Below are 70,411 nucleotides of genomic sequence, written 5' to 3' on the forward strand. Positions count from 1 at the left end.
ATAAATGAGGAAATATTCCCTCAACTCAAAGTTTATTTTTTAAGTAAAGGTACGCTATGAGTTACTTTGAGGTATTTAATTAAACAAAAAACCAAGAAGGCCGATTTACCCTCGAAAATAGAATAAGAATCGAATGTTAGGTCACACTTTAAAAATAGGTGAAACAGTTAAAACTACAAACGTATACATTAGAATGGACATACATACATACATTAGTATATATATTTATTTATAAAATGAGCATTAATTGTGTGCGTAGAGGCGTAGCGGACGGCATTGGCGACGACAAACATCGCCTGGAGCTGATTACTTTCCAACTTAATAAGTCATCCCCAACTTTTCCCATTAATCGGCACAATGAAATTTTAAGACTTAATTGAATTGATTGGAACTTGGCGGATGAATAAATCAAAAGATTCTGCGGCGGTTGCTTTTAAATTGATTGAAAAATATTATATTACATACATTCGTAGACTACTTTAATTATAATTCCAATCATAAAAGAAACCTATAGACTATTAGATAAAACCCTCTGGCGATCAATTAGCAACTTTAGACAGATATGATAAGGAGAGACACTATTGCTATAGAACTAGGTAAATATTTTCAATGATGCGCATGTTTAAATGAGACAGAAGTTAATATTTCAGTGGTTCAGTGACATTTCCTATTCTTTGCGACATTTTTAATTCAAAGCCTTGTGAATAATGTTTGTTAATTAAGTGATTGTGGTTGCAGTGAATACTTGCGGTTGTCGCTTTGTTCCTGGTCTGCTATTAGCCTGCGCCCGCTTAGCTTTTTGTTTGTTAAAATACTGTTTTCTCTATATTTACTGGCTTTGTTCTTTTCTTGATTAAACTCTTTGTATATTAGTTTTATATACAACTTTTTTGCAAAGGTATTTTCTTGGTTCATTATTATAACAATCTTTGTATTGTCTGTCATTTACACAGATAAAACTTTGCTGTGTCGGTAACATTTTTCACTTCTTGGCGTTAATTTAAATGGTGATAATTACCGTTTTTGACTGTATATAAAGAAAAAAGTCTAAAATTATATCGCAAATATATTTTTTACTCGGCATATGTATGACTGTACATAGAAAATTTAGTTTTATAAATATGTACAAGTTGACGACGAGCCAACTCCATACATAATGTAATGACGACCTGTAATGCTTTTTGCATACAAACTAACTCTATGAAAGATGTGATCTAACAAAATGAGACATTTAAAAATTTAATTTAAAAATATTAACCATTTTTAAAAACATAGGGAAATTAAAAACCTTTGTCAAATTTTTATATCTCCAGTAAAGGGCCTACGATTGTCTTCGAGTCATTGAATAAGATATTCAGAGGATGATAAGATATAAAAAAGGGAAATTATCATTTATTTATACGATGATAAGGAAATAAGGGAGCTTGTGTTCACAATGTGCGTGTACCGTAGATACATAAGAGGCGGGATATTATATACATTACATTATGTATAATGCGGTGCGGGACTCCGCACTTTTAATTTCACGACACGCGATCAACTTGTATAATAAACATAAATTACCAGCTGGGATAAAAAGAAAAACGTATTTCACACAATTTTATTAATGTTGGTACATTTGATTCTGACACATCTTTCTTTCAATCTTTAATATTCATGTCGGTAGATATTACACATTTTTATGTCAGCAGACATGACACATTAGACCGACAAAGATATCTGACCCGGTGTGCATAAATCAAACAAAATTATTATAGCTGACTAGAGTCCTTCTATCAATGTCGAAAAAGTCAATGTAATTTTCATACTGTAACTGTTATATCTTTGTTCTTTTATGTCATTTTATGCCCGTTTAGGATTTACGTATTTTCTGACAATTACAGATGACAGCGAGATATTCTTGTTTGACTACATTTCTTTTGCTTCGTCAATATTAATTCATGCTATCAATAAATCCTCCATATTAATTAAAAATAAAGTAGAGGTCAAGATATGGCAAAAATATAATACATCACGCCCCCGGGTGGGCTCGAACCACCAACCTTTCGGTTAACAGCCGAACGCGCTAACCATTGCGCCACGGAGGCATACAATATTGTTTGTATAAACTGTTTACTACCAATCTCTTATAATTTTTCTTTTATGAATTAGTTTATGATGTAGCTTAGCTATACATAGACTTTATATTTAATTAATCTTTAAGTAACAAAATAATTTATATTAAAAATATATCCAAATTAAGTTTTGTCGTGGATCATAAGTTATGCGAATTGAAAAGTTCACATTAATTGGATCTTCAGCAGGTAACATGGCGGAGGGGGTAGGGGGAAGGCGGGGGTTGAGGGGGGAGGCCTATGAAAATGTAATAAGATATTTATCTACTTTGTCGGCTTCTTCTCAATGTCAAAGATAATTTTCAAAGAAATTTGATATTAAGAATACAGCGAATCATGAAAATCTTGAAACCGGAAGTTATCTAAATTACTTCTCTTATACTTTATAATTCACAAAGTCAATTTAATACTATGATGGAAGTTAAAAGTGTTGGATACGTGTTATTAGCACTGAACAGAGATTTATGTAAGTGATAGCATTTATGGGACCTAGTACCTACCTATAGCACCTAGTTCTATTTTAGTGAGTTATATTTCAACGAATTGTAGTAAATAATTCAAATATTTACATAAATGAAATGAACAAGTGAGAATTGTTCTCTTTCAGGTTAACACACACATAAGATTTGCATAACCTCATCTCGTCACCGGAAGTCGTGTCATGGCGGCATATTGAGCCTCTATAAATATACATGAACATGTGTCGACCTCACATAATGTTACATACTTATATACTCACGTACATAACGTATGTATATGTGTACAATTCTTACATAAGTAATGAACAACATTTGTGTCTGTATAAAAAGGTCATATATTTTCACTAATCGATTACATGAATTATATAATAAAAATAATTAAGATATTATAATATTATGTATTAGTTAAAGAAATAAAAATTCTGCAGAACTTTATAATATCATCAATTGTTGCAGAAAATATCTGTTCAATAAACCAGACAAGAGATCCGAAGTAAAATTGACAGGATATAATTTTAGCATTGAAATACGATATTTTTTTAGGAATTCCAGACTTCGTGGAAACATCTGTGAGGACCGTTTGTCTGCCGATATTGAGGTCTATAAATCATGCTCCCCACACTCGCCCTCCCCTTTCCCGGTCGCCGTGTCCGCTACCAAAACCTACTCATACTATCGCCCAATTATTCAACATCTCTATCCCAGATACAACCTACAATAAGAATCACATGACTAGTTTTCCTTCTTTACATTTATAATCTTTATGACAGAATATATAACCTAGTAGACCTTTTTATTGTATTGCCACTTTATTGGTTTGTAACATTTTTATATCTTAAAATACTATATCCAGAGATTAGATACCGAAATGAAAATAAACAATGGATAATTTTAAAAGAGAATTGTGAAAATATAAGCAAAAACATTTTTCTAGGCATTGACAAGCAAGTAGCTGAACATCGTGTACAAGTCACTGGTCCGGAAACGGGGATCACAAAAAAGATAAATAATACGATGTTCACCTTCTAAAATATTATTAAAAATAATACACGAGCAAGTAAACAAAACAGTGAAATAATATCAGCTCGCGTCAACAACACACACTTGTTTAAACACATTGTTTAATTTTATTTGAAAAACTATCAACTTACATTTTAACATGAATGTTATGGAATGTACATCATTCTATTTTAATTTAACATCACAATAAGTTAGTTAGGTTATAAAAATTGTGACCTGACGTCTATTGGAATTCAAATGACTATGAAAACTCGTTTTTAGTAAAAAAATATAACATTATACTGACGATGCGGGCTGAATATTTCAAGTAAATTGTATTGTTTCGAAATAACAGTCGCTACCACTCAGTTGGTACACGAGACTTCCGGTCCAAGTCAATCTTTGCAACTTCAATATTCATTAGCTCTCGCCAAACATTCCCAAATTTCCTCATCTCCAACAAACACAAGATGACATTTACTCGTAAATTCAACTTTAGAAAGTACTGTAATAAGTTAGTAAAAACTACGATTTTTGTTTGCTAAGTTTTTAAATATAAAGTATCTAGGAGTTGAGGAATACCTGCATGAATAAATAAACAGACGAAGGTTTACTGACTGGCAATGTTCACATACAGATTGTTTTCTTGATACAATATTTACTTCGTGCATTGAAAACGCGAGATTATTTATATACTCGTAAATCACTTGGTATTTCCTGTTTTTCAACAGTCTAAGTTAATTTATTGATTCTCCAGTTCAGAGCACTTTCTGTAAATATATCAAATTTACGTTTGGACTTTGGCCAACTGAGGTGCATTATTTTTCAAACTTTTACATTATATCCTGACTTCCGTAAAACAAAGTTATTGCTATAATTGTAAAAGAACTCACCAGGTTCATTCTGTTTTATTAATAACTAGCTTTTACCCGCGACTCCGTCTGCGCGGAATAAAAAATAGAAAACAGGGTAAAAATTATCCTATGTCCGTTTCCTGGTTCTAAGCTACCTGCCCACCAATTTTCAGTCAAATCGATTCAGCAGTTCTTGAGTTATAAATAGTGTAACTAACACGAGTTTCTTTTATATACATAGATAGAAGATTTAACTAGTGACCTATTTTTCTATAGAATTTTTAATTTAAACTATAAGAATTTAATTTTGTCCAGCGACAGATCACACTTTTTATAGTTTTATTATTTTAGTCTACTTTACGAACAATAGGAAAATATTTTAAATTTTCCAATTAAAATCCCCGAAACAAGTAATTATGAGTGGCCGTAATCAACCTGATGTGCATTAATTACACAGATATATTTGAGGGATTATCATTTTAATATAATTTATAGTTTCAGTTAATTCAGATATGACAATACTGTTTATTTATAACAATTATGTTTAATGTTTATTGGAAATAATTGTACTTTTGTAGCCTTGGATTTTCTCAGACCTAAATCTTTGCATAAAACATATCCTCATCTCTGTCATTGTCTTTGACAAAACAGAGATAATATGTTTTAAATAGAGATTTGGGTCTCAAAAACCCAATGTTAATCCATCAAATTTTAAGCTTTTTATTTATCTTTACGATCTATATATGTTTGCCACTTTTACAACAATATTAGGCATTAAATTGTCTCTGGTTCGCTTCGAGCGCTATAATTAGATTAAATTAAATAAAGTTAAAGTGGTTCAGTCTAAAATTTAATTTCATTAAATATTCCCTGTTAAAACCCGCCGGTGTAAAGTTTTATCCGACTGTTTCTGACAAACCACTTTGCTATAGCAATAAATTAATAATTCCACAACTAGAACCAGCCGCGACTTGGTCGCCACCCCTTGGCTCCGGACACGAATAATCTCCAACGACAAATGTTTTTGCCAAATTACAACTTCAACCCGTTTTATTCAATTTATCACAATCTTTAGCGTATTAACAAAATTGTTTCTTGTACAATGTGTATTTCACTTCGTCCTAATATTTGATTAAAAAATATTAAAAAAAAAATATGCGCACTAATCCAATGAGACTTGTTTTCAAGTTCCTGTAAAATATATGCAATAAAAAGCTCGTTATTTGTAGCCAACTTATAAATATTTCATGATGTTAATGCAGTACTAAACAATTTATAGTTTTAATTAACCCCAGCCTGCAGCTAACTTGAATTTATTTAACGAAACAAGCTCCTCGTATAAAACGAGGAAAAATTACTGACCGCAAAGTATCGTGCAGTGAGTCAATCAAAATTTACTTTATTAATATTTATTTTTATTTTATTCAAAAAGTTGTTGATTAGGATTACGTTAACAAACAACTATGTAAGTTGATATAAATTTTAAACATGTAGCTTGCCGCGGCGTCACGTGCCACATTAATGCGACCAGCTGACGACACCCACACATACAATAATTTGCTTTGTTCCAGAAACTAATTATAATAATTTTCATTTGTAAAAATCTTGTTTTAATTTAAGTGAAATTATACAAATATTGTAAAATTGTATTTATTAGAAAGAACCAAACAAGAAAGATGGTTGCAAAAAAGGGGAGGGTTTCTCCTTTGGTGTTCTCCGGATGTAAGGAGCGTAGTTCTGAGCACAAGTAATAAAAGAGTGGTATTAGGTGCCGCCGTACTCGTATATCCGCTGCAGGTGCATTTCACCGCGAAACTTGCCAACTTACAAACTCTAGCTAACAATTTCCACACTTCATATAATTTTATTCGCTACGAAACACGAAGTTATAAGAATTTATGTAATTATCGGTGTGTGTGTGTGTTGTTTCTTTTTTATTTTTAATTATTTTGTCCGACTATCAAGAAAGATTAAGTTTTAGCAACTGTGTAAATTGTTAAATTTATACGTCCATTCTAAGACACCTATTATGAATTAAAGGTATTTGATTGATTAAGAGATGAGGAGACATTATTTGGTTAGTATTTTTCTCCAAATTGTTATAGTTTTATTGTTCTTTTTCTTTAATAAATCACTAGTATTTAATTAATAGATTTTATTTAAAAAGAGGCCATAAATGTAAGTAAGTTCTAAGTCTTCTGTGATCATGTTCGTTGTACGTAAGCAAAGGATGTGAGGGCACTCGATATCTTCATAGTTTTAATTAAGTAGAATATTAATGAGGGCACTCAGGTTAGCTCTCAGGTCGGTGCGAGCTCGCCGGCCTCTGCTGGCTGCGCTCACCAGCCTGTCTACTCCATGCTCGATAACTTCTGAACAATACTTGATGTGTCGCTAAGAATTTTTCACAACGTATCATTATATTTGATATTTTATTTATTTTAATAATATGACATTTAATGCTAAATTGTAGATAAATAATTGATAATACCTGATATTATAGAAAAATAACTATTAATATTATATGAAATATTCACGTAGAGTCAATATTGAAATTTATACAATATAGTAAAAACTAAAATCGGAGAGATATAAAAGTTACATATTCCACTTTGGTTTTTATCAATTTGTATGAAAGTTTTTATCGGGGGCCATATTGTTTTGGTGCCAACAAAAGTAAGGACGTCAGCTGAACGCAGCTGCATTCCGTGAATAAATAATTTTGAAGGAAAAATTGTAACTTTCATATTGAAAACTTTCTAATTTATTTATAAATTTTCATTAGCATTTAAATTTTCTTCAGTGCCAACATGTCGTTTGTGACATTTTTTATCAGCGTACCTTTTTAACTTTTTACTATCGAGAAAAACTCAAAGTAATTTCTTATTAATATTATCAATTACACATACGTTATTGTATAATTCTCATTTGGTATATATAACACGTGGGTGTGACGTCATCACATTTCCCGCCAACAATTATCAGTCAGCCTCAGTAAATATGAGTATCACTATTTATTTAGGCTCTACAAATATAACCAGATATGAATCGGCAATATTAAAATAATATTACATTAAATAGTAAAAACATAGGGGATATTAATTTCCTAGCATCAAATAAGTATCTCTTTGTATTTCTTCTGAAATCGCCCTTAAATATATACTTATTAAATAGTTTTATTTGAGACGATGTAATTGTCTCAGTTATACGGCATGTAAATGAACATTTACTTCGCAATCTACGTTATGAAAACGTGTAACACAACGTAACAGCTATGCCTTTGTGGCCGCTTGGCTCACGTTACACGTTAAATGGTGTAGACAGAGATTTCTACTGTAGCTTATTCATTTTATCAATGAATTTTACTGTAGTACCTACTTTAGCAGCAGTATTTGTCCGTACACTTATCAGTATTCATTTTTGTTGTTAGAATTGTCCATTTCCTTACTTGAATAGGGATCAATTGTAAAGTCGTAAAAGCAAATAGTAGCTAGGAGCTATCAAGTCCCGTTACCCTTCGTAGACGTCGGCAGACTGTACATTACGCGCTAAGTGGAGCTACTTCCACGCCGTCTTACACTTAACAGGAAATGAATGTGACAATAGTTACAACGCACAAATCGGTAAAGCGTGAATTTTCTTTCCAATGTAGCAGAAACTTTGACACTCGAGTATTCATGTTACATTGATCCTTTATTTATTTAAAAAAATAGATAAAGCTAGGTTAGTGTATTTATAAGTATTTTATTGTAATGATTTTTTTATTTTAAGGCGTGTCTAAGAGCATAAGTTTATAAGCATAAATTTAGTTGGAGAAGTGACGCAGCAAATGCAACGCAAAGTACCTACTAGCAAATATGCTCGCTCAGCATATGGCAGCTGACAGTTAGCTTGAAACAAGCTGTAAGTTACGTGAGAAACGAGCTTAAGGTTGTCCTGGAAACATGTTTGCTTTTATATAAGTTAATAACTTATAAAAATAACTTATTACATCAAATATGTTGCAAGATTAATTTTATTTCTGCATGTAACTTATATTACTTAAAGAAAAATTTCCACACTACATTTAAAAATTAAAGGAATAACCGTGGGTCCCTGTCATTATCTCTGACAACATAGAGATAGCAATATGTTTTAAACGGAGATTTAGGACTCAAAAACCTACGGTTAAATGTCTTGTATAGTGTAAACAACAGTTGGTTACAATTTATTGCATTCAATTATTGCTTTGGTACGTACGAGAACGTGGTATTGTCTAAATAGACCTTTACTCATGGAAATGGACAGAAAATTGAAACGATATTTTCTTTGTATTCTTTATTTGATAAAAAACCCCTTATATTCTTACTATTGAAAAGTAAATTAAGAAAAAAAGTTTTGTTAAATGTAATAATATTACGAGGTGAAAGGGGATTCGGACAAATAGAACCTTTTTCCCTTTTGTACAAATAATTCAGAAGGCAATTTGATGAACATCGGCAGTGGCATTGTGTCTTCTTTTCCCAAATCCAATATATTTTTAATTTTAGGTATTTTTAATTCTACCAATATTTAGTAACCTTTTAATCTCTAATTACTATCATTATCAAGTATATCATTTTCTAAATACAAATTGTATAAACGTTGATAATAAATACACAAGTACACTAAAATCATGTGTGTAAGTAATGACGTAGTGTAACGTGTATTGTGGTGTAATGTAAATGTACACAAATGTACTGCGGAGACGTTGATGCGGCAAATGGAACCACAAAGGCTTTTGGTGTTACCTTTGCAAGCCGAAATGTCATGGCACGAAACTATTTTGTCAATTTTATTTTTAATACAAATTTCTTTTTGTATTTTTACTGTTTAAACGTAGCTATTTAAATAAATACGCAGCATTTCTTTGTCTTATTTCTGATTATTTTATTTTATGATGATTAAGTTATAATTAAAAATGTACATTTTAACAATCAACTCTTCCTATCCGTTACATATATTTCCTTATTGTTGTTCGGCATCATCTATTTTCAACTTTTTGTTTTTTTATGAGTAGTAAAATACTCTACTTTTAGGAATACAAAAATGAAATATACCGACTTTCCATTTTTAAGATTACCGTTTTGGGAAACATATTTCGTACTTAATATTTCAACATGTCTGCACGTTTCAATGCCCTAGAGTCCTAGAATATGAATCATTTCCTTTTAGACACATTTGGATATGTTCTTTACATTAAACTACTTTATATACGTACTTTTATTTCAAACGGAGTTTATACTTTACCTCGTCCGTGTTATTACTCGTATATATGAAAAACTCTACATTATGAAAATACCCGGTAATTTTATTTCAAATACACATATTGTATATGAAAGTAATATTAGGTGTAAGTTTTGTGAATTGCGCAAGTGCATTTTGCCGGACGCCAAATAATATCGTAAATTGAAGACGCCGGAATCCGGAAAACAGCCCGAACTTGTATGACTATCTACATTCGTATTGCACTTTTGAATTTATTTTTTTAAATATACAGAACCTGGTATTAAAATAAAGGCTATCCTAAAGGTAATTTAAATCTTGTCACTATCTACAAATAAACAAAAGTAAGGCGATCTTACGAAGTTGATTTAAAAGAAAAATTAAACACGAAAAATGTGAATAATATTCGTATAAACAAGTTATATAAAATGTAAAAGAGACATTTCGTAAAACTTCGCTCTCTCGCCACAATGAAATGGCAAAACGTGAACTCATTTAAACTAAAGTACGCCATCATTGCGTCGATTTTCCTTCACGACTTTTTACAATTGTTGGTAATAATTCAGTAATGTTAGTTGTATAGACGCCACGCAAAATTAGCCTTTGTTGTATGCTAAATTATAGTTTAGGGCACAATTTACCTATTAAGTAACTTTTTTGTCTTATTATAAAACAAAAAAGCTCAAAGTCATGTTTTTTTGCGTTTTTTTACGTTTTCATATTTTTGTATTCTTGATTCATCCAATGTTCTGTTTGCGAACCAAAATTTTACAATGATTTTTTTGTCCAAAGAAACGGGTTTTTAATTTTACTCTTTTGTGAATGTTTAAAATTTTTCGTGCAAAAAAATACTGTAAAAAATGTTTGTACATTTTTGAAATTTTTTCAACGTCAGTAATAAAAATATAAGAACTTTTGTTAATTAAAACTATTTCTATATTGTAGAAAAGACCTTTTAAAATTGCTAGGGATAATATTTATAACCTTTGAGGAAAGTTTGGTTCATTTCAGTGTGACATTTTGTACCCTGTCTCTCCTAACTTTCCTTTTAACATTTCACAGTCACATATTGTACAATTTTTAATGAATTCATTTCTCTTTATAAAATAAAAAGGAGCTACAGTAGTTATAATAAACAAAGGAAATTATGAACTTGTTAATATTATTATTTTGATAATAATTATAACACGAAAGCTACAAAATACATTGAGTTAGTAATCAAATGTCTCAAGTTGTGGTAGCGAGGGCGGGGTGTTTAAGTTTTCAATTTGAAACAGAGGATAACTTAGTTAAGTTTTATCTCGCGGAGACATCTCACTTGAACGCCTGCACAAATTGCTTTCCCTTTCTACAAATTAAAAAGATTTTGTTTAAGATTGCTTTATAATAAGATATATTCTTTGATAAAAAATTAAATCAAAGCCGTGACAAAACTTGAAACATTTAAATCAGTCAAATTTCTTAAATTTAAGATGTAAAATGTAACTTGATGAACAAGCACGAATTTCCCTAATGGAGTCAACTTAGCACAAACTTAGTTTACATACATACAACATTGGTAGTTTTCCTGCAAACGTCGTCGTCGCGGCGCGTCACTTTCTCGACTCTTGACTTAAGTTAGCGGAGTAATAAGTTATATACATGTAAGTTAACTTGTAAAAGATGATGAATATATTAAGACGACAAATATTGAAATGATGAAGTTATAATTACAACTTTGATGTTAGTTTCAGTGAAATTTTGTGAAAATTAAACGTATATATGATGTTATCAACATAAAGGATAAATTATTTTGGTTGAAAGTATTTTTTTTCATTTTTCAAGCGAAACTACAACAGCATAACAGCGACAGCAAAAAAAAAAAAATTGGAATTAATTTTAACGATATAAAAAGACTTTAAGTGTATGCTATGATAAACTTCAAATATTATTACAAGAAATTTAGCTGTACGTTTTACGAAAATATAATTAATCATTACTTAGTAAGTACTCGTAGCAATACTTTTCATAAAAGACGTGAATAAAAAGTCTTTTTAAAAATGAATCTTCTAGTGAAATGATCGCATTTATCATAGAGCATTTATCTTTGAAATTTCGCAACGACACAAACAGTTTCCCAGCCTTTAACTTCACTAGATACGGACAAAAGCGGCGCTCAACGTCGCCACGCTAATGCTAATGTCACACGAGGGTACCACTGTAACGCAGAGGAATAGACGGTGCAGTACTGCTATTGTTTGAATGCATATTTCACTTTTACTGCACTGTCAACTGCTCTGTTAGACCAACAGGTTCTGTGTGTCTTCGTGTGAAACAAGCGGAGCGCTCAAATGGTAACTTTAAAAGACACAAACATCTCGGAAGTAACAACGACAGCAAAACAAAATACACAACATTTTGTGAATGCTTTTGATTTGTTCTATGGCAATATCTTTCTTTCTTGTTCTGTAACAGTTAAAATCTTTATACAAGTAAATTTGACAAAGAAACGTACAATTAAATAAAGAAAAATCGATACCACACAACTAGATCTTATTACTTTGTTCTTAATATATGATTTGACATATATATGACTGGTTTTATATCTTATCACGTCCCTTGTGTATCGAGATAAGACAGGAAACCGCTCACGTCCGCTCCTTGAGAAATGAAAAGCATTTTGTACGCTGCCCGCCTACAACATTGATTTCTATTTCCTCTTTGTCTTACTAAAAAGACCATATATTTGTTTTTAGTATTTACTATACCAAACAGATATAATAAGACATTTTTGGTACTTCAGTATTCGAGACGAGAGACGCGAGATCATCAAAATAATTGAGGTAACGGGAGCAAGTTAATATTTTTGGGGCTATTACTGTAACGTAGCATCTCTACGGCTATTGAGTGGAGGATAGTATTTTGGGTCAGCGATGTGGGTCGCTGGGTCGTTGCATTCATACGATCAACTGCCGCGAGCGACACAACGCCATCTATCGCACAATGACTCGACCTACTATCTCACAAAATCTCTTTTTTGAAATGTTAACTGTAAAATATTATACTTAACTAATATTATTCTGTCTACAATTCTGTAGACAATTTAAGAAATTGTATAACAAACTGTGTTATCTAAAGGAATTATAAATAAAACATGAAATTACTGTCCGTTGACAAATGAATGTAAAACGCAGACATAAATGCACGAGAAAACAACGTAGCTTAGATTTATTGTTTGCAACGCTACGGAATTTCCAATCACAGTTTTCAACGGAAATACGACATTTTTATCATATTTATGAACTAGATTTAAACTTAGCTAAAACCTAAGTTTGTTATCTTTTATTGTTAACATATATCTTAAAGTTGTAGTTATTTTCAAATACGAAATATGCACGTCTGTATGTTGTTTAACTCTAAAGAAGTGTGAAGTATTGTGCGATCTCTTTACTGAGAACGTCATACAACTTCGTTTCAAACTCATTTAAATTAGTTTCTTTGTATGTGTCTCGCTCAGTGATTTAAGCGACATCTGTATTTAATTCTGTATTTTTTTGTTGTGGATCTTGTTTGGTAACAATATTGGATCAATATGAAGTAGAAAACTTGCTTATTATTTACAAACAAAAATTGCACACAGTTTATGACGAAGTTAAAACTCAGAAAATACTAAATATGTCTCAAGTTAAAGTTCGCATAATTTTCTCTCGTAACTACACATAATAATTTCAAAGAGCAAAAATAGTACAATTCAGAATAGATTGAAAAATGTATTAAGTATGAACATTTACTTAATCTTTTCAAATTATACTTAAACATTGATATACTTCGAAGTCAGTTAATATTTGAATAATCTATGGCAAGAGTATAACTATTTGATTCAGATTCTTCTTGCGAATAAATATCAGAAGCTGCGAGTGTTTGTGTGTGCAAAGATATGAAATTGACAAGAAGATGCCATAAAGATACCACATTTATCTAGTGCAGTTTTGCTCTTAAGTTTAATTTACCTATTCATCTTTAGAAAAATCTTATGCAGCTTTGCGATTATTTTATATAAATTAAATAATATTATTACATATTAAATAAAAATTAAAATATATAACAATTAAAATTGCAGAAGCAACAAGACTTTCGGTTTACTAAATACCAAACTATTTTATATATAGTTCGTTAATATCTAAACGCAAAGTTGTTAGATCAGCAAAAGATTTTCCTTGAAAGTTAAATTAGGAGAATCACATCGGAGTAAGTTCGCCTCGTATCGGCCTCGTGGCGCTCCCGTCTCGCCTCGTGTCGTGTCGTGGCCGAGTCGTAACGCTCTATAAACTTTGCCTTTACGATCTCTGTTATTTTATCACTTTGATCTTTAACCTTCATTAAAACTTGCTCTTTTGCACTTCATCTAAGAAATAGTCGAACAACGCCGTTATCACAATTATCTCTGCAATACTTAACAAAAACTATCTTCTTTAAACGTTTAAGCATTTGTCGGTTGTTTTGCTTCACTCCTAATATTTACTGCATCATTTTAAATAGCCTTTATCTTTCTTTCCTAAGTTATAAGATTCAAAAATATTGAAATTAGCGTTTTCAAACTTTGCTTTATTATTTGAAACTTATTTTTCTGCTATACCTAATTTAATTTTATTGTCTTATAAATTCAATTCAATATTTGAATGTTTATTTCCCATATTTTATATTGAAATATAAAAAGTGATAATACCTACTTTAATCATATCAGCGCGAACATATTTTTGCGTTTATCTGAGTAAATATGTTTTCTACGAAACACATTCGGAATTATTTATTTAGGATGAAAAGCGACGTGGAGATGTTCGATGTATGTTCGCACCAAAGAGATTATCGTTCATGTATGAAATTGTATGGGGAATGTGAATATCAAGAGGAATATATGACTTCTGTTTGCGGCCGTGATAAGATTACATATAGTTTTACACACTATCTAACAAAAAACATAAAAAAGAAATGTGAAACTTTTACCTTAAATAAAAGTAATTTTTTGTGGACAAAAGTCAATTAACAATAAACGAGTAGACAGAGTATTAAGTTGAACGATAATAAAAAAATATCCAACAAATTTTCCTCCTTAAGTAATGTCTCCAAGTTTTAAATAGAGCAGTGAAGTTTATCTGACGGAATAATTTAGCTATAAATTAGAATAACTACTGGGACTGAAACTTTTAGGGTTAAGTAATTAGTTGGAAACGTTTTAAAATTTAAGTTGTAAGAAACACATTTTATTACTATCTATCTAAGTAATTAAGTAGAATAAACCACCAAAAAATAAACTTTGGCATTTTAATGTTAGCAAACGTATGTTTGCTAAACTAATTGGAACTAAAGCGATGTTAGAGATTTGGTTAGTTTCGGTGAACCCTTTAACATGCTCGCCGTGCCAAATTCAATTTATTATGACGTAAACTTTGCGCCAAGCTTCGCATTACTTCCGCTTTCTCGACTGTGTGACACAAGGCTTAGAGCCGTGCATATCGCGTATACGATTTCTCGTATTGTGTTGTTATTTTGTCGATGTTTATTTTAGATTAAGTGCTATCAAAAGGCATAAATCACGATGTGCAAGCTATTATCCGTGCCGGCCATTAGGCGCAACCTCCCTTCCCCTTTCCCTGCCCCCTCCCTGTCACTACCTCGTTGTATTCGGTTCAATTGAGATGTGTGACACGCACTCGGCAGCGCTTCACAAAAACATTGCAAACATCAGGCAGTTGTCTATCAACAACAGAATATCGTGACTCGACTGAAAAATACAAAACAGACCGACTTTTTTTTGTATTTTTTATGTTGCGTCACGATGGTTTTTGTTTTTTTTTTTTCACGACATAAACGAGTTTTATATCATAGAAAATAGATAGAGAAATGGTCGATTCATTCGATGGTTTGGTTGATGTTCAACTTCAACAACTGTTCGGGACAACAAAAGAATATCAATTTGATGCATGCTTTTGTTTTTTATGCGCAGTTATCAATTTTTCGTGTTCAGTTTTAATTTTTTATTCACTTCGTATTCCATAACTTAATAAAACAAACGTGCTTCAATTAATAAAACCCCTTTGAACCCTCTTATCATTACGTAAATTGATTTATAAATGTGTGAATATATTTCCAAATGCCAAGAGCCGCTAATGTATTTCAGCCGGCGGGCGAGTTGATGTTGTAGAGGTACTTGAGCGTTAATTTTGTAAACAAGTACTTAATTGTAAACTTTGTAATTGTTAATGCACAAAACGAACATTGCAATAGAGTTATATTGGGAACCATTAAATTAAGAAATGATGTCAAAAAAATAATAATTCTATGAGTGAATTATTTATGTAGATAAAATATGAGCAACAATTGCATTATCTTAAGACCTTTGTACTCGTAGTACCTAACTAGTTAGACATATTTAAACAAACTTTTACGAGTATATCTAAAGTTATTTATTTACAACTCTTCAAATCAATTACCTCGGTCAAACTATAGTTAATATTAGGTCCTTACATATGAAATTGGCGTTTTGTATGGGAGGAACAAAAAGTCGAATATTTTTTAATATAATATATTTAATTAATCAAAGTATGAACCATTATTTTCTATGCACTTTTGCCATCTCATAGGTAGTTCATTGATCCCTTTACTAAAAAAACCAGTCGGACGGGAATCAATAAAATCTTTGAAGGCGATTTGGACTGCCCCATCGGAGTTGAATTTTTTCCCTTGCAAGAAGTTATCCAAATTTCGAAAAAAATGGTAATCTGTTGGAGCAAGGTCCGGGGAGTACGGAGGATGTCTTAGACTTTCCAATTGAAGCTCTTCTAATTTAGTAGCCGTCTGTTGCGCAGTGTGTGGTCTAGCGTTGTCGTGAAGCAGCAGTGGCGTGGAGCGATTAACCAGCCTAGGTTGTTTAGCCGCTAGCTTTTCCATCATGGTTTGCAATTGCTGACAATAGACATCAGCCGTAATAGTCTGGCCAGATTTGAGAAAACTGTAATGAACAATACCGGCACTAGTCCACCAAACGCTTACAAGTAACTTTTTTGGGGTTAATTTTCGCTTGGGGCAGGATTTGGCTGGCTGGCCAGGATCCAACCATTGCGCTGAGCGCTTCCGATTATCGTAAAGAACCCATTTTTCATCACAGGTAATGATTCGGTTTAAAATACCTTCATTATTGTGCCGGTTTAGTAATGTAACGCAACAGTCGACGCGCGTTTGCCGGTTTGCTTCAGTCAATTCGTGAGGTACCCACCTTTCAAGCTTTTTAATCTTCCCAATTTGCTTCAAGTGAATTAAAACAGTTTTATCACTAACATCGCAGCCTGCAGCTAACTCGGACGTGGTTTGCGATGGATCCGCTTCCACAATAGCCTTCAACTCTTCATTATCAACTTGAGTCTCAGGCCGTCCACGGGGCTTGTTCTGCAGATCGAAATTTCCAGAACGAAAACGTTGGAACCAAAAACGAACTGTGTTTTCTTTTGCAACACGACCGCCATACACATCATTCACCCTTCGAGTCGTTTCCGCAGCACTAGTGCCACGGCGGAACTCGTACTCGTAAATAATGCGATATTTTAAGTTTTCCATTTTGTAAAATGAGTGACGCAAACAGAAAAAAACAGAAGAAAAAAAACAAATGAATGACGGTCATCGAACCACAAATACATGAGTCTATAGCTGTACAAATTTGAATTTGGAATTCCTTACCAAAGAGGAGAAATTCGTGATTAAAGTGGCCAGTACGAAAAACGCCAATTTCATATGTAAGGACCTAATATATAATACATCAATGAAAATGGACTTTAAATAAATCAAGTATCGTATCCACTTCTAAATAATCGTAACTTACCAAATATTTCTACAATCTTGATACAAGTTATAAATACTTGGGTAAGTATTTAATATTAGATTTATTTAAGCAGAATATGGTTTACATGTAAATTTATAAAATCCCTCATATCTCTGAATATTTTACGAGTATCTGATAAAAGTATATTTAAGAGGACGCGCGCGCGCTCGTACCTGAATAAATATTTCTGATTGTATTTGATGAGGACTCACAAATATTAGAAAAGGCGCTTATATTGCATGTTATTGGTGCAAATTATCTCAGTGTAGAAATACCAAGTGTTATGTACGAGTAGTTAACACTCACCACAATGTTAATTTTTAAAGTCTAAAGATGATATTTAAAGAGGGAATTATATTGTTGAAATGACAAACGATAAATAAATACAATCGAGACATGACCCTAATTAACACATAACAACAACAAATTTAAATAAAATCGTCCTTTTTTACAAAACGTATTATTTCATGTTTAGTAGAAAATCAAATCGTAATTGTCATGCATGAGAGGAACGGAGTAACATTTTGCTCGTGCTACGCGAGACGTGTTGCTGCCAAAGAGAACGTGACGCGAAACATAAACAAAGTTATTTGAACTATTCAAATTCTATATTTTACCGAGCAAGTTCCTGTCAAGTTCCGTGATAACACCGAAGAAAGTGTCATTATACTTTGTAAGTATCTACGTGTTAGCTACATGCGATAGGCAAAATAAGAAAATAACATTATACATATTTACTTCAAATTAGGTTGATTGATACTTTTAGCTATACGTAATATGGAAGCAATGGTATTACGATCTGAATAGTCAGAGTTCAGTGACCCTTTTGTCGCTGTACGACTAAACAGTCTCTCGTTTCGATTCTGCCTTTTATTACATATGTCATATGGATTCCAGGTTGAAAAAATATATTTCAAACAAGTGCGTAACGCGAGACGTACAAAATCCCCGACTTTGTCGCTCGTGATAAGATTGCGAACAATTTTTAAACGCGGAGCGGAAATAATCATTCCGGGCGCTGTCAGATTCGACCTCGGACCTTTTGTTTAATAAATGTTTTTCAAACCGTGCACCGACTGGTACAAAATAAATGAACGTTACATTTTATTTGTACATTTTAAATTGTTTTAATCTGGTGAATATTTTATTCTACGTTTATATATTAAACAATAATCTCTTAATTTTGTGGACTTAAATGAACCTAAATATATTTATTTTTTATTTACACTCTTAAAGCTATTGTTCTAGAAAGTCAGCTGAAATATTTTTAAAAGTGGAGTGCGCGCTGTAATCATATAGTGGCTCAAGTTAGTTGTAAGAGGTAAAAGCATAACTGCTAGCTTTTAAACCTAGGCTATTAAAGCATTATTGAAATGAAATAGTGAAATAATTTCCAAAGTACAGTTACATCAAAGTTAATTTTATTACATTATATATATTTAGGCAACTAAATATAAATATATAAACGTACATCTTAGATATATTTTATTATTAACACGGACATTTGTTACAAACCTAGTATTTTAACATCAACATAGAGAGTTTTCCGAGTGTATGTGAATAAACCAATCATGCATACAAGTGGTATCATTTAAAATTCAAACAAGTATGAAACAAAAGCGAGGTCACGTAACTCAATGTGAGAACGTCTCTTAGAGATTTGTTTTGTACAAATTTTGATCAGTAATTTAGGTACATACGAGTATATGTTACAGGTATTGTATCGATATCGTATAACAATAATGGCGTTTGAAAATATGTTGATAATCTTAAGGTTGATCTCTTGTCGTAAATGCACGTTATTTTTCTACATGTTACCGTGCTCTCCTACTGTTGAGAGGTTCGTCCTTAAGATAGAAACAATATATTTTCATAAGGTTGGTAATGGAACACTTTACTGAAATTTACTACTTTTATCACGAGAAAGATAATGGATGTTATGTCATCCATTCAACAAGTTAGAATAGCAATGAAGAGATATCAAAACATATTCATTGTAGAATAAAAACAAAGAGGTTTATGAAATAATGAAAGAACTTTGTAAATTTTCCACACACCGGCAATGAAATGAGATATCTCCAACCTCATTCAAACTTCAGCGCCTCATCATTGCCTCAATTTTATTTTTACAACCTTCATACACCTTGTGAGCAACAAGTAACAAAAATAAAGTGAACAATTTACAACATCGCTTGTTGTTTCCACGTTGTTATTGTAACGTGACTGAGCTGTTTACATTTAAAACAAATGTAATTGTAAAAATTCAGCATTTACAAAACAACTTGTTTTAAATAATAGGACTGGTTTAAAATAATATTTTGAGACTGAGAACATCGCCGTTGAATGCAACTTATTTAATAATATAACATATTGACAAAGTGATATATTAATAAAGTTTTACAATTGCGTTACTTCACAATACTCGTATAGTAACTTAGACAATAATCATAAACTTATATTGCAAGTTACATTTTACATATAGACCAGAACATTGATATTAGTTTAGTTCAATATTAAATATGTTATACTATAATATTTACTAAGTTGAGAACTGTGAGTATGCATAGTATGCGTATGGTGAAATTTATATGACTCAGTGTTTATCTCTAGGAGACATCTTAATCGATCGCCTGAGGGTATTGTTATTATTAATATTATATTGTTCTCCATATGTATATAGAAAAAGTCTCATGATTTTTTATGCAATTATTGAAATGTTTTCTTCTAATACAATATTTTAATAATTTAACTCTGTTTTAACTTAAGAATTACTTAATATATCGCTTATTATTCTGATGATTTTTTTGTGAATTAGATAGTAACAGTATAAGAAGGAAAATATTGTAGCAAAATTACATTTGCGTAAATCAGAAGCAAACGCAGTCGTGTGAGAAGATTTAATATGTCTGCTTCATAAAATACGTACAAGACTATATATTGTGAGTTGTGACGTAACTTAGACAACATTAATCATACTTTTATCTTGAATATATTCGTAATAAGAAGTAATGATATCGAAGTTAATATTCTCAGAGGTTGTAGAGGTTGTCACGTGACTGAACTTACGCAAGAGAGAACAAAACCTTCTTACAAGTTGCCACTCTGAATGTATCCAATGTTTCTTGAATGTTTCTTTTCTTTTTTTATTCTTTGATATTATACAGTGTGTTAAAAGAAAAGTTTTTACACTTTTTTGTACTGCTGGGAAATTGTTTTTTATTATTTAACGCTATCGTCTTTCTTTTCGAAAAATACTTAGCAAGTTTTCTTCTTAAAGGCAAAGGACTTCGACTCAATATTTTCATCAATCATTTAGATAGTCCGTGTAATTGTTATTCCGATTTGAAAGATAAATTTCACGTTTTGTATTAGAAAAGTAAATGAAAAATATTTGTTTGGTTCTGTTTTGAGACAAAAATGAGTGTATAGCAGGCGAGAGGACGTTGAGGATATTCTATCAACAAAGTAGTACAAACAAACAATAACACTCGCTCAAACATCACGTATCAAACAATAATACTATTGCAAGCCGCGCCACTGTACATGGATTTGAACAAATCGCAGGATATCCATTGAACATAATGTATTTTCCGACAGTACCTTTTTTTTCATTTTCAAAGATATTATTAACTACAAAGCATAAATATTACTGTCCAGTTGTAGTGATATTAAATGCAATTGAAATTTTAACGTACGAAATAAACAGAAATGTACATTTGAGAGCGAGTTTCCAACTCGAGTTCTGTTTCCAACATTTCAGTGCGGTGTAACATTAATTAATAACTCCACAAGTGCTGCACCAACGCCGACGCTGCTGGCCAACATCAGTTCGCAAACAAATGTTGGTTCCAATGTTTGTGTGAAGGCGCGCGGTCACGCTGTACCCTACGCAGTGTTGCAACTACTGTATTTCGTTATTCGAATTATAATAAACATTTTTGTGATTTATAGGTCTTGTTAGCCGCATTATAAATTATTCTTTCTGCAAAAGTATGTTCAAAACAATGAGAGCAAACTCTCCGTTTAAAAAATCTTACTCTGTCGACTGTTTGAAGCCGTCTGTGTGCAGAAGTCCTTACGTAGGAAGATGATATACTTAATTGCTACTATTGAGATACTTTTTAGGTACCTTATCTCACTTTATTTTTTATCTTCCAGTGTCTCTTCAAAACTGAATATTTTTTGCTAACTTTACTTATATGTCCAGGTTTATTGACAGTTTATTTTACGTTATTATACTCTGCATAATAATATTATGTAGTTATAACACATATTAATTATTTTGTCGCGTAAGTAGCAGCTTAACAATTTATGGTGTTAATTCCGAGGCGAGCTACGAGCTACGAGAGCTACGAGGGCTACGAGCTGATGCTAATCTCTTTTATTAATTTAACGTAGCAACGAGCTCCGTGTTAACTAACCACTAAAATTATTTCACTAAATATTACTAAACAAAATAGCAATAGCGAACTAAAAAGCTACAAAACGTCCTTAAACCTCATTATATATTGATGCAAAACAATATCGAATCCTGAAACATATTTATTTAAAACAACATAATATACAAGTTGTATCGAAATAGTGATGCTTTTAGAAACCAATATAATGTAGTGAATAGATAAAATAATTGTAACAACAAGGAAGTTGAAAGCAACCCAGCAAATAAATGAATAATTTAGTGAAAAGCTTTCAGCTATCGGTTGCAGGAGACGCGGGGTGGCGTCGCGCTCAGTATCCCTACTCTGAGCAGAAATCAAAGCATTTCTTCTAATTTTCTCTTAGTCCATTTTATGTTTACCGGCACTCCGACTCATTTCCACAAGCTTCCTTTTTTTAAACAATAGTATTTTTATAAACAATAACGGCGATAATGACATGAACTAAGTAGATGACTAAATATTAAATAAACGTAAACAAAATTAATACTTCCCATGTCATTACGATTTTTTCTTAGTTCTACTCAACTCTTGTGTAAATTATAAAAAATTATAAAAATTAAATCGTCTCGTAAATCGTGTCTCGTAAATTATAAAAATTAGTCTTTTGTTTGCAATGAAGCAATAAATATATGGATAATATATCAAAATAGTTCATAATTTTCAGATAATAAGATAATTAATCCAGTCAACAAAGCCAACAAGGCAATTATTGTCAACAACTTCACTTCACAGTAAAACTGAAATTCAAAGCATTGCATTACACCGCGGGAGTTACTTCGTAGTACCTAAGAGCTCGTAGCCCGTAGTTAGTAGCTACGAACAGTAGCTGCTACGAACAAATTAAATTATTATACAACTTGTTCATTACAAATTCTGCTCAATTAAATCTTATTCATTTAATAAATTCATTTGTTTTAAATAGAAATAATCGTTTTTAAAATTTTCTGCATTAATTGTAGCGAAATAAAATAAATAAATAAACGAACAATTACGTGGTATGGAATGTAGGAGTAGAAATAAGTACCTACCTTTTTTAATAATTGAAGTAGAAAAAATGAAATAAAGAATAGCAAAGAAATTACATTAATAATTGTCAAGGCATAAGATAATGAGAAAGTAATTAAGAATCAATTTAAAACACTTTAATTTTCAGTCTTAAGTGAACAATCGTTTAAACTATTAAGGCAACGGAGACGCTTTTCTAATGGTTTTTACTCAAAACTAAATTGCGTCTTCGAAACAATAGTTCAGGCAGACTTTGATAATCCTTTTAGTTACAAAACATTAAATGCCTCACCTAATTAACAGCTCAGGGGAGGATTAAACTATAAGGATCATTGCCGCGAGTTTCCATTATCCAAAACACTTGTACTAAAACATATTGTCATCCCTTTTACTCTGTTTGAACAAACAGATAGCAATACTAGAATATTAAAGGAGTTATAAGTAATACTGAAATATTCAGATTTATTTAAACTGCTCTATATTTATCCAAAATATGAAATATCCCTTAGAGCGTGTCACGGCGGCTGGCTGAATGGTGTGCTACATAATTCATTCAGTTATCTTTCCGCTCCGATAGCTCTCCTCAACACTCGCAGGCTTTGTCACACACCGCGCGACGCCGCCCGCTGAAAACTGTTATTTGTAATTAATACGAAAGAAACGTCACGTGAGGTCAAACGAGGCTTTCATACAATTCAACGAAAAGGTCCTTGTAATACTAGCTTTTGCTCGCGACTCTATTTATTAAAAAAAAATAATTTAGAACAAAGTAAAGTCCAAGTACATTTGCAAAACAAGGTTTCCTGGCAAAAGCTTGTAACGCCGACAAATAAAATTTAATTAAACGTAACAATTAAACAAAACACATTTAATGCCTCAGCAATAAAACGGACAACACTTTGTACATTCGGATGTTCGTATTTCTTTCCTCATTTCTAATTTACGGCTTGCGATTACATTTATTATGGTATATAAAACACCAGTTGTAAAATACTGGGAGTAATTTCCAGCGATTCCGTTTTACAAATGTGAACAAGTATGTTTGGTGTTAAGTTCCCGGCAAAAGTGGAGAAATAATATATACGGCTAAAAGTTGAATAATAAGGACACGCGCTCGCAGCGCCGCCAACGGGCGAGTAAGGAAACTGCAGGAATGTACGAAATTCATATAAACAAATTCCTGAGATAATGGTTTAAAGGATATATTAAATTAATTAAAATGAACACAACAAAGAGAAAATAATTAATCAATGTCCGAGATGAAAAGCAAATAAAACGTTTTATCAGCAACATGCAATAGCTTTCGTGGTGACGTTTAATTTAAGGGTAATTTTATTCTATGTGGTAGCTGTAGTTAAGCAGTCCCCAATAAACATCAACAACATCAGAGGAGGTGTTGTGTTGCTGCCGTTAAAGTTAATATGAGCGTCGTTTTAAAGTAACACGACACAACACACTACTTACCTTTACGTTAGTTAGTAGTAAGAATCAGTGATTAGACGTGTTAATACGAAGTTAAACTGGTCAGCTTCCGCTTCGCAGTGAAGTAGGCTAATTGCCGGGGGCAGGGCGATGAGCGCATCCCTCCCCCCCTGTCCACCGCACAGTGGCTCTTTGTGTGTGAGGGTGCGGGGGATGCTCTGGCCTGTAATCACCAGCTCCCATCTGCCTTTTGTGCTGCCACAATTGGAGTGCGCATGTAATACGATTAAAACCTGTTTCGTTGATTTCGCCACAGTTAAATGAAAGCACGCGCCACGCGGTACCTAGTCTTGTTTCTGACAGGTATTAATATATATTTTAATATATATTATAATACCAAATATATATATATTTATCTATCATCACCAAATTGTAATCTTTTCCCTTTTATTTAATCCATTCTGTAGATAATGAAACAAAGCTAAATAACAAAGGAACTATCTAACTATATTATACATCGTTAGATAACTCTCTTAATATAAACGAAGTCGTTTGATTCCAGTTTAATTAGAAATCTACTGATGAATGTATGAATGAACTTTACATTTGTTAAATTAAAATTCGTCTGCTCTGTTAGTTACATGAACAATTTTGTTATTACATTTTTGTTAAAGCAAGTTTTGTTTCTCTTTGTGTTTTAAATTCGCCGGCTTATTTGAGTAATTCCACTAAGTCGGGATAAGATGAAACTAAATAAATCGTGGGCGATTCTTTCGTGTCGCCTCACCTTATTTGTCAGAATTTATCAAAAAGCGACGCAGCAAACAGTCAGGAAACTGAGTAAAATATTCGACGACCGGCACTGTACCTTGGGCATGGCTCGACTATCAATAGACGTCGAACAAACTTTATGAACGACTTTATCTTTAAAGTGAGTTATTAAGTACCTAGACTATAATTTATTCAGGATTTGTAATCAACTTTTTTTGCTCTAATTTATTATAGAAAAAATAATGTACATGAACAATAAGAAACACTTTAATAGGATAGCATAAAAATAGGATTAAATTATATGTTTGCGTAGCTTTATCTTATTTCCCTGGGGGAGGGACACGGTTTCAATTTGTGAAGTCTCCGCACCACGGGATATATATACAGTGAGCGTACACTGGAAATAAATAGTGGGCATTTAACTGACATTCGCAATGCTAACCTCGGGATCTCACTGACAATAGTAATTTAAAAACAGAAAGCTTTCTCATTTTTTTTCAGATTCTTAAACTATCATTGTAATAAGGTGAAAAGCCTAAATACAGTTACAAAAACAAGTACTGGAATATAAGACTGGAATGTATCTATTACGTATAGAGAGATATACTCCATATTATGTTCTGATGCAAGGGATGATGGTTTGTTGTTTTAACGTCCTCCGGGTTTGCTGCTAATTAAAGGAATGTATTTCGTCTGCTAACAAAGTGGTCACAGACATTTCACCTGCGCCTGTCTAATAATGATTCAATACTTTTATTCTACATGTTTTTATCTTACTAATTTTATAATTGTGAATGTTTAGATGGATAGATGTTTATTTGAAGGTATCTCCTTAACGGCTCAACGAATCTTAATGAAATTTGGCACAGATGTAGAACACAGTTTGGAAGAACACATAGACTATTTATTAACTTTATTTTTTAATTTTTGGCGGACGCAGTTGCGGCTGAAACTAGTTTTAACATAGTTAAAGAAAAATAAATCTTAAAGTGCTATGCTATATATTATCTTATCTATATATATAAAAGAAAGTCGTGTTAGTTACACTATTTATAACTCAAGATCGGTCGAACTGATTTAGCTGAAAATTGATGGGGAGGTAGCTTAGAACTAGGAGACGGACATAGGAACTTTTTTATTTTGTGTGCATTTTTTTATTCCATGCGGACGAGGTCGCGGGTAAAAGTTAGTTACATAAAAATTACACTTACTTGTATTTACAACTCCTTTTCTACTACTTCCTATATATATTCATTTTGTTGTTATTCTATTTTTTTTTTAAATGTACATAAACGCAAATAAAGTAATATCGTGTCTGTAGATCCAAAATTGTAAAAGTTGTTTATGTGATAAATTACAAGGATAAAGCGATGGAAAGTTTTAACAAGATGATATATGAGCGATGCGGCACAGAGACGGGGCCGTGACGACGACGAGACGCGACGACGACGAGACGCGTGCACGAACAATTTGGTTAATTTATTACTTTCCACGCGGAATGTACATCTATGTGTATTTCTTATTGTTTATATTTATTACTCTTAAGGATATATTGTATGAATTAATTTGATGAGATTTTTATTTTTTTGTGCGTCTCCTCCTTCTTCGATTGAGGGTAGGCAACGCATCTGCAATTGCGAATGTCTATGGGCAGCGGTCGCTTCGTTATTTCGGCGAATTCATTTGGCCACCTACTCATTTGCCACCAATGCTATTTATGTCATTTAAACTAATAATGAAAGATTTTTTACAATGTATGTTGTGTTTTATACACGTATATTGTATTGAAATATTTAAAACAAAAAAAAAATGAGAACAGAGAAGAAAATGTTTAATCTCGTGAGACATTTTCATACAAATAATTGCTTTAAACGTATACTTAAACCAGAAAATTGAATCCATTTGCAACGTGTTATGTGAAATATTTATCAAAGACGACCTTTGAGAAGTGAGAGGCTATTTGTAGAAGATTTCAGGACAGGGTAAATATTTCAGTTACACGCAGCTACGAGTATCATATAATGAGTCCTCAGAAGTCGCGGGCAAACGCTATTTATTATTCGACTTCGATATTTTTCACATTTTTTTAATTATGCGCAGATGCGCATTTATAGTAGTAGTATTATTGAGATAATTGAGATGTGTATTTTGTACATAAAACAATAACGTATTATATATAACAGTAGATAAACAATAACACAACGGTATACAAATCATTTATAGCTTAAACTTGATATTTCAGCAATAAATCTGCTTTGAAGGAAACAATTCACTTTATTTTATTTTTATCGTAAGCCCAGGTCTTAACCCGTCTAGACGATATTAGGTTATTTTGAGATTCGCAAGGAATTTGATATGTCTGACATGTTAATTCTGACTTGTCTTATTTGCAGACAAAACAAAATGCATATTTTAACTCATTGTATTAATTTAATAAGACAAGGAATTACAGAATTTTAACAATACTGAAAGCTGCTAAATGACAGCCTTAAAGATCAACATAAGACTATGTACTACTAGCTTTTACCCGCGACTCCGTCCGCGCGGAATAAAAAATAGAAAACGGGGTAAAAATTATCCTATGTCCGTTTCCTGGTTCTAAGCTACCTGCCCACCAATTTTCAGTCAAATCGATTCAGCCGTTCTTGAGTTATAAATAGTGTAACTAACACGACTTTCTTTTATATATATAGATGTACTAGCAACGTCGGAACAATGAAACTGTAGCAGCAAACGCTACGTACCAATGTTTATGCTTTAGCACCACCCGGGGACCACTACACGTTGAACCCTAGCTATTTAAACATATCACAACACACAATGTTACTTATAATTAATTATGTTACATGTCAATAATGTTACAAGAGCTCTGTTTACTTTAAATTTTACAGGAATTTTTATAATGTTGGATCAAAAGAAGTTGACACTATATACTAATATATACTTTTGAAACAAGAATTAAAAATAGTAATTTTAAATCAAATCAAACTGTTTGGTGTAGGTATACCATTAATACATTATCTACAAGGAAGGTCTGCATAGAAATACGAGAAGGTTCACTCGCATGGAGTCATCGTTTTTCTGAAGCTGCGTGGAAATGAAATGAGGCTACAGCCAGATGCTGCGTCGGGAATTAAATTAAACCCTCTCCCCCGCAACCCGCCTCGCGCCCCCGCCCCCACCCCGCCGCGTGTTGCGTGCAGAATTAGAAATGGCCTTTACATTTTTTTATTAAATACAAAAAATCGTCTACTTTATTACGAATAATAAAATGAACAAATTTTTCATCATTTTAGAAATTTGTTATTTTGCATTATTAAAAAAAATTCTAAGTGATTTTTAATGTTATTTGTTAAATAAATTCTGTTATTTTAGAATACGTAAGAATTTTTTGTTTTTTATAAAAAAAAAACGATAAAATCAGTAACAAATTTTAGTAAGTTATAAATACAATGCTTATTTACAAAATGAAACTAGTGACAAACAGAAACTTTACCTGCAATAATATTGATAGAATTAATGTAATGAACATTACTGTATTATTTAACAGCATATTAAAGGCTTTAGCAATTTGTGTTCCCGCATTTGATGAACACCACAGAATAAATAACTCGTGCGACATATGGAGTTAACAGTAACATAATATATATTATTAAATATAACCCTAATAAATTATAGCCTAAATGGAATATCCATTTGCATGCTATGGCTAATGGAAAAAGAGAACAAAGGAGTATGGAGCCTTGTACTGTTTTTTTTTTGTTGTAAGCTATAACTATCTAGGATTTAAATAAACAAAAGATTAATCTTACTAAATGTTAAAGAATAACTAATTCTTTAGTTTTTACAGACAAGTTTTACATGTTTTGTACAGTATTAGATATAATGTATTTGAAAGTCGATGTGATTTTTAAAAACCGAGTTTTTTTTTTTTGTAAAGTTACAATCACTTTGCAGATCAATCGCTAGCTTAAATTTAATGTCAGTTATAAATTGTACAGCCTCTATCTGTCTCTATTTGACAGTTTTATCATTTAAATTGAATTTGCATTTAATTTGTTATTAGTATTGTTCAGTAATTAATCCAATTAGTACAAACGTGAGTCAGCGTAACTTACCAAAGCATTGTAATTATTACCAAAGTTCCAAACGTCATCTCTAATTATAAGTTAAATGTTGCTTTAGCGTTAACTTTATTTCAATATGGTTACAATGAAGCTGGATAAAGTATTCATTCAGCGATAATCTAGTCCTTTGTTCTGTTTCTCATTTAAGTTCTAATGAAAGGCAGTTTATAAATGTACTATTTATCTTTTGTGCTTATCAGTGTTATTGTTTTACTTAATGTTGTTGTCATTGTTGTATTTACTTTTTTGTTCATTACAATAAAAGAGACTTCTAATTTACCTTCTGCCATTTCATTCATCTTTGACTCCAGCAGATAAAATGTAAGATGTTTTTCCTACATTTATATGTACATATTGTAAAGGATAAATTGTTCCTTGTAAAACAAAGCTCGTCATTTTCATCCAGTAAAAGGAAATGAATAAAGAAAGAGATTATAACAAAGAGTACAAAAGAGTAGAGTGGAAAGCGTTTCATCGCTCCGTCGCCGAAAATCAACAAACACCTTGAGAGAGGGAGCGGGATGGGGGTGAGGTGTTTGTAATGCGAACACAAAACCAGATATTAGTCTTCTTTACAAATAATAGGAATCTATTTACAAAACAACGGGGAGTTTTATTGTAATGCTAAACATTTGAACCTTATGAAAATTTGTTGGTGGAGAAAAACGGATCAATTTGTATGAGGAAATAATTTTAAGAAATACATAATTTATTCTCTTAGAATAACTGAGTTCAGGAGAATATTTTCAAATTTCTAGGTTTTACCATTTGAAAGGACGTGGGATTTTCCTTAAATGTTTTTGATAATTAAACTGCGATGTGAAGCGTTAATTTAACATGAAAGCAGGATAAAGGTCACGTCACGTATCTGAAGCAGGCTTAAGCCAAAGCGAGTTATTTTAAATTATAAAATTTTTAACATAGTTTTATATCAAAGCAATTATGAATTTCAATTTAGAAGTTTTATAACCTTTTAATTTATTAAACAAAGTTATTAAAGTTAAACATAAAAATCAAATAAGCTAATAGATACACTTTTTTTGTGGCTTCGATTTTCGTTTGTATCAGCGAAACTAACTGAGGAGCCTTATTCCCATCCGTTGAGAACATGAAAAGGGTGTGACACTTTTATAAACGCACTTTATCCTGCCCCCCGAAGAATGTTTCAAATTGACAGGTACATAACGAGGTGACTTCCTTACTTACTACATACATAATCAAACTATCAGCACCTAAGCAATATAACTTAGGTAAATATTATGTAACTATCTTTTTATTTAGGTTTCCTATATAATTATTACTGAAAACATCAACTTATAATAATTATTAATATCATATGTTAAATTGTCGGTGCTCAGGTCAAAGAGCGTCGGTGGCTCAGGGGTTAAGCACTTGACTTGCAATCTGCAGGTCCTGGGTTCGAATCCCGCCATGTACCAATGTGTTTTTTCGAGTTTCGATTTACATATGTACATTTATCCGACGTTCTTACGGTGAAGGAAAACATCGTGATGCAACCTGCACATATCGGAGAAGAAATTCAATGATATGTGTGAAGTCAACCAATCCGCACTTGGCCAGCGTGGTTGACTTTGGCCTAGTCACCCCTAACTTGGGGTAGGCTCCGAGCCCCTCGGTGGGGACGTATAGTGAGCTGATGATGATGATATGTTAAATTGTATAAATAGCAAATAGAATACGTATATTATATATTATGTGATTAATTCCACGAGAATGGCACAAACGATTAACCAACTATATGTATCGGAAATTATTGAAACTGTATCAATGATCATAAATTATGTAAAGCCGTGTAAACCCAACAACAATGAGGGCTTACACGCGTGATACAATTTGCGGCGGCGGCGGCGGGGCGTGTACATCGCGATAAATTTATTGCCACAATTAATGTAATGGATTCGTTGATACGATAATTTGCTCCAAAGATTTAACGATTTCTTGCAATATAGGAATATAATAATATCTAAGGAGTCCCTAGTAGGGATATAAGTAAGAGTAGGTCTTTTAAATCTTGTTTGTTTTTTATTAAACCGTATGGTAATTCCTTCCATTTTATGTACATATGTTTCAATAGTAAAAACTGACGGTTACACATGTTATTTCTTATTACATAAATCGAAATATTTAGGTATAGATAAGAACGCAAATAGCTTGATTTTAATCGCATAGTTACAAGTCAATACAAGCCTAGTTTTGGCAATTGGCAACAGGACGTGTCAATTTCGGGTCTAATTGCAAACCGTTTCTACCTTTTGTACTCGAACAGTTCATCTGTGTGTGTGTCTGTGTGTGTGTGTGTGTGTGTGATATTATTACAACCAGTCTTGTTGATTTTATCGCTTTTATGATTGTCTTCATGTATAATGTGTCTCACAAGTTAATCTTGTTTATCGCTCGTTTAATGGGCAAATTGCATATCTAGAGAATTCATTCAAAAAGTGACGTGTTATATTTCGGAAAATTGCAACATAACCGAGCAAACCTGGAGTAGACTAGTAGTCTCATTTATTCTACGTATGAAATATACAAGATTTTACGAACTGTAGGTATAATATTAATATTAAAAATACGTATGTAGAGAAGTTTTGTGTGAGGTCTCGCGAGTGCAGTTTGTTGTGCCGCGGGATATTTGAACACAAGTACGTGTTGACGCAACTTTGTATTGTGCGGAATATTACTTCTGAATGCTTCGCGGTTTCCGTGAATACTAAAGTAGATACTGAAGATTGCCGCATTTCATGTTATATGTACATAACCTAATCTTTTATATCTTTTAATTTAAGATGAAAAATACAAGAGTTTTACAAATACGAAATTACTTTTAATTCTTTTATAAAATTATTTCTACATAATTTATAAAAATAGATGGTATTGAAGACAATTTAATTCTATGGCATAGTGAAATATTAATCGTGTTACTTAACTCGTTAAGTGAATAGCAAGTAAGATAGTTTAATTCCGCTGCCGCGTCGTGTGGCGCTCTCCGTGTGTTGTGTGGTTTTACTACAATTAACGCATTTCTTATAACATTCATCATTCAAATAAGCTCTTATACAAATGTTAATTTAACAATACGTTAAATCTGGTAATTAATTATACTATTTTATTCATTATAATTACTATTATTTACCAACGTCAGATTACCAAATTAACCAAAACTTAACACTTAATATACGCTAATAATATGGAAGCATAAACAAAAACAAAGAGTATTTAAAAAGAAAATTTCCGCCCTGAAATTGAGGTTTATAACAAGTCACACGTTATACGAGTATTATGTTCTTGTTCTTATAAAGCGGTTAAACAAAGAGTAACTACATACTTATGTTGCAGTACAGTATTTCAATCACGGAAATAAAGCTTTAATTTAGACTTTAAAATGTTATTGCATGTTATAATTAAGTTTCTTAGTTCTGTTACGTATTATTTTAAAGTTAATCGCTCAAGTCACCATTAAAATCGTATAAAACGGAATGTAAGTACTATCGATAAGCAATAGATTCACTAAGTAAGTGCAATGTGCACAATTTCCTTTCAGAGCGGGACATTTCCGCACATTTCCTGCATCCTTGCATTTTGCATTCACAAAGACTTTAACAGTCCTCGTATTGTAGAGATGTACAATCAAATGTGTTCAGTTAAATACAAATAATTTCAGATAAAATTACATTTCAGATTTTGATAAAAATTAATATTGACTGAATGAATAGATAGAAAAATAGAAACGAAATCCACAGCTACGTATTCTAATGTCTAAATTATTGTAATATTACAGTAAAATGAAAGCTTCTTTATATTTAAATTATATTTTCAAGAGAATGCTTTTTGTATAAATCTCACATTAACTCTAGTGAAAGTACGTTGGCGATAACAAATTGACTTTTTTATAGGAAATTCTTGTTATCTAATTAACTCTGACAAAGTAATCGGAAACATGCAGTGGAAACACATTCCAAACATTATACAACACATTTATCATTTAGTGATATCTTCAAGTATTTCTTTAATGTAAAAGTTAGTCATTAGCTTAATCTTTGTGATGTAATGTCACGTTGGTTAACTTCCACGTAAATAACTCTAATTTGAATTATTTAACAATAGGTTTCGAATAACATTTCATATTATAATACCTAAGATCGAAGGTTCTCGCATCAATCAAGTGGCATCAAGAAGTTTGTAGTACATTCAGCACTCTCCCTCCATTCAGTAACGCTACCCGTATCATTTACATTGATCATATTTTGACAGACTTGAAGTAATTTCATATTCAGTCTGTCAGAATGAATGACATGGATCTAACGAGTCATTCATTCACAATTGGAATGTTTATATGTACCTTGTTATGTTTATTTTTTTCTTGAAACAGTAGATGAAGTATTTTTGTCCGGCTTAAAGACGGGTAATATTTTTATCGCAGATTTATATGTATACATATCTACTTTAACATAGGGTTTAAACAGCTTGACTTACATTCAAGAATGATGTATTAAACAATTTCATATCCTTCTCCGAAGTATTATTGAGGTACTAACGGGCTCATTGAATTAATACAGTTTTATATGAAATATAACATTACTTAATAATAGAAGAAAACAGACTATGTAAAAACATAATTTAATATTCCTATATTTTATTTCAAATGTGCGTTATTCTCTGTTTAATTTCGTCAAACGTTTGTTACATAACAGCACATACATATGTATTACATTCACCTTTAAAATAAATTGTTCAGTAATATTAATTTGATGTTACATTTTGCTCGTTAACATTAATTTTAACATAATTTAACATCAGCAATGCGTATTACAAATCCCTTGAATTTGGTACATTTTATTAGTTAAAAAGTCTAAATCCATAGCTCTGTAATTATCTAGGCATATGTAGACTATTTCTCGAAGAGTAAAATCTTTATAATTAGGCTCTTCCGCTTCCGTAACATCCGTAAGATATATAAATATCAGTATCAAATATCGTCTTATAAAAGACTTTATGTTTTTTTTTTAAGTATTTATAGCTGTTCGTTCAACTTATTTTCTAATATTTACCGCGAAATTTCTATCCTTTTAAATCTATTCTACACAAAAGATAATTTACTTTTTAATGCAAAATGTACAAACACGTACTGATGTTAATTAATAATGTCCTTAGACATTAAGCGATTAATTACGATGAAAGCAATTTAATGCGAAGTGTCGCAGTAAATAATATAAATTCTCGAAGCAGTAGAACAATGATGTTACCGTACAATTCCACTGCTGTTACACTTGTATTGATGCATATTGTTGTCTCTGTTTTGTCAAAGAGAGTGAAAGGGACGACAATATGTTTCACTACAAGTGTGACAGCAGTGGAACTCCACGGTTACGCCGGCTGCTTCACAAGCACGACTTATTATCGTTTAGATATTCTTCTCTCGCTTTGATTAACGACATTCGAGTTCACTTGAGCAATATTATTAACACGTTCACTGCGGATCAGGTCTATATCGACCTGCCGCGGAATTTCAGCTGGTGCGGACGAAGAAAACTATGTCCTTCTCACTGGTGCGGAACGATTATCTCATAAAAAATCACGGCAGGCCTTTATCGGCCTACCACGCACTGACGGTGAAAAATATCAACTCGGTGCGGCAGGGGTCTATCGCGGCCCGCCGTCCCAACAGGCGGTTGGCGACCCGATACCGCACGGAGCGCCCCGCTTCGCTAGTTAGTGTTGAGCCATCTCACTGAACTGTACGTCGCGTTTTTTCTTTTCGTAAAATTAACGACGCACGATGGCAGGAAACAAAAGAAAAATACAAATTTTGGAAAATAAACTAATTCGCGAGGCAGATAAAAGTGATAGTGACAGCAGTGAGGAAATATTTTCCTTCAAGAAAAAAAATAGATATGTATTTTCCTTCAAGAAAAAAATAGATATTTTCCTTCAAGAAAAAAAAAATAGGATGTGCACACAAAATCTTTGTGCGAAATGTTTTAAAGACGAGCATAAATAAATAATTAAATAAACTATTTCTCATTTCTTTTCTACAATTCTATTTTATTTTCGATATCTCCTTATTTTTGTCTTTCCATCACTACTAAAAATACTTTCTAGTGCGGTGCTGGTCGATATCGACCCGCCACTTTCCCTGGTTCAATTCTCTTTTCCTGTTTGGCAGATCCCGGGGCGAATCAACTCTAAAGAAGGTGGGTTCAAGGTTTTTCTAACAGTCCAAAAAGTACACACCTATATTATGTTTTCGCAAAGTTATAGCGATTTAATCTAACCTTATGCTGGTGGGTCGAGAAAGGCCTGCCACGCACTGGCGGAAAAATCATTGGGGGCACACTTTGGCCCGCCGCCGCACCAGACGAAGGTTTAAGATTTTACTTGCCGCAGCTAAGGTGTTAATGGGCTTTGAAGTTCATTAACTTTTGCTGTCAAACATGCTTTCAATATTAGAATTTATTTATTTCTTAATTGTTTCGTAAAAGAGAAATTATTGATATAATTGTTTGCATCTAAGTCAGAGTATTGTTGGCAATAATTTGATGCATACAGCGAGTAGATCATTCTCGAAAATAAATAAGAAATGTTCGCTGTGAAAAAGCAAAATATTTGATGCTTTTAAAGCTTTTTTTGCATCGGTTTTGTTACATTTTTGCAGCCATTAAATTAAAGAAATGGTTGTAAACATTTTTGTTGAGCCTAAAGCGATGACGTCAGACGTCTTATGTGAATGTGGAACAGATATTTACAAACAAGAACAAGATGAAAGTGCGAGCATGTCCGCTTGTGACTTCCATGCATTCCACACAGAGGTTGTGTTGTGTTGTGAGCTTGTCTCCACACTCCACATAATGGTATCAAAAACCTCCACTGAAACAAGGTTTTGGACAAAGAATCTAATTAAATGACTTTAAGCATATACGTGAAATGGACATTATAATTTTTTAATTACTATTTATTTAAACTACAGTGAATTAAGTTTTATTTAATGCTTTATTAATATTGCTTTAAAAGTAATTCATTCAGTGAAACTTTATAATTCTGTTAACATCTCACCGTTTGTAATATACAAGAATGTTTTATGTGTATAAACAAAAATTATTTTAGTTGAAATTAAATTTCATTTCAAATAAAATAGAGCAGTATCAAATATATCATCAATACGCTGTTATATTACAAAAAGCAGCTGTTACAATATTAACTCAGCGAATGACCAATTTAAAAGTTAAATTCTGCCGACATCGCCAATATTCTGACAGTTCTTAGCTTCTTTAAAAGAAATTACTCGTTAAAATATGATTGGATAACATCAGCCTCTGACACTTGTCAATTTAATTAATGACTCAGATTTTAAAAATTAAAATAATATAACTTAGATTAAAGTTAAAAAAATAAAATTATCGAACAAACAAGCAAATAAACTTTCATGTTTTTTCTGAGTGGCTACTTTTATTACCAGAATGACATGAGGGTAATGTTTTTTTAAGCAATTTTTTTCAGGAAACCTTTGCCTATATCAAAAATATTAAGACACATGTAACATATTGTAAAATATTAAGAAGATATTTAACTAGTTTATAGAAAAAAGATGTAGAAATAAATTGCAACTGTGGATGTTGTAAATAATGAGGGAAATGCAACTTTCAGCAAATTCAGTTTGTGGCACCCCCTGGGGGCGGAAATGCGGGATATTTTTCAACTATTGAGGTGAACTCACTCGTACCTTTGGGATCCGGGTCGACATTTTTAAATGAACTGACTACGTCGAAAGGTTCGCCGCAATACTACGGTATTTATTGGCCTTTTCTTTACAAATACCAGGTATTTTGCCTTTGATATTTATGAGAATCCTTTTACAAAAATGTTTTCTATTTCACAAACAAGCTTTTGAATCAGAACATCAAAGTAAAGCTGTTATATATAAAAAAATTACCACGTAAAAATTTCAGATGAAATCTGAGAAGATTTGTAACCCTTCACACCATTGCTCTTTGACACCGACACTCTTTCTGTCCGAGTCATGGCCAGAAATCAGTGTATGTGAAAAAATCGATGCGATTCTATTGTACTATATTACATCTACAACAATTTATAAGATAATTTGGTAAAAGAAAAACCGATAAACAATGTTTGTAAGTTACAGTCAGCCATTACTCGTTTAATGTTTTTGTGTCGGGAACAAAGAGGGAGTTAGAGGGAGTTAAATTACATTTCAATTCAATCACATTATTATTACAAAGGAATTGGTGTGACTAAAATATTTATACAATTACATTGATTTAGACTTAGCATAATATAGCAATGTTATATCAATCTAAGATAATAAATGAAAGCAGTTTTAATGCCATATATATGTCTACTTCCATACCGTAATATATATATTGCAAGATAACATTATGTGTTTTACAAGTTAATAGAGCCAAGCAAAGTGTCAATATTAATACTATAGTATAACATTTAGTACTAAGGATGCCAGAAATTATAGTCAAAATGTAAAAAAATCAGAAAGTGATTTAGAGCAAAATACCTTAATCGACAGCCCTGAGGGAAGCAGAAAACATTTTCGGCTCCCTCTCGTGGCCGCTTGCCCGCGCACTAAATTGTGTTAGCGACTAGTTTTATTTAGTTACGGTTTTCCTTATCCATTAACTTTGCTTAACGTAAGGTTTAGTTTACAAGTTGTGTAAAAAAAACACAGATTTCCTATTAATTTATAACATCAAATATTTCCAATGTTTCTTCAACTTTGTCAAGTGACAAAGTATCAGATAAAGTGACTACTTCTCAGGAAACTAAGCATTATCAGGACAAACAATACGGAATGACTTACAAGTGAAGTCAACAGCTTTGAGACGGGTAGTTATAGAGCAGCATAGAAAAGTTCTATAGAGAACAGGGATATAGTCACTTGTCGATGTGATGAGCTGGCCTGTTTTACAACTACTGCTATTATAAAAACAACAAGTTTGAAAGAATTCAATGCAGATAACATAAAAGATAGAGGCAAATACTCCACAGACATTTAAATTCGCAGTTGGCCTGTAATACGCCTCCTTGTGAATAGTATCGGTCGTTGTGAGCCGAGAATGTTCCGCACAATGAGCCACTCACACACAACGCACACTCCGCTAAATGAATAGCCCTCCCCCCTCCCCCTAGTATTCGCTCTCAGATCTCATTATACCCACCTCACACTCAGTAACGAGATTTCTTTCTTCTTCCAAGTAAACATGAACTATCACGAAATATCTCGCTGATACGTTTTACCCAACAGACCAATTGCCGTGCGCTAAGAGATGTTAAGTGAAGATTCGACACTACAATCCTTACTTAGTAATCAATTAACATCTATGAGTTCTTTACAAATCACGAAATATCTTTTACTGACTTAAAATCTTACTAGTGGGCGCCCATTTGTCGAGATTTCACCATAACTAGAGATTTTTTATTTTTGACTATAAATATATTTATGCACTTCTCCACAAAACCTTTTAAATTTCATGTTCATTCATTCCTTTGATAGGATCAAATAAACAGCAAATTGATTAAATATACTAGTTTTGGTGATACAAAGCAATAACATTACGAATCTGCCTTTCTGAGGCTTTCTGCCTGTCTAACTACAGGAATTAATTAAAAAATGGTTTCAATTTGGTATAATTAAAGCAATTTACCCTGACTGTGCACTTGATGAAGACTGGAGTAATATACAACAAAGAAAACCGCAAAAGCTCCGCTCGACGACTTCATGAACAGAATTCACACACTTTCACGTACATTTATATATTTTAACTAAGACTTACTAACTTCTGAGAAATAACAAAACCTTTCTCAGTAACACTTTGATTTTATTTTGTTTTTTTATTTTATAATAATACCATTTTTTCCTAAAATTCTCCAATAATTATGATTTTAATTTTAACATCACGAGATCTTTCTACAAATATCTATCTACCACAAAGTAAAGTATATAAAGTGACATGATATATTAATATTCCCGCTGTTAACTAATTCATTACCATCAGTGATTTATGTGTGAAACCCATTATAGTCAATCAAAGTAAACAAAACTAATGTTGACGTTAATCTGTTAAATCATTACAGATTAATTAGTAAGATGTGTGTTCACAGTCACATAGTGTTTGTGTTCCTCTCACATCACTCACGTTATGTAAACAAAGTAAATAATCTATTTAAACATAACATACATGTAAATAAAGTTTAAGCTTCAGTTTACAAGTACAGCATTTTATAATAAAATTAATTTTAACATTAACAAAAATATTTTTAAAATGTTAAAAGTAACAAATGTAAACAAAAAAAAGTGTTTACTTCGACATTAAGTTACTTAAACAGCCCGCTTTTTTTAACCTACAAACTACTTAACTTGCGTTGCTTTTTATCTCCTGTATAGAATTCTACGTGCTTGATGAAAATACGACACCTAGTGGACGATCTAAATTTGATATTGTTGAAAAGTACTACCTTCACTTCAAACCCTATTTTTATAAAATAAATATCGGAATGAAATAAGGTTAGGAATGGAAAATAAGGGATGTCGATGAGGTGGCCGTATGCTCGTTTACTACCTTATGATTTAAAGAAAATTGTTTCTAGAGAACATTGTGTGGTTACGGTACTCGTACGAAATAATAAAAGTTCAAAATAACATTGTGTATTCCCGTTACCTTAGCGCCTGATAGTTTTGATTGAGCAACGCGGCAGCGGCGGGCGACAGGGAGTCTTCACGCTCAAGACTTTGACAACTTGTAATTTTCCATCAAGGAACTTTCTATTTCTAACAAGAAATACGTGCATTGCGTCTTAGAAAAGTTTTCACAACAATGTATAAAGTGACCAAACTGAAAACTTCAAAATTATTTTGTAAGTTTGATTATAAATCAAGAAGTTTAACAAAAAAATACTCAATTAGAAAATCTAGAGTAGGCTTTGATAGCGATAAAGTATCGGAACAAATGCCGGGTTGGTGCCGGGGGAGGGCGAAGGTGTGAGGAAGGGTGGAGACTCGCATCTCGCACGTGGCCGAGCGCGGTTTTTAATTAAATAGAAAGCATATCCAGGTTGTTATCGTATTCCGGTTGCACTTGCAACTTGCAACACATTATTGCCTCCAACTGGAAAATACAATTCATTAAATGATCACGACATAGCAAAAATATTATATGTAGTCTATACTAATACTATAAAGAGGAAAGATTTGATTTTTTGTTTGTTTGCATTGTATAGAACCGATTTAAATAATTATTTCACTGTTGGGAACCTACACTAACCCCGAGCGACAATTTCGCAAGTAAAACAAAATCGCGAGCAACTACTAGTATCGAATAACGAGACTCAATAGTACTTAATGAAGTTGTAAAGTAAGATAGAGTTAAAGACAAGCAACAAAGCATTGTTAACCTCAGTAAATATTAAATCTGTAGTGCACCCGGCGGCGGCGCGACTTGTTCATTCATCAAGTACTTTTCACACATTGGATGTTGATTAAACCTTCTTGTTTATAATTGTATCGTACTGTTCCACATATTGAATTGTCACACATTGTTGCGTACTGCACTGACAGTATCTGTTATTAATAAAGTCATCATTGAAGAAAACGTTAAAAATAAACGAAACGAAGTACTAATCAAAGCACTCAAGGAAAATGAGAACAGATGTGCTTTAGTTTTTTTATTGGCCGGCCGTAAAGGTCCAGTCATTTTATTTCCTTCCGTTCACTGCTTACAGTTTATTGCGGACATATGACGTCTCCGGCAGTCTGTCTGTACAGACAGACTGTACTTACTTACACTATAAACGTTGTCTTTACAATCGAGAAGCCTTGACCTTCTACCAAATGTATTAGAAAGCTAACGTTTTTGAATACAAAGCTTTCTTACGTTTTAATAAATAATACATTGTTAATTGAAACTCGTAGACGTTCAAAATATTTTAACTATTTCATCAGCTACCAGAGAAAGTGTCCACTTCACAAATAACTGAACGTAAACAAAGGCGCCCGTATTGGCTGCAGTTTCAGACGAGAAATACAATATCGTTGTTATTTAAACAAGCCCTCTTCAAAATCTTTATTGAATAATTCACTTTGCAACATATTTCAACGCCATTCCCGAGCTTTTGTCTTTCAGCATAGTTTAACGCGTGGTCCAAATATAAAACAATAAAAAGGTAGAAAGAAGTATTTAAACAAAAAAGTGGTTTTTAAGTACAAGGAAATTGTAGGACATCAATGTGGCTACAAAAGTTAACAATGACATGCAATATGTTTTACAAGTACATGTGAAACACGCTACCATCCTGTCAGTCAGGAAAGAAATGGAGAATACAAAATTATTTATTTCCTATTTATCTTACCTTAACCTCATTAGTTCTAAAGAAGAATTTCAACTTTATGTCAAGGACGTCATTTCAATATATTAGAATAATGTATGGTTACAGTAGTCGCTCTCTAGAGGTAGAGCCTTGCACTCGCTTAAAGCGTATAACTTTTGCGTGTTGCGGTTTGCAAGGTAATAATATGATAAATGTAATTCATGGTTAAGTCCACAGCGCGGAATGCACGCGGCGAGAACTCGGTGAACACTCGGCGAGCACTAGGTAGGCACTCGCCACTCGCAACACAACATGAAATGCAAGTTGAGCCATTCCATAATAAATTTTCTTTCCCTGCTGAAAATGTTATATTTAAATTAAATAATTGCAGAATATTAAAAGCCATTTCATATGAGATTTCTTTGTGTCAATGTAGTTACGATTGAGTATCATGATTCTAAATAATTTCAAGTCAGAAAAAAAATACTATTTCGTATTTTTATTATTTATGCTACCTTAGATACAATGGTAAATTAATATATTAATGGGACTAAATTAGATTTAAAAAAAAATTGTCATCTGTGTTCGCGATGAGATTGTTGTTAGGGGACCATTTTGGAATGAAACATATCGTATGAAATAAAAACATTCCACGCCGAAGTTGTCTCCGCGCAGACACACTGCCAGAACAAAGAAAATTGAATTGCTTTAACAAGACTCTTTCATCGGAACAATTTTACCCAATATTTAACTTTTGCCATCTGTAACTCGAACTGTAATTTGATAACGACCTCCTAAGAGCTTTGTATTACTCAAGTTTTGACAACTGAATATTCTTTAACGAAATATTTTGAAAGTTTCTTAAGAATATTTGTCGTACTTTGTACGCCTCGTTCATACGAAAAGTCACACAATATTTTAACAAAAAAAAGTGTTTTGTGCTAATTTTAAAACATTACTTTTAACGTTATTTATACAAAATTAATCTTACAAAAATGACTTTTTACGGATCTATTAATAAATAAATGAATATACAATTTTTCGAAGAACTCCTGAAGCCATGTATTATAATACATTTCCCCTGACGTATTACTGTATTGGGAAATACAAAATGGCATCGACAATAAAAGCAGTTCGTGTCCTCACCTTCGCACGACTTTCAGCACCGGAAACCTTTTCAGCATAATTTTCATATCGCCGGCCGTAGGGGAACGCCGCGGCATGCGGGGACTGCCTCACCATCTGGCACTCACACGTAACTTGACAAATTAAGCTTACCACGAAAACTACTATTTATTTATTTGAACAAGTTATTTGATGACAACTGGACTACAAACTGTGTATTAAAACATTTATATTTATTTCACAAATACAATGTGATGTACGAAAACATGTTTTTTATACAAGTACGACAGTGGAAACACACACTAAAGTATACAGTAACGTTCAAGTAATAAAAGTCGTTTAATTTGTAAATATTTATTACTTGTAAACTACTAATATTTACACGTTTTATTTCATAAATGTTCTATAAATTAAATAAATATATTAAAATAGATTAAATAGCTTATAATATTATTGTAATTGTTACATATATTTAAATAATGGATAGGATCATTACACGTAATTAATAGAAACTGGATATAATAAATATACAATGTTTCTATCAAATGTGTTTCGTTTGTAAATAAAAAATAATAACTTGTGAGATCACAATACGTTAGTATAATAAATATTTTTTTTGCTCCCTTTCCATTTAAATCTATAAGTCCTTATGTAAGTAGAGGTCCGTACAAACTGAAGTACAATAAATTATTGAATATATTTGCTTACAATTTTACAGCAACTAAAATGCAAGTATTTTAAAATTGAGCAATGTAGCTTTTACAACTATATACAAAATGTTCCCTGTATCATTTACATCTATTTTAATTGTCAATTCATATATAGTATGGCTCTTTGAATTTTTAATGGCATCTGTAAATTTATTACTCTAATGTAATAATATTTATTTGTCTGGAATATAATTTACAATGTAAAATCTATTTATGACTAGTTATTAATCTACATTACATTACGTTTATCAAAATTTCTCAACTATGGTTTTACTTTTATTACTGCTGTCGACTTCTTCAACTTCTTTTACGCCATCCTCTGTAAGAAATGTATTATTGGGTTAAGTAAATTTTCTCACATAAAACTTGCTATAAAAACTTAAAACCTTAAGCCCCTTATGAAAAAGTCAAAGCAAAATTTAGATGTGTTTTTTTTATTCAATACCTTTTTATACGCTTGTTTTAATAAAAATGTCGGTACCTTACCTAAGGTCTTAGCAGGCTGAGGTTCATTCCAGTCCTGGACCTTGCCTGACATGAACAGGATGAAGAACAGATTGCTCAGGAAGTAGAAAGCGATCGAGATCAAGAACACGTTCCTCCACTCTGACGCACTCGACTGCAAGTGAATAAAAAAATTAAGTAAATACCAAGGCACTCTCTTAAGGCAGAAACGTTACAAAAGCAAGCAATTTCCTGGCACAAGCTTCATCTACATTCATAAGTAATTTGTTCTAATGCTAAATCAATAGTATTTTATTTATTCAACTTGTAATTTCTATAATAATGTCCATTTCGGTAACAATTATATAACGTTGCATAAATAAAATACCGAAAGTTGACATTGTAAGTTTAGAGTGTGGTGTGGTCTTTTACGTGGTCTTTTACATCATTCAAATTCTCTGGAACATTCCGACTTCCGTGATTATGTGAGAAATTCGATCTAATCAAGGACTTATTATAATACTAAAGTAAGTACTGACTTCATCTTTGACAACGAGGGAAACGCTGAGGGGGGCCATGATGGAGAAGATGTTCCCGCAGCCGTTGGTGATACCCATCAGCGTACTGGCGAAGTTTGGCGACAAGTCGATGTGCGAGATCTGATAAATAAAAAAATCGTCTTTCATATTCCTTTGGACATATGAATAAGTCGATTCGCTGCAGATGCCCAGGAGTGAATCTGAAGGTAATCTTGAATATTCTAAGTTAACTCACCAGGAAACCGACATAGTGCGCGCCGTTGAGACCAACTGTAAGGGTCAATATGACCACCGCGAGTGTCAAATGACCCGCTGGGATGTAGGACAGACCCAGCAGTGCGGCTGCCGGACCCCAGAATGCTAAAACCATCAGATCATGCAGTTAGAAACAGAAGTAGAGTGCGTAGTAGACTGACAAAACACCTACAACTTACCGATTGTATTAAAGAGCTTCCTGGCGGTGGGCAGGCTGATGATATTCCTGTTAACGAGGAAGTCCGAGGTCCAGCTGAACACAAAGCTGAGTATGTACATCGCCACGTACGGCAGCGCAGACAGGAGACCGTTCTGTCAAGTTACCAAACAAAATGATTCAAATTTTACTTACAATTAGTTCACCCATTCCGTGTTTCTAATGAATAAAATAGTTATAATTTTGTCTTATTAATTAGAGATTCTCTTACACTTTTGATATTGACGCCGAGGACTTTGCTCATATATGAGGGTATCTCAGTGAGTAGGGTCCAGAAACCCAGGCTCTGGCCGCTGTGAGCCAGCAGGATCGCCCAAAACGGCAGCGACGTCCAAATGCCCTTCCACGGAGTTGACATTTTCTAAAAAATACATATCAGTTAGCAACATTTCGATACATAAAATCAGCAAGACTTTACATTTATGTGTTGTTTTGAAAATTGCACAGTATCTTTTTACACTTCGACACTTCTTATATCTTGCTTACTTTCTGTTCACTGATGTCGGCGGACCCGACGCTGGTCTCGATGTATTTCCTCTCGTTTTTGGATATCCACCGATGAGTGCTCGGCGTGGAGGCACCGAGGAGCATCCAAACGGCGGCCAGCGCCAAGCAGGACGCGCCCGCCACGTAGAACACGGCGGGCCAACCCCACGGACCCGCTGACAGCACGCCCGCCAACATCATCTCTATTATTGTACCTAGTTGAGCACCTGGTAAGCAAGCAATGCTTAAATTAAAAATTGCTTACTGATTGCAAATATCATCTACACAGCATACCATTAATTTATTCCTTCCCAGATTACCTTTCATAGCATAAAGTCTGTTTAATTTCTACTTACCAGCATAGACGAATGTCCCCATGCGGCTGCGCTCGGCGGCGGGCGCCCACTGTCCCAGCAGACCGTGCAGGCTGGGGTACAGCAGCCCCTGCGACAGCCCCATTAGGATGCGACACGCGCATACCGCCATCCAGTCACCCTATAGCAATAATATGTTTGTCATCGGACAAGAAGTAGATGTACTAAGGGTTCAATTCTCGAAGCAGTGGTACATGGCCAACTTTTAATTTTGTAACTGAAGAATATATAGGTAAAATTCTATCCAGAACGCACTAGTATCTTTGTATCTATGGTGTGAAATACACGTAAAAAATAAATAATGACTTTAAGCAAATTAGTTATTCATTCACTTGGATAGTTTGTAAAATTTGCTAAGAGACACAAATTCTACAATATTTAGTTCTTGTAAATTCCTTCAAGGTTTTTTGGTCATGGTATTTTCAAGTTTCCTTTAGTTTAACCCTAAATATTTAATTATGATGTCAGCTAATCTCCATCTGTGTGACGTCATGACAAGCTTCATTATAGTTTATTGTTCTGGCATCTGTCTGCCGAATTTGCTATATTTTATGTTATTTCTACAAGCGTCCTTAGTTTAAATAACATACAAGAACACGTGGTTTATTGTTTAGTTATGTAAATCTGCACTCCTACGAGTAATGTTTTGTAAAATATTAAACATCACTTTTCACAGATATCTTTTGTCGAAATCTAATCAGATGGAAATTAAAAATCCTTAGCTCTGATTTGCTTGGCCTGAACTAAAACCCAAACGTGGCGAATTTCATTATCTAGTATATTAGTCTGTACAACATCTTTTTTCGATAAACTGCTTTTAGTGTTATTTCTTATCGGTCAATTTATTCACATGAATGTTGTAATAAAGTTAGCCAGGATCGACATTGACTTGGAAATAATACTATAACAATCAACACAATAACGATTGTTGATTAAATCTGTTAAATATTTCAATAATCAATAATTGAAAATATATTCAAACAAAGCATTATTCAAAAAAGACCCGTTGAAAATGATTAATTTTGAAAATTACTTTAGTAGCGGCGAAGGGCGTGACCAAGTTGACGAGTCCGGTGACAAGCATGGCAGCGGTGATGAAGACCTTCCCCCCAAAGCGGCCGGTGAGCAGCCCCGCGGGGATCTGCAGCAAGATGTAACCCCAGAAGAACGACGACAGGATCGTGTCCTGAACGCTTCTTTCCCATTTAAACACCTGTAATAAAAAACTTTTTAAGACCAAGGTAATGATAAAAAATGTAATATTTAACATAACATAATATTACCTAATCTTAATTTAAAAAATCAAAAACCTTAACCGATTGAGGCTCTGACGGATGGAAAAGCGACATCTATTGTCTGCTTTTATTATTTATAGTTTGAAATCTATAGTTTTATTGTGACCTGGTAAGCTAGTTATTACGTACTTCATACACGTGTGTGACAACAATATCTAAAATTGTTCTCTGAATCAAGTTTTAGAGTCTCTTCTAATGTAATCTAATCATATGTCAGATATTACTCAGTCATAAATTTGGGACTCGATCCGGTCACAAAAAGTTTTTAGCATAATGTTGATATCGGCTTCACACCTCACGCACTCACGCACTCGCGCACTCACGCAGTCGCGCAATCGACGTCGTGTCGGCATGAAGAAGGTTAAATATGGAGAATATATTCACAATATTACTATTGTGGGAAGAAATCTTTGCCTACGAATTGCTTCGTACATTCTTTAGATATTGGTTTTTCTGCAAAACCGTGTTTTTGCATTGCTGTAAGAATAAATTCAATAATTTCGTTTACGAACTTGTCTAAAACATACGTTTATACAAATCTTTCAAAGAACATAAATAACAATATGTTCCAATACAAGTATTACGACAAGACTAAATGGAATTTTAAATGTTATTGTAAATGAAGTACAAGAGACATACAGACATATCTTAATTTAAACATTATAATAAAATCAAATACATTTCATCTAACTTTTCAACTTCCACTCCGGCGAGGCGTTAAACGTTAGAGTTATCGAGAAAGTTGTAAAAGCTATATCGATAAGGTATAAAGGCGATCTCGAGATCGGGCGTGTTATGAATAGGCAGGTCGATAGAACAAAACCTATTCAGCCGCCGCACCGCGCCTATTCGGCGGGATAATGCGTGCTCCGTATGTGAGTCACGTCCCACTGTATCGCACTCAGACACGCCACGCCGCCGCCGCAGCCGCAGCCGCACCACTTTACATAGTGAACTCACGTATTTTATCTACTTTGTTGGTATATTTTTTATCAATTTTATTGTCATTATCACGCATTAATGAGGAATGTATGTATAAAATTAATTGACGATAAAATTAAAATTACAAGATTGGATAATTAATTAATCGGATATAGTAACAGTTAAGAAGGAACAAAAGAGTTGTTTCGATTTTACATTGAAGTAAATTGTCCACTACGACAGTGGAACTCTAACTTGTATAGCTGTAAAATTCAACATTAATAATTTCCATTCCCCATCTTTTTCTCTCTCTCTTACACCCACTCTCTTTTTCTCTCTTCCTAGGTGTGTAAGTACTCACAGGATGTCCGTAATCGTTTTCGGTAGTCATAGCAACGATGGCGACGCTCATGCTGACGCGCGTCGCATACGACACCGTTGTGGCCAAGAACAGCAGGAACACTATCAGGTGCCGCATTCCGAAAGAACTCTCTGCAAACAAACACATTCATTTTAGCATCGCGTTACAATTACTGACCGCAGCGCCATCTGTTATATATATCAACACCATATTTTGTTCCTTTGAAAAATATATCTACTACAGATTTAAAAAACTCAAATTATTCATAACTACGAGTAAGTATGTGTAGAAAGTAGTATGAAAAATGTGAAACTATTTAAAACTAACGTAGTTACCACTTGTCATTTTCGTAGCGCAAAGCATATTTGTGAGAACAGAATGCCTCAAAGATGTATACAGTGGCGAATGTTTTAACTGACCTTTGTTAGAATTCAACAAATGCTCGGCACGTTTCTTTTAAATATTTTTTGTTACGTCTTTTTAGAGTGTATTCAGTGAAAACATTAGCATTTAAAAAAAACAATAGTAGTAATAACTCTTTGAGATCAAAAAGGCTTTTTTACTTCTACTTAAATAAATAATGGACAAATGGAAATTTTGGATCGTTAGATTGTAAACTGAGTGTTTTTGTAATAAATCTATCAAGAAGATAATGGTGACATCTTTCGAGTAAAAACAAGTGATTAAAGACCAAAGAGAATTTGCTAATAGTATGAACACAATTGTTATATTGTTATAACTTTTTGTAGATAACTGTTATATTTTGACACTTTTAGTTAATTATATACCTCTATGAATTATTATTAAAGAAAAAAGTTTTTATAAATGAATGACATGTTAAGATAAAAATTAATAAAAACAGCTTAATTTAAAAACCCATTAATAAATACTAGAATTTGGTGGATTTTTAACATTAACTCACATTTTCAGAGGGAAAATTCGACCTTTTTAAATGAAGTACCGTAAAGCGGAGGTTTATTAAAAAATGTTGCAGAAATCTCAAATTAACCGCTTCAATTATAATTTACGTTTGATATTTCTCACGTAAAATAAGCTTTAAAATAAAAACCTTGGAAACGTAAACGAGAGCTCTTCTAAATTCTGCGACACCGATTTTCAAATTGTTATTATGTTAAAAATTAAAACAGCATGAAAACTTCATGAATGGAAAATATTGTTTCTACAGGGTTTTAAAATATAGTTATAGGAAATAAGTATCTTAAATATAAAAGCTTATGGGATTCTTTAGAAGCTTTTGAAATTTTTAGTAGTAGATAAATACTCAAAAAATATTCAATCCTACTGAATAGTTAATCAAATAAAATATGGCGGAACCATACTTTTTTTTTAATTAATTTCAATATCAATAGAAAGCGTTATTCTTTAGTTTTTTTTTTTTTAAATAACGTATTGATATTGTACTTAAGTGACCATTGTCCATACAAAAGCTACGAAGTAATAGCCCAAGCCGAGGTTCCTGAGGGAGCTTTCGAGCCTAGTTACTCTTAAACGAGGTTTAGGCTAAGCGCCATCTGCGCCCGGCCACCTCAAGCCCGGTGAAACTGTAAATGCCTCCTTAAGGCAAGAAGTGACTACTCAGTCACAAAAAAAAAAACAAAAGCAAGACAATTTCACAATTTCTATTTGCATGTTAAAGACGATTATGACAAATGTAAAACTCAATGACGTACTTATGAATGTGTGTCAAGAGTTTGGTGCAAGAAAATGAACAGTTTTATTTTGTATCGTATGTAAACAATTGACAGAAGTGGGCTCGTGTAATTATCTCAGATTGCAAATCTCATAGAGTAGAGGCTATAGTGTTCATTGGAAGCACTTGTAGAATATCTGACACGTCAATGCAGATTATATAGTCCATGTGAGGGCAAACACTTTGTAATTATCCATGAAAAGTAAAAATTGTTGATAATTCCCTCATGTCCTATGTTGACATTGTTGTTGTTTAAAATCATATCTAGTTGTATATAAATATTGGCACACAAAAAATAGGAAATTAAATAATAACGCATCGTATACAAGCATATTGTCTCAAGTCTCCTACGTGACTGGTGTTATGTGTTAATTTATTACAGAGCAATGACAAAAACTAACGATGAATAAAAGCAGTTCTAATGTCCTTTACATTGAATATAAACAGATAATGGTGCAATAAAAACGTGACCCGCCTGTCCACGACTCTTCACTAACTGTTGACGCACGAACCCGAATGCGCGACCAATTGATGCCCTCCATACAGCGGTTACACACTAAGCAGCAAAGCGTGCGTTTAAGTTACGCGCGTTTTCAGAACAATTTATATAATCCTTATCGACGCTTATACCAAGAAAGAATCAGATGTTTCTTACAACGCGAAAATATCAAAACGCGCGATTTAAAACGCGCACTGTGAAGCCGACCCCACCGAAACCGTCACGCTTCAGCACAGTCTTGTTGTCATAAGTCCGTACCATTGTGTACTATAAAGGCTTTATCTACCATTGTATAGTTTGCGGTGTTAGAACCGCGGTCAAGGTTACTTATTTTAGGTATTTCCTATAATGAGAATTGAATTAAATCCACGACTTAAGGAACTTAATTGTGGACATTAAACGTACCGTGATTATGAATAAATATATTAAAAAATCATTGGTAGATATATAAGAAAGACGTTATCGCTCTTCGTTAATGAAGATTACATCAATCTATTAATTAAAACGTAACGAAATAATAAAAAGAATAGACAATACAATACCAGTTCAAGAACGTGGTCGTGTTTCCAAACGGTCGAGGCTTCAATTATATCATTAGACATTATTACTGCTACAGTCTCATTGATACAACTTACGTTTCGAGCTGTTTTTTTTTTTTTTGCTTCAATTTCTATTGAAATTTCGTGTAAAATAATCATTATTTAGTCATCGCTAGTTAACCGGTCTCATAGTCCACCGGCTAAGCGTCCGTCTAAAGTAAATCATTTTTTTATATCATAAGCTGGCTAACGAGCAAGCAGCCACCTGAATACGCCGAAATAACGAAGCAACCACTGCCCATAGACATCCTTAATCGCCGATATGTTACCTACTTTTATTAGACGTCAAATTTATTTTCCCTTAACATACATTGAAAAAAGGGAAGGGAAAAGGGACTAAAATTAGGCCTCAAGGACTCGTCAGACGAAACGCGATATTACTTCCATTTCACGCCTGTCTTCTGAGTTGTCATGGTATCACCGGACGAATTGACCCATTCGTGCAATAGATGTTGTTGTTGCTGGCTTCAAACACTATTATAATGTAATTCTGAAAATTACTTTATTATCCTTACCAATATCCATAGACCATACGAAGGCCAGGACAATAAGAATCGCTATTAAAATCCACATTAACATTTTGCTTTAACTTCGTTACGCTTTCACTCAAACACTAACTTTTTAATATATTGATATTAATTAAATCAAGTATCTCTTCCATGGAACAATTAAATTTCAGCTTTTTACAGAGCAGTTAAATTCTAATATTCAGTACGATAAAAGATATTTTTGAATTTAACATGCGGACTACAACGCTTGAGCCAAACTGTTCTCATTATCATGAAAGTAAATTATGAGGAAAGTATTGTTATCACACTTTGGCTGATTACTAGTGAAATAGACAGCTTTAATTTTACCGCATTAATATTTCGCCGTCATTGATAACAGATAACACGCATGATTTACTATACCATTAATCTGCATTTATTGTTAAAATATATATGTTAAAGGAATTAGAACTCTAAAAAATTAAGCATTTAGTCCACTTTAGAATATCGTAAGCTTGATAAATACGTACAATTGTTTACTTCTAGCTAAACATCTAGAAGTATATAAATTTTAACATACATGTGTGTTGATATTATTTACAAAGTACATAACACAAGCTAATTAAATCAGATTTTAAGAAATACAAGAAATTTTGTTGGAAAAGCTTAAACGAACCCAGATCTATCCTAACTTGGACCTTAATACTAATAATCTTGTCTTTATCTTGAGGATAAAAATAGAGTCTCATCTGCAAAAAACAGAGTTAGCAAGAGCAATCTAAGTTTATCCAGCATGTACTAGTTATGTGCAATTCTGCTGAGGCGACATTTTAACAACCTAACTCCTTTGATAAGTTATTTCAAGTTAAAAAATAAGACGAAAGATAAATGATGTAAGTGTGAATTTGTTCCGGAAGAACCTATGAAGGAAAATTTCTTAAATAATTGATTTTACGTAAAAGTTATAACTACTTGTAATAATAATAACGGAATTATTAACAAACAACGGCATTAAATAATAGTTATTGTTGTAATCAGTGGTAAGATTTATCTTATTGTTAATTTAATAAAAGAATAACGACATTAATTTTTTTTTCTAATATTATTTTTGTGAAGGAAAAATTATAAGAGAAGTCGATATTACAATTGAAAAGATTCAAAAGTTATTTAGTTATATACTATATGTAGTTATTTTGTATAGTAAATGCAAAATAATGGTAAATTGTATCAATTGTGGACTTGTACTATGTTAGCAAAATATGTTCTTGTTTGATCAGCTGATGATAATTTGTGAAGGTGACCTGTTCCTCAATAGACGATATAATAAAATGCATCACAAAAGAAACCATAATTTTTACAAAGAATAATGAAATGAGGACTCTTGTCTGCAAATTTATAACAGCAATTCTACAGATTTATTGAATTATATATATAATATAAATGTGCCAGGTAAATACCCTAATTTTGAATGAATCAAATAAAAAATCTAATACTAGTCATGTTTCACGTCGAATAAATTCGTTTTTGTTGTATTAGTGATTTAAAATTATATTTAAATGGAAACAGAGTATATAAAATTGTAAACATAGTTTAATAAGGCGAATTTAAAATTGATGTTGCTCATAAAAATAATGTTTTACAATATTATGTATAATAACAACATAACTTCCTGTACATTAAATTGTCGGTGACATAAGCAACAAAATTGTAAAAACTATATCATATTAAACTATCTTAATAACATGTAATGTATAACATGTCACTGGCGTGTCTTTTTTGTGTCACTTATCCAGTCTTTTAAGGGTATTTAAGACATGAAACTTTCCAAATGTGATCGTTATTTTTTATCTGTTTAATCATGAAACTTTCTAAATGTGATCGACACTTATCTGTTATAGCTTTATTTCGAAAGTTTTTTTGTGTCAAATTTTTTTTGTAATAGAAAAGCCACCACAAAATTATAAAGAAATAATTTTGAGTGAATTTGATAGTAATAAACTCAAAAAAAGACGGTGTCATGCTGTTGCCCCCCAATATCCTGCCCGCACTGTCTTTGCCACTCGGCAATATATATCACGTGCCCCTTATGTCTATAACAAAATACATCGAGTACTATCTATATACCCTATGCAGCTGTTTGAGTGCAGGCGCGCACTAAAGGATTGGCTCTCTGCCCTTACCTACGACGAGGTTGAGCAAATTCTTACTATAACAATTTAGTTTTGGCTCTCATTGGACCCACCACAAACACACACACACACACACACACACACACACACACACGCATAAATCTCACAAAGAAATGTTAAAATTAAAAATTATTTACTCCTTATGTTAAAATGTAAATCTAAGCTGTTATGTACACTGGAAGAGCAAGGCATTCCCTACACTACACAAGTGTCTCTTGACTACTTTTTGGGAAGCCCCGGCAACTTAATTGTAAAGATTTACTTAAAATAAATACATTTTTTTTTTTGAATTTTTATTGGCCTAAGTAAAAATCGATGAAGGATTTAAATTGCAACTATAATGTTTGCACGATCATACAGATATGTTTCATTTTTAAAATTTTACACGTACTTAGACGTACTATTAATAATTTTAACTTTTACGCATTTAATAAAATAATGACAAAAACATCATTATCAGAGATTATAAAAATATAATGTGATTAAGTCGTTAATTTTGACTAAGAGAGCGGTTGTTTCACGCTCGAGTAAATAGTCTTTACGATTACCACTGAGCCCCAACTGAATATAACCCTGATGGGTATCTTATTACGGTGCCCTTTTTACGTATAAAGGCATAATAGTCGACATAACTAAAATTTTAATAATACCCTCATCCCAATTTTACAAGCAAACTTTTACAGTAAAGATAAAAGAACCAGAGATCGTCATTAGCTCTGCAAAATAACCCTGATTTTGAAGTTAATACCGAAAGTTATAAATTATAACAAAGTTAGGCAACTTTTTATGACAATTTCTACAACAGTTATATCGCTCAATATTTAATTTAATTTTAATATTAATAGGAAGCTGTTATTAAAAATTAAAACGAAACAAAACCCCGACATTGTATCTCTTTGCTATAGCTAAGTACATTGAGTTTGTTTACATTTATAATTTCGAATAGAGCCAATTTCGTCTCGATCCCTTGTTGAATATAAACCTTACCATTTTATTGTTGACAGTAAGATCACTCCAATTATTTTAGATGAAGATTGGTACATTTCTGCTAATTAAAATGTAAATAAAATAACCATATTTCATTACCTTATTTAACTTTATTAACTTTTAGTGAGCGTAGGTTTCGATATAGTATATAAAGTAGTAAATAGTCGTATAACGTTTGAAGTTTTATATGTGATATTATTTATTCAGACAATTTGTAGCAAACGCAATAAGAGTGGCTCATTAAATACAACAATAAGAATAAAATCGACTAATTGTCGAGTAATGATTTCCCTTTCAATTAATCATAGTTTATAATTCACACGAATTACAACTGCAATAGATGTGAAGGGCGCGCATGATTTATTCAATATTGTCTAACTTCCGACACTTTGTAATGCCTCATTTGCATAACAATTAATCAATTTAATTATTGGCGAGAACGTCGAACTTTATGAAAACCCTCATTAGATGGCCAAAGACGTATCTGCGGAAAAGGAGTGAAATGAATCGATTTGACTGAAAATTGGTGGGCAGGTAGCTTAGAACCAGGATTTATTCCGCGCGGACGGAGTCGCGGGTAAAAGCTAGTATTATAATATCTCAGTGAGTTTGCCATCATCCAAAACTATTTGAATACACCATTTCTACTTCAATTTATAACTTATAAAATATCAAAAATTTCAATTACTTTATGCAACAAACAGATAATGTAACAGCTCTCGATAGATATTTATCTCTATAATTTAGTACTCAAACATAATTGACCAACAGTGCTAACGTATACCCCGCGTTTCCGGCGCTCGGCGGCTGGCAGGAGGGTGACGGCCAACAATTGCTCGTCAATACCAAAACCAATCAATCAAGCATTCATGCATTATGTGATTCACTACAAATTGTAAATGTAAGGGTGGGGACACACACGACGCTAACAACGTTGGCACCCCAAGGACTAGAGTACCCTTGTACCCGAGGTGTCATCCTCTAGATTAGTATTTAAAGTAGATTTTACAGAAATTTGTGAGATTATTATATATGACTCTTTTATTTTAGTTAATTGCAACAATTGCTTTGTTGTGTTGCCGATGTATTGTAAGTATTTTTATGGTTCATAGAACTTTTACAGTAATACATATGTATATACATTAATTTTACACAAAAATTATGTCTAGTTTAAAATACTATTTTAAGGCAAAGAAATACTACTTATTAATTCGCTAAGTTCACTTTATGTGCAACATGCCTTACATCAATCGTCAGTCCAGTGTTGGTACTCGTACTGATTCCATTACGTTTAGTTTGCGCGGGGCTTACACATTTCATTTATATTTAACCAAAATTCATTTTGTATCAGAGATTTAATATTCTTTGTTAAATTAAATAATTTAATTAAATATTTATTAAATCAAATTTAAATAAGATGTTTATAAAAAAAACATAAAACACATTTAAAGTATGCAATTAAGTCAACATTATTGTCGTTAAGAGATCATACTGTATACATAAATGTCACATTTTATGTTTATTAAAGTCAATATTGTTAAATGAAATGAAGTTAATGTCAAAAATTTTATCAAAAATCTGTTTTTAAGTCTGATAATGAACAGAAATAGAATATTTGAGATGAGATATATTTATCAGATATATTTGAATTGCTGGAATATAATTTTTGTCGACTTGAAAAAGTTTGGTTAAACTCCTCCGAAACGGCTTGACCGATTCTCATGAAATTTTGTGAGCATATTGAGTAGGTTTGAGAATCGGCCAACATCTATTTTTGATACCGCTATTAAGTTTTTTTTAACTGTGCGCGGACGGAGTCGCGGGCGACAGCTAGTTGTATTATAATATCCCTTTACGTCATCAAATGCATGGGAAAATACATTCGATTCTTCAGAAATAGATATTACTTCTATTCAAAGATATCTCTCCCATACTTCAATGGATTTTTAATTAGTTTTTGTAACAATTATGTGACGGTTATTATACGAGTAGAACAACACGGATGCGTCAATTAACAACATTATATAACATCTACATAATTTTTAAAAACTTTAAATATTAATTCTGATGATAGAGATATTGAATTTGAAACTATGTTTTAGTGATAATTTGTGATATGTGCTTGTTACACACAACATGGTGCGTTGTGAAAGCGCTTTCTGTTGTTGTGACGTCAGCCATTCTGTGGCGACACCTGGCGACACTTGCCCGCACCATTGTTCTCATCAGTTACAATTCGCGCATTGTATACTGTTTCCAATTCAGTTTATCTGTGTTATATAAACGTAAAAATCAAATAAAATAATAAAAGAAATATTAACAAACACAAGAAAACATTTCTTTATAGTTATTATCTAAGTCTAAGGATTATATTAAAGTAGGGTTTGTGCTAAGAAATTTGCTTGATTTACGGCTCTGCAAAAATTTGTAAAACAATTTTTTTTATCAATTTAACGATGCAATAAAATTAACTTACAAGAACGAATTCACATAAAACAGTAGTTTCGGATAAAAACTTTTATTTATTATTTAATTAATTTGATAGTCTGCGCCGAGAGATGGCGGCACGCGCGACAATGTTTACGACAGGAGATAAAAAAGAACCTGTTGCCTAAACCTTTATTAGTAACGGTGTTCTGCGAATGTGTCGGTATCGTTGTTATGTTTGACAAAATAAAAGCGACATGACATTGAAATTGTGATTTCATTTCGAAAGATGTTTTCTCTAGACAATTACACGTTTATGGAACTAACAAGAAATCATCATCATCAGCTCACTATACGTCCCCACTGAGGGGCTCGGAACCTACCCCAGGTTAGGGGTGACTAGGTCATAGTCAACCACGCTGGCCCAGTGCGGGTTGACTTCACACATATCATTTAATTTCTTCTCAGATATGTGCAGATCACGATGTTTTCCTTCATCGTAAGAACGTCGGACAAATGTACAATGTAAATCTAAAATCGACACATAACACATAAATGGTGGAATTCGAACCCAGGACCTGCAGATTGCAAATCAAGTGCTTGACAACTGAGCCACCGACGCTCAGGGGTTACTTTGTATATTATGAGTTAAAAGCTAAATAGAACACATTTACTTCGCAGTTGATACATCAGTATAAGTCATTCTAAACGTTTGCTCTACATCTTTTATTGTGTATAAAACTGTAACCACTACGACATATATAATACTTATTTGTAAAGTAATTATTATTATTATTTATTTACAATACAATAAAAACTTAAAATAGAACTATGTCCCATAAAATTATATAAAATAATTTGACTGTGGGATCAAAAAATTTAATTAAAATTAAAATTTAAATTAGAAGAATCAATAAGAGTATCAGACAATTTCACCATCAAATAAATTGTGACGGAAAGTGTTGAGATTGATCTCGCCTTTGAACAATAACCGCAACACGGACATTGTGAAACTGATAAACATAATCCAATAAAACATTAATTAAACATTGATTAATTGTCTGACTCGTGATTAATTGATATTAAATTATGACCCTTACGAAATATACCATAAAAGGTGACGAAACAGAATTACAGAGTAGAACCTTACGAAGAAAATGTTGATAGAGACATTATCATTCCTTTGCAATACTGATCTACTTCAATACTCTATTAAACAATTAAAGAACGCGTTAATTACATTTAAGAGATATTAAGTCATAGTACTTTGTGATGTCACAACTAATTGTCGATTAATATTTGTTTTTTTTTATAAAAGGTCTAGCACTTGACCGCAATACAATGGTTTGATACAGAGTACAACTGTCATGGGGTTTGTCGTACAATTTGAACAAGATTCAATCCCTGTTCTATTTAGAACATGATATGCTGATTGTTGCTGTAAATTTAACTCTAATTGTAATAACAATAACAAACCTTCAGGTGAATATAATATTTTATGTGTGCAGATTCTAAATTATAATATTTTAATCCTAAACAAACATTGAAATTAATGTTATCTAAACACTTCATTATCTTAAAGTAGGTAAAAGCTTTTGAGATGATATTTATATATAGGTTGATTTGTTTTTGAAAATTTTGTATTAATATATGTCATCGATAAAAAAGCTATGAGAGGTCATTAGCAGCACTATCCTACAGACAATTTAAGGCTTATGGACAGGATGTTATCTGTTAAAGTTTCCATTGTCCCAGCACATGTAAGAAACATATTACACATCTCTGCCTGTTTCAAAGGGAATGATGGTCGACATTGTATTTTAGCATGGTTTAGCATGGTGTTGTTGGTCATCAGTGGAAACTCGCGTTTATATTGATGAAGAAAACAAAAAATCTCTTTCTTCGCCGAATGTCGCATTGTTATTTCTCACGATTTAATTATCACGTAATTATTCTTTAGATGAACTTACTTGGCCTATTTATATTAAGATCGATAAACTAAACAAACATAAGTATTGTAGTTACATAAATAAAGTTATTAGTTTTTCGTTATTCAAATATACTTAATTATGGATAAAATATCTTATGTAGAGACATGACACTTTAGGCATGGGCATGTAGTCTTGTAGTCCGGGATTCAATTCCAACTAATTTATACCAATAACTTTACTATTTTTGCATGAAAATTTCTTGATGAGATTTGGCTCCATAAATAATTTTTAATTAATTTGATATCAAATTAATTAAAAAATAAAAACATGATATTTATATAAATTACATGGAATTTATCCCAATTTGGCAAATGAATATCTGATTGTTGCTTTTTATTATATGAAATATGAAATAATCAATAAATAATCAAACTCACCGGGTTTGGCCGCAGATTGCGTTTCGTTCACGTCACTCACACCCATTTTATTAAATTCGTTTTAAAATAAAAGAAAAATATTATAACACGATTCTAAAATTAACTCGATAGTGAAACACGGTTCACAGATTTCGGACGTTTATTAAATGTTTCAATTCGTATATGTGTCGTTGTGCAGTCCACTAGACGTGTATATTCAAGGTTGGCGCCTTGGGGAGCGAGCAGGAAGCGAACGTCGCGCGGTCGGCAATGCGCGCCCGCTCGCCGCACTACTCCTTATATATCTGTCCACTGCAACACTTCATACCCCAATACACCTGTCGTCAGCTGTGCACACCCTCGCACGCCACTTTTGCCTTAATTACATACAACAATAGATATCAAAGTTGTTCAATCGATTTATTCTTTATTTTATAACTATTATGCTCGTTGTACGTTGTATAGTGAGTCTATTGGAGATAAATGCAAACGAAATTGATTCTTAATCTTACCAGTATAAAGTTGATATTTTTGTGCGTTGCCTAACAAAGTTGAGCGTCGCGCTGTGCACAGGTTTGTTTACATCCGATCGGATATGTGGCGGCGTCGCGGCCGATAGCATTGAATGTTATGTATCGCGCCGCGAGTTCCGTGCCCACTGCCCACTGCCCACTGCCCACTGTCCGTTGTCCACTGCCCACTGCTCATTCCTCACTGCTCACTGTCTGCGCGACTATAACAAATCTATAAATTCATAATCGATCAAGTATCTTAAAAGGTATCTAGAGCGTAAATTGTATTTATTTCCCTTAATTCTTTTACATTTAAAAATATTGTAAAATAATTTAATTTTAAAGCAATTCTATTTTTTATCAGAAATTAAAAATGTATATATGTATATAAACGAGACTAAGACTTTTTTTATCTTAACGTAGGTATATTTTATTATTAAATTAAAGTGAAATGTTTTCTTCCAAGTCATCAAAATACATTTTAGATAATTGATTTAATATGAAGTTGTAATTAAAAAAGTTGTTCAATCAAGTAATGGTCAAATTTCAGGGTTAGGCGCTACTTACTTACTGCCCGCCAGTACCTACCTGTGTTATTTACTCTATTTTTATTTAACTATTTCTGCACAAGGCTATTATTTAAATTGCACTAAGTATTGAAGTTTGATTAACGTTTCAATTACATCCTCATTGTGCGTTCTCGTTTACTGTTGGTTTACCACACACACACACAAACACACATACACACAGCCAAACATACTGTAACAGCAATAGCATAATGCGACAAGAAATTAATATCCTTCATTGAAGACAAAAAAGTAAGTTTCGACTTTCAAATTTTTTTTTGTCTTTTTACAAATCATAAGTCTGCAAACGAGCAAGCGGCCTACGCACGCCTAAATAGCGAAGCGACCGCTGTCTATAGCCATCCGCAATTACAGATGTGTTGCCTACTTTTAATGAACAGAGGAGGGGACACACAGAAAGAGGATATATCCCATTCCTATGCGCGCCCTCCTCCGGCAAATCCACTTCACCCTCCCATTCTTTACTTATAAGAGAAGGGTGTGAAGGGAAAAGGGACTAAAATTAGTCCACCGGCACGCAAACTCATCAGACGAAACGCGGAATTGCCTCCACTTGATGCCTGTCTTCTGTGTGGTCGTGGTATTTCATCGGTTGAGCCGGCACATTACTGCAACGGATGTTGTTGTTGCTGGCGTCTACCACTGCTCGAAGTGGTCAATTCTTAAGTTTAATATAGCCTTAATATGAATTAATTAAATATTTAAATAACGGACGTAAAAAAATATAATAATAATAAAATAAATAAAGTAACAGACGAAAGAGGAAAGAACAATTTCCGATACAGCGAAATGCGCGTGCGCACGTTCCTAAATATTAATCAAACGTATTCAGGATTTCAGAACAGTAAAATATTCACTGTTTTATTAATTGACGAAATTATTTTACACATAAGTAAGTTTAATTTATGAAACACTTTTATTAGTTTGAAAATAGTCTGCATTAAATTTGAAGCCATAAATAAGTTCACTCTGTCCTGATTGCTATTCTTGGGCATAAGGCGCTCACATTTTCAATATGGAAATGTAGTGGTTGTAAGGCTAGACGTTTTCTTTTTTCTATTAGGTCACCAGTCACTGAGCTTCTTTACAAGTAACATTCAATACTAGTTTACCAATAATGGTCTGGAAAGTGAAAATAAAAATCATCGACTAAAATATCAAAACATTTAATATCCAATTGTATTCTATTAATAATATATTTTATTGCACACTATAAAAAAATTAAGCATAATTTCTAATGTAAACAGGAAAAAAGAAATAAATAAATGTTATTATGAAAACTCTTTAGCAGTAAAATAATATTATTTAAATACAAATGCTAGGGTTATTTTGATGAGGAAATGCGTAATTAAATCATAACGATTTGTATTAGGAGAACATGAGCGGAAGTGGTTATAAAGCGTCAATAATATGGTTGTCATTTTGACCCCCATTGTTTCCAGTCGCCATTAGAAGTTTCCCTATAGGTGTCCGCAATTCTAATAGACGAGGAAAACTTATATAAGAAACATTAATGTAGGAAAATCGTTTAGAATCTAAAATCCGATCAAGTTTGTGGTTGAATAGTAATTTTATTGGAATCGCTGGCGTCATCGTCTTTGACTCGGGAGTCTTGTAGTGTATAGGAATTTTTTTGATACTAAAATTTTAATAAGATTAACAAAAGAATGAAGAAATAAACCTGCCATTAAATCATTTATGTACTTATTTAAGTGCCAAAGAAAATCATGTAACGAACATCTACAGTTTTGTACGTAATTGCAAGCTCGCGGCAAATCTCATTAATATTTGTAGTGCAGCACGTGATTTACTTATTGAAAAAATAAATTATTGTCTTTAAAAAAAAGTTCAGACAAGGAAAAAGAAAACTAAGGCTTATGTTAATGAAAAAAGAAAGCTGTAAATACCGGCAGTAAAAATTATGTACAGAGAGCGAGCAAAATCGGCGCCTCGAGTTTTTTTTAACCAAAACTCTACGTCCTATTTCATATCTAGTCTTTTAAGCGCATTATCACACACGTACACACCATTATGTTAATCCATAAACTAGTTCATTTCGTAGAAGATATTGTTACAATTTGTGTGTCGTCTAGCGTACGCATCAGTAAACAAGAGACGTTCCGGAGAGTTTAGTTCCGGACGAGTTTTCCCGCTCCTTCAGTCCGCAGTCCGTGCCGCGTGCGTAACGACGACGTGACGACCTCCATTGTCCCTACACACGTTAATTATAAGCCTCGGCACAAGGGTACCAACTGAGATTTATTAAGATAGATTTATGTGCTGTACAACTAGGCTTGATGAAATAGGATTTTTGTAGACTTTACCTTAAATCCCATTACATTATTTTGTTATTACTAAAAATCATATTGTATCTGTACCGTGTTACATCTTTATCTAAATACACGTTCATTAAACTTCGTAGTAATACTTCTAACTTCTATGAAAACTGAACGATAAACCGATTTAGCCCTTATATCGCACTAACACAAAAATATTAGAATATTCAAATAAGTAGACTCAGCTAATATTGACTTACTCGAGTAAATTCATAGCAATGTTATTATTGTAGTCAGAATTAGAATCCGGAAACTTTGGTTCGAAAGCCAATTTATTTTAACGGAACATTTGGCATTCAGTAAATTACGTCCAAAGCAATAGGTTTCCAATATGTATTGTTTTGTCCGAGTTTGTTCTAGTTAATTTATTATAGTAACTATAAAAACTAATAAGTATACAATATTATTGAAAGATTTATATTTGAAAATTCAAGTAAGTAACTATTGTACAATTCAAATTACAATCATTTAATTCTAAAAATATAATAAAACATTTTGGAGTTGAAATAATGTCGGGTAATAGAGGGCGCTGTGCCATCATGAACTTTACGTATAACGCGGGCAGTCCTAATGAGTATTATCTAACCCAGATATTCTGATGCTTTTTCTCGTAGCCCTTCCCTTCCACAATTTTCTGGTTTCGGTTGAATATTTAATTTCTTCTTTAACTTGTGAACATTCAATTTAATTTCCCGCCAAAACTGTATCACATCAAGTTGTCCGGCTCGGGGCGCGGCGAGTCAGTGTCGTCAGCTGACGTCACTTCTTGTGGCGAAGGCTGCGCTACTATTTATAGTACATACGCGGTGTAGTGTCGCGAGTGCAGAGGTCATTACACTACATCTGTCCACTGTTTGCGTCTTTTCAAACTTTTAATTCATGATATAATAGAAAATGACAGCGTTCAGAATGATTAATATTGATACTCCCTGGCAAATAAACACACAGCTGACTTGCTAGTTTGTTTTCATATTTCTGTATAGGAACATACTATGATTTTCAACCATCCAATTTCATTTGATGCACAGCGTGTAGTTTTGCCATCGTTGTGCGGAAAAGCTTTTCTTTATAACATAATGTACACAATAGTTGTAAGTTAATCGGTTGAGGAGACTTTTACGAATCCCTAAAAGGAGAAGTGTCCGCGCATAGCGGCCGCTTCATTACGGACCCAACAGATTAGATGTGATTCACGCAGCGGCTTTAGCTGATCTGAAAGTTCTGATTGTTTACAAAGCATTATAATATTATTATTGAAAAATAATATTTATGCACCATTATGTAACTTTTCTAAAAAAATAAAAACGAATGCTATATTTAACAATTGCCATGAAACTAACTTCAGGCGAAAATAATTACATAAAACAGCCATTTAGATAATCTATATGGAATATTTAGATAGAAGATCTTTGAATATTATGTAAAGCTTGAAGTAATATGAGTGTATTTCTAACACGAGTAATGTATTTTGATAAGAGAATTAAGTTAAACATTGTTCTTCGCATTAATTCCCCGGAGAACGTCTATTAAGATAAGAATATGGGATGTAAGAAAAAAATCTATTGCATTATTCCATTTTTTTTACTTTACTTTTTAAGAAACATTTTTAAATATCGAGTTAAAAAAGGTTTTTAATAACTTTGACTTTCATCGTGCCGTTTAATAAATATATTTAAACAATATATTCCTATTTTATAATTTGTTGAACTTATTATGATTTAATGAAACATTCTTGGAAATTGTGTCTATATTTTACTGTCTAATACGTGACTTTAACAAGCGCCTTATGACATAAAACAAGGTCTTTCTATTGCGTCATAAAAGTACCCAGCAATTTGCGTAACAACGGCAAAAACGGCGAAGATGGGAGGAATAATTTTAAACATGGTCGAACCGCTGACTGGGTCGGTTATTTCCCAGTTAGAACTTGATGCTTATCGGAATATGCTAATGCTTTTATATTATTACATATAGAGTTAGTGACAAAAAACAAAAGTGATCGTAAGAGTTTGTAAATCCTTTTAAAATTTGAACAAATTTCTTCCATTGTAGGACACTTTACTTAACACACGTGTTGTGTTTTAAACTATGAACACTATAATAGACTAAGTTTATGTATTATATGTCTTGGTAGTAATCTTAAAAAGCTTTTCATAAAAGATTATACATGCACATGAAATTTGTGTGGAACAAAACTCATTTCCCGGCAAATATGCCGCCGCGCCGCGCCGCGCCGCGCCGCCCTCAGGCCGCGAGCCTCGGGGAATAACTTGCACAGATTGTGCCACACAAAAATACATATATAGATGTTTATCATACAACCCATCGTTTCAAAATGTCAATGTTGGAGCCTTGGGTTGCAGCAAAAATATACTCTGTATTTAAAGGAAATAAACATACAATGAATAATTCAATGTCGAAAATTCTACTTACAAAATTAATTTAATCTTCGTATGAGCTAAAGTAGGTATAAAAGAATAAGTAGCAGCATTGTTTGCCTTCATTATTTCTTCATGAATGTTCACGTAAAATATTATACTGTTTTTAGATCTAATTTAAGCTCCGTGGCGTAAAGAGAGAAAGATAGAGTTCGTTGGTCGCACTCTCTCAGGTACAATTTACGTAAATTACAGCCACCTTAATGATAAACATTTTTCATTTGCGCGACGTCGGAGAAAAATCTTGCGAAAAACAAATCTAAAGATTTTTATTCGTTGGAAAATATATTCATATTTTATTATTCATTGCTAGAATGGTTTACTTCACACACTAACAGACAGATACGAGAAAAAACAAATTTTACTTTGAAAATTATATTTATCCCTTTTCTTTTGTAAATCGTATTTTTTGGCGTACGAGGGCTCTAAAATGGAGTATTCTAATATCGATAGACTCTGATGTTCCTTTGTACCTTCTCTACCTTGAAATTGTGAATGTTGCACAAATATAGTTTACGAAGTGTCACACTTCGTAAACTATATTTTCACTTACCAGCATTTTTCGTGGAATGCTTGAGGTAAGCGTTTGTGCTTTTTTATTTGATCAATTTGTCGCTTCGCATAATATTTGTTTGGGACGGGTCAAACCTAAATCAATAAAATCTGAGTAAGGAAAATTAGGAAATAGGTAATGTTTTACATATCTTATCTTATAATATATAAAAGAAAGTCGTGATAAATGCGAAAGTTTATGGATGGATGGATGTTTGTTTGAAGGTATCTCCCGAACGGCTCAACGGATCTTGATGCAATTTGGCGCAGATGTAGAACATAATTTCGCGCGGACGGTGTCGTGGGCAAGAGCTAGTTACACTATAACATAAGAATGGCTGAACCGATTTGGTCAAAAATTGGTATACCCGCCAACTTACAACCAGGAGACGGACAAAGAATAATTCTTATCCCGTTTCTGTGGGACGCATTTTTTAGATTTTTTTTTAAATTACGCGCGGGCGGAGTCGCTGGCAATAACTAGTTATTTAAAAAAAAGATCTATAAAGAATCATATTGTTATATTAATATAAGAATCCACTCGCTTTTGCACGAGTTTTTAAAGTAGTGCTGAAAGCATTTAGGTTAACGAACTCAAACAACGTTGTAAAGAGAAACAACCAAAATCATTATTTTTTATATGACGTGAACGCATCGGAAAACCATTTGGTAAGTGAAGGAGGACACAGGGATAAAATAGACAACAATTTTTCTGGATATTACATTTTAGTCACGAAGTTTTGATATATTTTAGTAGACATCTATGTAGTACTTTATAGCTTTACGAACAAAAATGGGATATATGTAATATATAAAAGTAGTCATTTAAGATTACAAAGTAATAGGTTGGTTTATAATTTAAATTAAATATTATGAATTTTACTAAAATGTTAAATATAACTTCGCCACAAAAACCTTACGAATAGTAATTTTATCTCAACAATCTTTAAATAATGAAACAATAAAGTATTAAATCACAAGTGTTGCCGTTATCTTAATTAATCTGTCTTATTTAATCCCGAAAGCCTTTTGAATAACGAATCAATTAAAAATGAGTAATTGTTACCGCGTATATACGAGTACATTGACAAACGCCTGTGTATGTACAATATTGTCGCTGAATACACTAGTGTCGCCGAATTAGCATAGGTTTATGTTGGAACAAAAAAAATGAAACTTTAGGAGATCACTTTCAGCTAATAGGGTTCTGAATAATAGCAGGCTTACACGGCCGCGACCGCGGGCTGAAGATTGCGCAACCCTTCGCCTTTGTGGAGCGGCGGCGGCGGCGGCGGCGGCGGCGGCGGCGGACTGAGGTTTATTACAAACGAGATTCATTTGCATGCGATAATGAAAATCAATTACTGACGAACTCTTTGAAAAGATTCAATAGTTTTATAGCAGGCTTTGTGATTAAAGGACAAGAAAATGAACTGATAATATTGTACTATGAGAGTTTATACGAGATTACAAACATTATGTAGAAGCTACTTTCAGTTTGTACATATATATACATTGTATCTGCGGAGAGCAAGTATTTGATAAAGATAACTCTTTGTCAGTTTTATGGTAAAGCTATCAAGGTATGGAAGTGCTGTAATATTGCTACACTGCATTTTTTTACCTAAAGCTTAACAAAAAGCGTGAGCGATGAGGTTTTATTTAAGGCGACCACAATGGCGGCCTCTGCTTCAACTGCGATGATTAAAAAAATCAGTGAAACAAAAGAAACGCAATATAATGAGCACGTGACGAGCGACGACTCAGAAAAGGTTTTTTTTTAGCAAATGTTGAAGACAAGAGTGGGCAGAGACAATATGAGTTTCGTTTACATAGTCTGTCGTCTGTGAGCTAAGTTTTAAATAATTAATGGCGTAGGTATAACAAGTTGACAGAAACTTAAACGTCTCCGAATTTTTGACAAAGAACACTAGTGATTTAATAATTCATTCTAAGCATTTCTGTTCATTATTTCGGTCTGTTCATTAATAAAATTTTATATTGTTAGGATGATAAGTGTGTGTTCCCTTTTTGCCTCGGGCTACTGTGACAGAACTTGCGCAAATTGCACGCGGGCCGGGGAAGGGTAAAGCGTGGTAAGGGGGAACTGTGCCCGTTTCATACTGTTCGCCGATTGCGCCCTCTGAGCGCTGACAAAAAATAAAATGCTTCTAGTACGTAATATGAAAGTTTATAAAAATTCGAGAAAAAAACATCGCACAGCGACCGGATACTTCTTACAAAACATAGCGCGGTTACATTAATTAAAATCACATGTTCAAAACAACTAACTTTTCTATAGATTGTGAAATCATAACAATTGTTTAACGAATAGATCGAAAGCCTTTCCTTCCAGGAAAACATGTTTAGGTTGTCCTAAATAAAACTTTAATTTAACAAAACCGCAGACCTTTGTCATAATTAACTTCTGTTAATTTTATTAATTTTTATGTTAAATTAGTATTTCCATTTGCCCGACGTGATTCTGTATAGAGCCTTTTACAAGTTTCAGTAAATGCAAAAGGGTAAATTCCTATTTTAACCTGATTTATTTGTGGATTTTGTTGCGCATACGTAATAATTTACAGTAAAATTAAATACTTTTCTTAATGTTACAACCCTCATTAATTAAGATTGCGCCAAACTTCGGGGAATTTAAAAGGGAAGACTCGGCAGCTCGCTGCCGCAATCTTCACATTCTAAAACTGAAAGAACCCCAAGGGTAAAGGCATTTTCTAAATACAGATATACTTAAATGAGGATTTACGAGGTCATTAGAAGCTTAAAAGATATTACTATATTTAAAAAAAGGACGTACTCCACCGTTTCCCTTGTTTCAGTTAATTAGCACATCCACAACTCACGCCTGTAACCCAAAGGGGTAGGCAGAGAACGCGGATTCAATTTGGTGTGGCCAAATTAACCTCCAATTAGCACATATATAATTATAATATTTCAAATGTTCCACAACAAAATAATCATCCAATAATTTAGACAAGGTGTAATGAAAGCAGTTATTTTCAAATTATTTAATTCATTCAGCATAAATTTATGTTGACTTATTATAAATAGACATATCTTGATATTAATACACAATTTATAAATAAATACGTTTTTTAAATATAAATAATAATTTCTACGCACTTTTTCATTTCTACTTCGCGCACTAACTTAGTTTGAAATACAAAAATACAAAAAGACTGTAAAAATGTCAATAATTTAATATGCTAGAAAAATACCTTAACAACTAGTAACTTACGTAAAGTTTTCATTCAGTCACACTTTCACTTATATACTCAGTAGTTAAACGAAGTAGCAAGCTATTGACTTAATTATTTCTATTGAACTTTTGAACATCCGACATTGTTTCTACGAAATAAAGAAAAACAGAATTAAAAAATGCAACTTTTAGAACATTAAAGACAGAAAAATATTATTATTACAACTACTTTTACTCTCTCTCTCAATCTCATTCAATAAACTTGTTATCAAAGGTTATTCTTTCAATACGAAAATGAACAACTTGAGAAAAATATTATGTTTTGTTCGCTCGTAAAACCAATACACTTTCATTACATGTGACAAAATAATGTTTTCTGGAAACACTTTAGAAGAATATACAATTTCATTGAATAGAACATTACTCGTATATGGAATAAAAAACATTTAATTCCCATTTCGCCAAACAGTTTGTTCCCAATGAACTCGTTTATCTATTTTAAAGAGTTGTTATAATTTGGAATATCATAATAATATTTAAACTATTTTGTTGTTCTACTTTCGACAATAGCGTGATTTAAAATGAAGCTGTATATCTACTAAAAGTTCCTGTGATTATCACTTTCAATCATACTTGTTTAGTTGCTTGAGTACACCTAAACAGTTAGTAAACTCACCTTTGTCATGAATGAATACATTGATTTATTTATAAGTAAAATTAAAAAAAAATGTATTAAATTCTATTAACATGGACATGTTACAAGAAACTGAAAGTAATAATTTAAATAACATTAGCTTACGATATAAAGGTAACAATGATATTAGAAATGACAAAGTGTAATGCTCGCCTCATCCTGTACGATCCAGTCGCACACGAGCGGCGCAACTATCCAGAAAATGCTGGCGAAGAAGTTTGATATGCCGATCAGAGATGCGCTGAAGTTAGGTGCTATGTCGATAAAGTTGAAACACACAAACATTATGTACATTGAATAAATTATATGTAGAACTAAACATTAGGTCAGTTTTTAACATCAAAGAACTACATAACATAGGTGAGAATGTAGGTAAGCAGGAAGTAAAAAACACTCCATCACACCTTATCAAAGTGAAATTAATTTCCAAGTTGAATTGTCGTGCTA

General features: G+C 32.6%; 1 protein-coding gene and 1 non-coding gene across 3 annotated transcripts; both read right to left on the reverse strand.

Annotated features, from left to right (window-relative positions):
- Nucleotides 1–2,014: 2,014 nt before the first annotated feature.
- Nucleotides 2,015–2,087, reverse strand: Trnan-guu. The gene has a single exon. It is a non-coding gene; the product is annotated as a tRNA-Asn (tRNA).
- Nucleotides 2,088–43,331: 41,244 nt separating this feature from the next.
- On the reverse strand, nt 43,332–59,879 carry LOC106709193 (putative inorganic phosphate cotransporter). 2 transcript variants are annotated; one of them, XM_014500908.2, is made up of 11 exons: nt 59,647–59,879; nt 48,379–48,509; nt 46,835–47,014; nt 45,784–45,922; nt 45,428–45,654; nt 45,153–45,302; nt 44,904–45,036; nt 44,705–44,829; nt 44,470–44,589; nt 43,973–44,105; nt 43,332–43,805 (listed from the first exon to the last, which is right to left on the reverse strand). In XM_014500908.2, exons 1-11 carry the CDS (start codon nt 59,690–59,692, stop codon nt 43,735–43,737), a joined length of 1,455 nt encoding a protein of 484 aa, XP_014356394.2. In that variant the 5' UTR covers nt 59,693–59,879; the 3' UTR covers nt 43,332–43,734. The 2 variants fall into 2 exon arrangements, with proteins under 2 accessions (XP_014356394.2, XP_014356393.2); XM_014500907.2 differs by lacking the exon at nt 59,647–59,879 and adding an exon at nt 51,703–51,784.
- Between the last annotated feature and the right edge of the window lie 10,532 nt (nt 59,880–70,411).

Source organism: Papilio machaon, chromosome 13 (genome assembly GCF_912999745.1).
Source record: "Papilio machaon chromosome 13, ilPapMach1.1, whole genome shotgun sequence".
Taxonomy (NCBI): domain Eukaryota; kingdom Metazoa; phylum Arthropoda; class Insecta; order Lepidoptera; family Papilionidae; genus Papilio; species Papilio machaon.

Excerpts from the sequence above, each read along its gene's own strand:
- LOC106709193 (XM_014500907.2), bottom strand. The coding sequence starts at position 51,766 with ATGTTAATGTGGATTTTAATAGCGATTCTTATTGTCCTGGCCTTCGTA. Across the intron at positions 44,106-44,469 it reads CCCTCGTTGTCAAAGATGAA|TCGAGTGCGTCAGAGTGGAG; the intron begins GTCAGTACTTAC and ends ATTCACTTGCAG. Across the intron at positions 43,806-43,972 it reads TCAGCCTGCTAAGACCTTAG|AGGATGGCGTAAAAGAAGTT; the intron begins GTAAGGTACCGA and ends CATTTCTTACAG.